The following is a 68,036-nucleotide window of genomic DNA, read 5'->3' on the forward strand; positions in this document are numbered from 1 at the left end:
TAGAATTGCTTCCTTGTAAATTTCCCTTATCCCTCGCCCCGCCCCCTCCATTGCTTTTGCTTGGCAACACCTTGACCCTGTGCTATCATCACTGCCTTTCCACTCCAGGCCTGTCCTGCACACACGACTGCGCTCACTGGCCTCCCTTGGAAGTCTCACCACGAGTCTCAGATGGGTACCCAGCACGCTGTGGCAGCCTTCCCACATATGTTTTCTTTCCCACCTTCGAGCACATTGATTTTCCACTTGCCTTCACCACGCACTTCCTGGAGAAAGCAAGAGCAATCGGCAGGGACACCTCCATCATTATACCACCCGTCACACCTACCGATTTCCCAGCTGTGCGCCCAGGCTCACGCTGGATGAGGCTTGCCCTTCTGAAGAGCCCCAGTCTTAAAATCATTCCCTCCGGAACTTTCTGTGCCTCACTCACCCATCAGCTCCTTCAGAGGATCCGCCTGAGGCTCCTCAGGTGAGAGGGAGGCAGTTCAGAGGCGAGTACTGTTTGAGGCTTTGAGGTGTTTTGATGTAAGCAAATTGCTTTTGCCATAAAAAAAGTTTACATATTTAATTCTGTATGAAAAAAAGTGGGAAATGTGAGGCTAAGGACTGAGCATAAATTAGGAGCTTGTTGATAAACAGAAAGGAGGGAAGGAAAGAAAGAAGAAGGGAAGGGAGACTGAGGAAAGGCATGCTAGTCTGCAAGGTCCTCATTAAAATGTTCCCCAAGTCTTGAGAACTGAAAGGGGGAAGTGGCATAGGCAGATCCTAATATTCTAAAACTGCAATCCAATTGCATAAAGACATAAATTTGAATCTAGGAAATCTGAGAGAAAATATTTAAATATTTTATGTTTTTGTTTAGAGCTGATATCTATAAAAATCCATTATATTACACAGATCTATATTATAGAGATTACATATACAAATATTTTATTGCTTATGCAAAAAACGTGATTTGTTGTGGGCTAGAAACTGTGGCTTGCTCAGGTATCACTGCTACTTGATTGTTCTGAGTACTGGCTTTCTGACAGGCTCTGGAATGAAGCCATTTTTTTTCCCCCAAAATATATTTTATTGATTTTTTTACTGAGAGGTAGGGAGAGGGATAGAGAGTCAGAAACATTGATCAGCTGCCTCCTGCACACCTCCTACTGGGGATGTGCCCGCAACCAAGGTACATGCCCTTGACCGGAATCGAACCTGGGATCTTTCAGTCCGCAGGCCGACGTTCTATCCACTGAGCCAAACCGGTTAGGGCTGAAGCCATTTTTTTTTTTTTTTTAATATGTGGCCCCTTTTCACCCGCTGGCCTCTGCTGTGAGACTTTTACCTGTGCGTTGTCCTCTGATCTTCTTTTTCTTTTTCTGTAATCATAAAAATGTCTTTGTTATTTGTAGGAACTTTCTTGTAGACATTTGGCCTCCAAAAGCTTCCTACTATCCCCTGTAGTTCAGAAATTTATCTTGTAAAATAGCAGTCCGTCTTGAATCTGTACGTACTGAAGTAGCCTCTTGAGTTTCTGGATTTTGTTGCTTGCCAAAAGGGTTGTAGTTGTATTTTGCTGGCTTCTTCCTCTTGTCAAAGAATTATCAATATGATCACGAATGTAACATATTAATCGTCTTGAAAAGTGTCAGAAGTGTCTGTGTCGGCTCTGACGTAAAGGGATGCCGGGGAAGAAGCCCCTTCTCTTCCTCGCTGGGTGAAATCAGGCCCACGCACGGTCTGGAATTGCTGCGGCCACCTGAAGCCCCACGTGGAAACGTCACCCACCTGCTGAGAACGGCAAGACAGAAGGATGGACTCGTTGGTGGATCTGGATCGGTGATGACCTTCTCCAGGCTCTGAGCTGACCTTGGGCCACCTCGCCCCTAGGCATCTTGTTTGGGGGTAAGGCCTGTCCTTGGTGTGTGTGCGTGCGCCTGTGTTTAGAAAAGCAAGCGAGAGTGTGTGGACTGCAGCAAAAACATATTGAAACCAGGAAGGGCATAGAAGAAGGCAACAGGAAAGCCTAGGCTGGGCCGCCTTGGCTCACAGGGGGGTCAAAGAACAGGGGACCTTGGAGACAGGTTCAGGGGGTTCCTCTGGGACGGGCTGCCGCTGCCCATTACTCCCCTGGATGCAAGTCTCCTGGGGCCCCTTAGAGGTTAGGGGATAGGCGTGGTGGTGGTGGTGGTGTGTGTGTGTGGGGGGGGGGGGGCGGGGGGGACGGGGAGCAGGAAGGAGAGGGGGAAGGAAATGCTCTCTGGAGGGAGAGCTAAAACTGTCCTTACTGTGGGCTGTAGTTTTCTTCGCTTGTCATGCCACTGTTACAAACTGCCAATAGGGGAACACCTTTCTGTTTGTTTCTGTTGCCCCGAGTCACAGAAGGATGAAAATTATAGGTGGTAAGAAAGTGATTGAGGTGCAAGGGTATTTATTTGAATGTTGGCTATGGCACCAAGGGTCAAGTTTGACAGCCTAAAATACCCTGTGCTTAACAACTGTCAGTTTGGGAAGCTAAACCAAGCAAAGACAGTCATGCAAGAGAGCAGCATTATATATGACAAAAGGCAAATCATTATATGTAATAAAAACAGTACTGTTGTTTTTTTAAAGCATCCAACACTTTTGAAATTTACCCTGATGACTGATGAGTCCTATATGTACAATTGCAAAAATATTTGTGCATTCTGGCATGACTGTCTATTTTTGAGAAAACGAATGGGCAGGGAACTTTTTTACATCAAAAAAGGTGATTAAAGAGCATCTAACAAGCCAAAATAAATAAATAAATAATAACATGGTGCAATGGCAGTCTGGCAGCTTTATACAGGATGTCACCACACATTTCCCAAACTCTCCTGATGGGAATCCTCCTGGCAACACACAATGACAGTGAGCTTATTCCATGTGAAACATGTGAACACGGTGGATGTGGGTTGCCTGAAAGGCAGGGCAGTGATGGAGATTAAAGTGAAATGCTGTCACTAAACATTTGCAGCCTCAGTCTTTGGCATCCTAGCCATCATTCAAAACATGCTCTAACTGGGCAAGAGAGGCCTCATGATCAATTGATATGAAGGGCTAAAATGTGGAAGCAAACTCGGTGTCCATTGACGATGAATGGATAAGCAAAATATGGTGTATTTATGTACAAGGGATAGTATTCAACTTCAAAAAGGAGGGACATTTTGCCCTAACCAGTTTGGCTCAGTGGATAGAGGGTCGGCCTGCGGACTCAAGGATCCCAGGTTCGATTCCGGTCAAGGGCACGTACCTTGGTTGCAGGCACATCCCTAGTAGGGGGTGTGCAGGAGGCAGATGATTGATGTTTCTCTCTCATCAATGTTTCTAATTCTCTCTCCCTCTCCCTTCCTCTCTGTAAAAAAAAATCAATAAAATATTGTCAGGAGCCAAGTGTCCCCTTCAGGGTTCAACCCGTAGGTTTCAACCTTTCTATCTGCTATCAAAGAACATTCCAAAATGACAGTTATGATCTAGATGTGGGATTTATAACCTTTTCTAACTGCTCCAAAAAAATATTATTTTTTTTTTAAAGGAGGAACATTTTGCAGCATGTTACAACATGGATGAACCTCGAGGACTTTAATCTTAGTGAAATAAGCTGGTCACAAAAAGACAAATACTGTATGATTCCACGTATGGGAGGTACTTAAGAGTAGTCAAAATCATAGAGACAGAAAATAGGATGGTGATTGCCAGGGGCTGGGTGAAGTGGGAAATGGGGAGTTATTGCCCTAACTGGTGTGGCTCAGTGGATAGAGCGTCGGCCTGCGGACTGAAAGGTCCCGGGTTCCATTCCGGTCAAGGGCATGTACCTTGGTTTCAGGCACATCCCTAGTAGGGGGTGTGCAGGAGGCAGCTGATCGATGTTGTTCTCTCATCGATGTTTCTAACTCTCTATCCCTCTCCCTTCCTCTCTGTAAAAAAATCAATAAAAATATATTAAAAAAAGAAATGGGGAGTTATTGACTAATGGGTATAGAGTTTCAGTTTTGCAAGATGAAAAGAGTTCTGGAGATGGCTGGTGGTGGTGGCACAACACTATGACTGTATTTATTTATTTATTTTTTTAAATATATTTTATTGATTTTCTACAGAGAAGAAGAGAGAGGGATAGAGAGTTAGAAACATCGACCAGCCGCCTCCTGCACACCCCCCACTGGGGATGCGCCCGCAACCAAGGTACATGCCCTTGACCGGAATCGAACCCAGGACCCTTGAGTCCGCAGGCCGACGCTCTATCCACTGAGCCAAACCGGTTTTGGCACTATGACTGTATTTTTTTTTTTTAATATATTTTATTGATTTTTTACAGAGAGGAAGGGAGAGGGATAGAGAGTTAGAAACATCGATGAGAGAGAAACATCGACCAGCTGCCTCTTGCACATCCCCCACCGGGGACGTGCCCGCAACCAATGTAAATGCCCTTGACCGGAATCGAACCTGGGACCTTTCAGTCCGCAGACCGACGCTCTATCCACTGAGCCAAACCGGTTTCGGCTCTATGACTGTATTTAATACCACGAAGCTATATTCTTAAAAATAATTAAGATGGTAAATTTTATGTTATGTATATTTTACCACAATAAAAGTTTGGGTGGGTGGGGGGAGAAAGCTGGAGTGGCTTTATTAATGTCAGACAAAGGAGACTTCAGAGCAATGAAAAGTACCAGCTATCAAGAGGGACATTTTGTGGCGACAAAAGAGTCAATTGACAAGGAAGGGAACACATACCAAGCCGTTATCAGGCTGCTGTAATGAAGTGCCACCGGTTGGGTGGCTTGTAAACAACACAAAGTTCTTTCTCACAGTCCTGGCGGCTGGAAGTCCTGTCACAGGCCAGTAAGTGAGGACAAGCAGAGTAGGGAAACCAAGACAGTTAAACAAGCCGTTTGCAGCCATCTAGTAAATCCTATCTTCCTTAAATCAGCACACTCAGGAGGAGATGATTTGTACCTCTCCTCCCCAGCCAGAGGGTAAATAGCTTAAATCACCCTACCCGGAGAGACAGATAGTAGAAATCCATTGGTGACCTTGGCCAACCACTCCGAAGGACAGATGAAGTTATTAAAGGCACATCAGTTATTCTGGCACATCAGCATAAACCTGACCCTGTCCCGAGGCCCCTTTTTCTCTGACTTCCTAGTGAGCCAAAGCAGCCCCGCCGAGGCTCATTTCCCCACCTAGTCCCTCTCCTGTTACCCTAGGGCCCAGGCCCTCCCTTGTTTCACCATCCCCAGTTTTAATAAACATCCTCTAAGTTCACCTGAACTTGTGTTGTGAAATTTTTCCTGCATGAAATCGAGAACAAACACAGTTGGGGGGATAAGGACACATATGTAATACAGAAAGAAAAAGAAAGAGAGAGAGAGAGAGAGAGAGAAGGAAGGGAGGGAGGGAGAAAAAGAAAGAAAGAAAAGGAAGGAAGGAAGGAAGGAAGGAAGGAAGGAAGGAAGGAAGGAAGGAAGGAAGGAAGGAAGGAAGGAAGGAAGGGAACACACACTACCAGCCAGCCCTAGGCAGACCCACCAAGGGCCCATCCCCTTCCCAGTCCAAAATCAGGGTGCCAGCATGATTGGGTTCTGGGGAAGGGGAGACCGGACAATGCCTGGGTTCGGGCTGTTCGTCACTACTTGAGCCAATTAAGCAGAGACAGGGTTGCATACGCAAATGTTTTTATTTTCCAATATTTCCAGCAGCAAGGGAGAGGGCCTAGGAGCTCTCAGGGGAGGGCTCAGCAGAACATTCATTAGCTTTCCAGGCGAGTTCTTTGATATGTTGATGTACAAAAGTGATCCCATTGAGGGACTAATCATTTTCTGATTAATTTCACCTTCAAAGAATGTCACAGGTGTGGCTCAGTGGTTGAGTTGACCTATGAACCTGGAGGTCACAGTTCAATTCTGGTCAGGCACATGGGCTCAATCTCCAGTGGAGGGCATGCAGGAAGCAGCCGATCAATGATTTTCTCTCATCATTGATGTTTCTCTCTCTCTCTCTCTCTCTCTCTCTCTCTCTCTCTCTCTCTCTCCCTCTGAAATCATTACAAACATATTAAAAAAAAGAAAAAAAAGAAAAGAATGTCCCTGAGGCGGGGTCTGCCCCAGCACCGTCTGGAATGTGTAAACTCTGCTCCTCAGTGTCCTTGTTTAGGGAAGATAAGACATTTGGTTTATTATCTACCTGTAAATTGCTCAACAAGTGTGTTCAGCTATCTGCTTCAGTTTTCCCATTCCATTTACCAAGTAACGTTAACACAAAAAACCATTGAAACCTGTAAAGAATTTTGTGAGTTTATTCGAGCCAAACTGTAGACATACGCCGAGAAGCAGAACCTCAACGAATTGAGATAATGATCTGGAGAATGGCAGGTTACATCTGTATTTATACATTGCAATCAAAGGAAGGGACATAGGTGGGTTACATGAAATCCATTGGTGATAGAGTAGAGAGGTGGGAGAAAGCAAAGCGGGGAAACCCGTGGAATTGGATAAAAAGTAAAATGTAAAATGATGGACACATACTTAGGTGGGTGCAGGAACAATTAACATAACAACAATGAAGGAATTTGTGGCATCTGTCCTGGCGCCCAGCACCTTAGGCTGTGCCTCAAGGGGTCCAGAAAAAGGGAGGTCACAAGTTACCCAGACATTTCAAGGGTCTGTTATTATAGATGCAAAAAGACAGATAGGCTCAGTTAAGGTAAAGGTTGACCTTGTCAGTGAAGACACCGGCCTAGGATATAACTACCCACCATAACTGCTGTTAGTTAAAGTTTCATTTCAGACCATCCTTTGTGGTTACTTTAGGTCTCTGAGTTTGCAAGACCGCCATGCAGGCCTTCCCTGAGCTTGTCAGGTTAGCATGTGGCCCCTTTCGTCCACAGAATTTTTCTAGCTTCTTATTAACCTGCCTCAACACTGAAAGCATAATCTATAAAAGAAAAAATTGACTAACCAGATTTCACCAAAATGTAACTTTTACTCTGTGAAGGATACTCTTAAGAGAATAAAAAGACACTTAACAGATGGGAAGAAAATATTTACAAATCACATATCAGACAAAGGACTTGGATCCAAGATATATAAAGAACTCTCAAAACTCAATGAAAAGAAAACAAGCCAATATAATAAGTGGGCAAAGATTTGAACTGACACTTCACCAAAGAAGCCATATGGGTGGCAAATAAGCACATTAAAAAAATGCTCAACATCATTAGTCATTAGGAAATTGCACAACAAAACCACAATTATATACCAGTTCACACCCACTGAGACGGCTATAATAAAAATACAGACAATAACAAGTGTTGAGAAATTGGAGCTCCAATACACCATTGATGGAAACGTAAGAGCTCACAGCTGTTGTGGAAAACTGTTTGACAGTTTCCTCAGAAAGTTAAGCATTGAGTTACCATATGACCCAGCAATTCTACTCCTAGGTGTATAACCAAGAGAACTGAAAACATGTGTTCACACAAGTACTTCTACACCAGCAGCCATAGCAGCATTATTCATAATAGCCCAAAGTGGAAACAATCTAAATATTCAAGTGATGAATGAACCAGCAAATTAATGGTATAGCCGCACAACGAAATATTATGCAGCCATAAAAAAGAATGAACTATTGATGCATGCTACAACATGGGTAGACCTTGAAAACATGCTAAGTGAGAGAAGCCAGACACAAAGGCCACCTATTATATGATATGATTCCATTTATATGATTGTCCAGAACAGACAGATCCATAACAACAAAAAGTAGATTAGTTACAGTCAGAGGATGAGGGGTAGAGGCGATTGAGTGCACAGTTTCTCTTGTGAGGTATTTTAGTCAGATGTGACTGCCATAAAAAAATATATATATATATATCATAGAATGGATGACCTAACCAACAGAGATCTATTTCTCATGCTCCTGGAGGCTGGAAAATCTAAGATCAAGGTGCTGGCAAGGTAGGTTTCATTCTGAGGTCTCTTCTCTTGGCTTGTAGACAGCTACCATCTGGCTGTGTTCACATGGCTTTTCCTTGGTGTGTGAGCATGGAGACACCTCTTTTTCTCTCCTAACATGGGCACTAGTCCCATTGTAAGGGCCCCACCCTCCTAATATTATTTCCTCTCTCTCTCTAACAACCTCCCAAAGGCCCCCTCTCCAAATATCTTTACATTGTGGGGTTAGGAGGCTTCAACATATTAATTTTGGGAGCAATTCATTCCATAGTAGAATTTGATGGAAATGTTCTGGAATCAGATAGTACTGATGGTTGAACAGCTTTGCGAATATACTAAAGACCACTGAATTGGCACAGTAAGATACCACCACATATCTACTAGAATGGCTAAGATTTTAAAAATAAATAAAACAAAACAAACATGACAACACTAAGTGCTGCCTAGAATGTGGAGGCACCAGAACCCTCATATATTGCTGATAGTGCAAAATAGTGAGGCCACTCTGGGAAAGTTGGCCAATTTCTTACAAACTTCAACATACAACACACATATCACACGACTCAAGAATCTCATTCCTAGGTATTAATTCAAGTGAAGTAAAAACCCATGTTTATAGAAAAACTGAAAAACCACTGTACAAATGTTTACAGTAGCATTGTCTGTATTCACCCAAACCTGGAAACAATACAAAAAATTGTGCCACATCACTAGTTAGCAATCAAAAGGAAAAAAGTAATTTTAAAATAATTTCATTTATTTTTTATCCTTGATCGGCTACCTCCTGTAGGCCCCACACAGGTGATGGAGCCCACAACCCCGGGAATGTGCCCTGACCGGAATCAAACCGTGACCTCCTGGTTCATAGGTCGATGCTCAACCACTGAGCCATGCCAGTTGAACAGGAAAAAACTATTGATACAACATAGATGAGTCTCAAATGCATTATGCTAAATAAAAGAAGCCAGATTCAAAAGATCATATATACATGATCCCATTTATATAAATTCCTGGAAAAAGCAAAAGTACTGTATAGGGATGAGGAACGGATGGATGCTTGTCAGAGATACACTGCGTCTTCAGTTCTTGACCCTGTGTTCTGTTAGGACACTGGACTTTTTCTGAATTGCTGTGCCCCTCACTCCCTCTCTGCCTGAAGCTCCCCTCCCACAAGCTCCCTTAGGTTTAGCCTCTACATTCTGCATATTAGTTATGGCTCCTCGTCTGCTTTCATTTTCCAAAACTGTGTTGAAGTCTCTTGACCCCCATCATCATTTTTCCCTTCTCTTTAAGCCTATGGGTTTATGGTCTTTTTATTTCTTTACTGTTATGACAGTGAGGATTTGGGAGGAAACAGATAAATACATATTTAGTATACTTACACAAGCTCTTCTTTTTTTTTAAATTACTTTATTGATTAAGGTATCACATATTTGTCATACAAGCTCTTCTTTAATCAAGTCTAAAACATATAGTTTAGCTAATGGGTATTATTATTATTTTTTTAATATACTTTATTGATTTTTTACAGAGAGGAAGAGAGAGGGATAGAGTTAGAAACATCGATGAGAGAGAAACATCGATCAGCTGCCTCTTGCACACCCCCCACTGGGGTTGTGCCCGCAACCAAGGTACATGCCCTTGACCAGAATCGAACCCGGGACTCTTGAGTCTGCAGGCCGACGCTCTATCCACTGAGCCAAACCGGTTTCGGCAAATGGGTATTATTTTCATATATATTTTCTCTCTCTGGCCAACCTCAGAAAACATAGATGTTTACCAGACATGATTGCAGTAAGTATCTCCATGCAAGCAACTGGATTTTTGTCTCCCAGAATGGACACACGTAAGAGTTGTCACATGGTTTCAGGTCTAGCAGCCAGAATTTCCAGCAGCTGCCTGGGGCGTGGGCCAGAGTTCCTGGGAATCCGACAAACCAGTGGTTTTACACAGGGCTGTGGGAACTGGGCTGCCCACTAATAGTGGTGAGCTGGCGATGTGGCAAAGGAGACGAGGGTCTTTGTATGTCTATGAGCAGCCTCCCAGTAGTCACACTTATAATCAGGACCCAGAAATGCCTTTTCATCACTTACATCATAATCATCCCTTCATAGAAAGGCATAAAAATAGTGTGGAACTGGCACTGACTCCCATAGGAATCATTCCTGTTCTAATTTTTCCTACGGCATCTTGACCTTCAATCCCAAGTGGTCTTTGACAGGACAGTAATACTCAAGTATTCCACACCAAGAAAATGGCAGGGTCCCAGGCAGCAGTGGGGCTTGTGTCCCCTCTTTAGATGCCACAGCAGAGCTACAGTGGTGCCCAGTGGTGGCTTTGAAGGCTTGGGCCACACAGATGTAGATTGCAGGTTGCAACATGCCCTGCATACACACATCTCATTTTTTAACAAACCTGCCACTGTTCATCTTTGCCAGCTGGCCCTAAAAATTTAGGTTTTATAATTTTACAAAACTACTAGAGGCCCAGTGCATGGATTCGTGCACATTGAAAGGAAATTAATTAGAAGGTGGCCGGTGGGGCAGGACTGGGCGAGGACCGGGCACGCCCTGGAGCCAACCTCCCGTGGTCCCTCCCTGGCTGGCCACACCTGGGGCAGTGCCGGGGCTCTAAGGGTGTCTGCGGAGTGAGAAGAGTCCCTCCGGCAGGTGGGACGACCTGCAGGGATTGGGCCGAAACCGGCAGTCCAAGGGGTCCCAGAGTACCAGAGGGCACTCTGTAAAGTTGCTGTTGCTCAGCAGCTCCTGCACTGAACGTCTACCTCACCCCTCTCTGCCCCCCTTCACCCCCCTCTGTGGTCAGTGCACATCATACCTACCAGCTGCCGGTCGCTTAGTCTTTTATATATATAGATGATCTTCTGGGCCAGGTAAATCAAGATTTTCTTTTGAAAGGGGCAGATACAGTGTACTTTATTGATGGTACATAAGATAGAACTCCCTAAGCTCCTCCCCTTCCTCAGAGGTTCTGGGATAGAAACTGTGTTAAGGATAGGATTCTCAGTGTCAGGGGTCAAGTTGGTGCGAGGAGTCCCCGGCAGCTGAGGGTCCCTCTCTCCCTCTGTCCTGTCATTGAGGCTGGTGGCCCAAGGGCTCTTTTTGGAGGTGATTTGAACCATAAGGTCCACCACCCATTGCTATAGACAAACTCATTATCACCCCAGGAAATGAGCTTGACAAAGTGGTCATGGAAGGCAGTGCCAGCCCCAGCATCAGAGATGGAAGAGTGGGTTCAAGTGGCAGGAGACAAGCTGGTCCTCAGTGTAGCCCCGATGCCCTTTAGGGAACACTTGGATGCTGCTTTTCCACCTTGATGTCCTCATATCTGAGTTTTCTCCAGATGACAGTTCAAATCCATGACCAGTACATTGTGGGTGGGGACACAGAAGGTTATGCCCGTGTGTTTGTTTCCCATTCAGCTCAGGGCTGACCTTGCCCACAGCACTGTCAGTACCAGAAGCAAGAACGATGTTCTGGGCAGCCCCTCAGCCATCATGCCACAGCTTCTCAGAGGGGACATCAGGATCTCCTGGCGGCAGTGATGGTATGGGCTATGGCCATAAGTCACTTAATCATGCCCAAGTTGTCATGGGTGACCTTGGCCAGGGGAGCCAGGCAGTTGGTGCAAGAGGCACTGCTGACAATATTGAGGAAGTCATACTTTTCATGGCTCATGCCCATCACAAATAGGGGGGCTTCTTGTTTTGAATGCTGTTTGAGCCTCTTTTAGGTGGGCATTCTATTTATGCTGCTGGAAGCATCCTAAATGGTTCATCTGAATGTATTTTGAATCTCACTCAGCAAGTTTTAATAGACCCAGTCTTAGCGAAAGAGCCTTATCCTACCCAGGTAAAATTATTTTATCACTGGCCTAGTAGCATTGCATGGGTTTTTCTCAACTTGTCACGAAAGAATCACAGAAACTCTCCCACAGATTGTTGGTGGGGGGATGGATAGATGCGAGACAGAGTCTTGCTTCCTAGGATGGAATCATGTTTATTAATAGTCCTCTATGTCCTCTGTTACTGACAGCTTCAGAGATCTGAACTGAAGTGCTAGCCAGGCAGGCCAACTTTATGAACAGATGGATGCTATTTCACAATTGTGGATGTGAGAATGGCGACCTTTAGTTCAGAAGTTGAGGATGGTGATCCTGAGATATCATTAGCATCAATGGCATCTGTGCTGTCACTTTTTGTTTTGTTAATCCTCACCCAAGGATATTTTTCCATTGGTTTTTTTAAAAATATATTTTATTGATTTTTTATAGAGAGGAAGGGAGAGGGATAGAGTTAGAAACATCGATGAGAGAAAACATCGATCAGCTGCCTCCTGCACACCTCCTACTGGGGATGTGCCCACAACCAAGGTACATGCCCTTGACTAGAATCGAACCTGGGACCCTTCAGTCCACAGGCTGACGCTCTATCCACTGAGCCAAACCAGTTAGGGCTCCATTGGTTTTTAGAGAGCAGAAAGGAGGGGGAGAGACAGAGAAACATCAAAGTGAGAGACACATTGATTGGTTGCCTCCTGCATGTGTCTTGACCAGGGCTGGGATCAAGCCTGCAACCGAGGTATCTGCCCTTGACCAGAATGGAATCCAGGACCCTTCAGTCGAGGGGCCGACACTCTATCCACTGAGCCAAACCAGCTGGAGCTATGTATCCTTTTTATTTCTATTTGTGCCTTTTCTTTTTCCTTGACCATTTTTTTGCCCGAGTTGAAATCTATTACTCCTGTTGAGCAATGTAAAATTGGACTGAAAATCCACATGAGAGCTGATTTACAGTATGTGGATAAATATATTGAAGAACACATGAGAGTCCAGTTAAGCCTAGAACACTGGCAGGCAGCTCTGGGGTGGGGCGGTTGGCCAGGAGCAATGTCCCCTCAGCCCTCAGGTGGAGGGGCTGCCAAGAGGAAGGCAGACCTCAGGAGAGCCAACCTGGCTTTTCTGGGACCGTCCACAGACCTGCCTGGGACCAAGTCTCTCTTGAGGGGCCGAGAGCTTGTGCAGACTTGTTTCTGGGCAGCTGAACAGGGCCAAGCAAGGGTACAGAGCAGGTGTAGGGATGAGCAGTGTTCTTCACAGACCATAAAAGTCCATCTTGAATGTTCTATTTCTAAAGCCAAATAGCATTCTTCCTCTAGCCCCCAAAGTGAAAGTCTCAGAGCAGCAGGGGGAGAGATGCACAGGTCTCCCTTGCTGCTTCTTGTCCCTGGGGCTGGATAAAGGGACAGACTGAGCCACAGGGATGAGAAGCAGCAGGGAGAGAGGATGTCTCCCACCCTAAGGAGCATGAGCACAATGCTGCCACCTGCAGACATGCCAGGGACATACATGACGTGAAATCTCACGGAGACTGAATTTCCTTTCTCCTTAGAAGACCTGTGCATGGGAAATGAAGGCTCTTATCCTCTCCAGGGATGGGATTGGGGCGGACAAGAGCAGCTGCAGAAAGAACAGGAGCCCAGATTCTAGATCCAATGGCAATTTTTATTCCCTAGGAACAAAGATATGTGGGAAAGGAACTCCAAAAGGAAAACGAGCATGAGTAACAAAATGGTACTAGGGCGGTGTGGCTCAGGAGTGAAGATGGGCACTCCACAGTGAAGCTGGTCATGCCTTGGTTCCTTAGATTAAATCTACGCCATTCCCAAGTGCCCACTGGACGTGGGGCTGGAGGACGTGGGCAGAACGCTTCCCCTACTCTACACAAAGGAGATGAATGTACCTGTCTGTTCTGAGAGGCCTCCCAGGAACAGCAAAACCTCCCTCTCAAGAATGGAGGTAGACAGATAAGAACAGAGGGGCCTGAGTCACCGATAACCTGAAAGCAGTCACAGGGCCCCGTGGCTTCACTGGGCACATGGGAAGTAACAGCACTCTGTGGTGGAGGTGGTCGACCTTGCCAGAACAGGCCCATGGCAGTTGCAACCTGCGCTGCGGGCTCCACCCACTTCAAAGGAACTTTATCCTTTCCCCAGAGGATTCCCTTGTATCTCCTTTTCCAGCAACGCCCTGTCCCATCCTCACACCTCCAAGGCCTGACAGCCTCTAGCACAGACCCCAGGATTACAGAGTCCTTGGGTGTGGGCTCGGTCGTCTGGTCATCCAGCCCTCTGCAGTACACACCAAGTGTGCACCCCTGTACCACAGGGTAGACTGAGGCTGGTGCCCGAGTCCAGATCACAGTGAGGTCTCCTGGACGACGAAGGCGGGGCTGCTCCCTGGGTGGATTGGGCCTTCCTCAGGCTCTGCCACGGCCTCCTTCTCTCTGATGCCCTTCAGCATCCCATTACTCATCTTCTCGGGGAGCACTGTGGTGTCCCCAAAGAAGTCCTGCAGACACAGAGCAAAGCGAGTGAAACAGGGAGCAGCAGACAAAGGGCTGGGGAAGCGACTCCAGCAGAAAAGGTGAGAGACCCTGCTCTGAGCCCAGCAGGAAGGGAGAGCAGCATGAGGGGCGAGGGGAGGAGAGGCCAGCGCCCGGTGCACTCTCCCCGCTCAGACCCCTCTGCCCACCAGGCCAGAGCTCTCCTGAGGCAAATACCAGAAAAAGGGGCGCTGGGTGGGGGAGGAAGCAAAGGGATGGAAGGGAACGCGGAAGGTTCGGCGGTGGTCTGGAGAGGGAAGGAGGGGGGCAATCTGGACAATAAGGGCGCTACCTGGCTGTGGCTTTTGCAGTGAAGTCGCTTCTGACAGGACACAGGCAGGAGGGCAAGGAGTCTTGGCAACACGGGGTAAATAGTCCGAGGGTTCAAGGTCCGGCCCCGCATTCCCCCTGAAGGTCAAGGTGCTTGAGTGTTACCAGGTAACCAGTGTACACAACCCAGAAAGCCCTGTTCTCAGGGCTCCCAGCTCCAGCCCTGCCCACTTGGCTGGAGCTCAGCCAAGAAACCTGATGGTTAAAGATACCCGGCGCCTACAAGGAGAAGGTGGGGTCAATTCGCACCCCCCCCCCCCGGCCCCGAGTCCAGATTCCCTGAGCGCCCTCCCTGTCCATCCTCTCCTGGGTGATCCCTCCCACACCCTCTCACCAGTGAGGAGACTGACAAGCAGGCCCACCACAATGACTGTGGTGGAGTTGTGAGCGCTGTACCATAGGTATGACAGGGAGTAGAGCCGCTGCAGTCCGGTGGGCCTGAGGAGACGGAGCGGGAGGACAATTCTGTGACAGGGTATTCCTTGCCACCTGGCTCCACTCACCTGCAGGTCCTAGGTTCCTGGGATCCAACATTTCCCTGGGGTTTCCTTATCAGGGCCCCTGGGAAACCCCTCAAAAATGAGCTATTCTCCCTAAGGCTCCCCAAGGAGAAAGCTAGTGAGGCCCAACTCACCTGGAGAGGGTGGTCGAGGGCATCAGCGTGGTCCTGGCGATGGTGGACAGATTGCTGGGCAGGGAAAAGTGGGACCCATTCAAGGGCGAGGGTGCCATGCCAGAGCCCATTCTGGTCACTATGCTCCCAATGCCGATCCAGAAGGCCATGATGAGTCCAGCCAACAGGCCCACAATGGCACCCTGCCAAAGACGGCACACTCTCGTCACAATGCCAGCCCTACCAACCTCCACACGTTCCCAGCACTCATGGTGACGGCCCTGCCGAGCCATCTCCCAGGTCCGTCCCTGCATGTGACAGGGGAGCCAGACGGTCACTCACAGGCGGGTTGGCACAGGGAAAGAACATCCCAAGGCAGAAGAGTCCGAGCAGCGGCCCCCCAACCATGCCAAAGATGCTGATGGCTGCCTGTGGAGAACAGGGTTGGGAAGAGAACACATAGGCTCAGCGACCCCAGCCTCACCAGCATGGCCTCAGAGCCCTCTGGCCGGATCTGCCCGCCTAGCTCTCCGACCCAGCCCCGTGCTCCCGGTCAGGATTCCAGACGTCAGGAATGGGAAAGGGAAAGTGCTCTGGGCTCTCCTCTGAAGTTGATCCTTAGTGTCTCAGAGCCAACAACGTCCCAGGAATGACCCTGGGGCTTCCGGCTACTTGAATCTGTTTACAGCTAAAGGCAGTCCATCAAAGCAGAATTTCTGATGCCTGCCCCTCGGTCATTCCCTTCACAATAGCTACCTCCTCAATTTCCAGTTTCAATCTGCTCCTTTTCTCCCCCAAATGGCTTGCTTCCCCCACAGTCATTACCTGCAGCACTGGTCCCATCTGGGAGGAGATATAGGCCATCCCCAGACAAAGCAGCCCATAACTACAGGCTGGGAAGAGAAGGGAGGAAACAGGTGGGTTAGCACACTACAAAGGGGAGGGAAGGAGAGCAAAGTCCTTCCCAGAGGAATCACTACTCTGTGTCGTTGGAAACAGGCACACACTCCATGCCCCGACTCCAGGTCCCTCCCAACCTGTCCTCACACCTGTCTGACTCAGATCCCGGGAAGTGCCCTGAGCTGGGCACGAGGCTGTGTGCTCCACTCGGCCAGCAGCGAATGCTGAGCCCGGCTACAGCTGGTGCTTTAAAGCACACCATGACCGTGCTTAGGGCGAATCCGAGCAAGACGTGACTGAGGGAGGAAGCATCATCTCACCAAGGATTCTGGAAAGCATGGTGGCCCGGGCTTCTGAGAACCGAGGGAACCAGGGTCGAACCAGGTCTTCCATCGTAACAGTTGCCAGTGAGTTAAAAGCAGAGGAGATGGTGCTGAAAGGAGGAAGAGAAAGACAAGGTGCACTGAGAGAAACAAACGAACAAGGGAGGCTATTGAGGGACAGTGCCCTGGAGGTAGAGGACACGTGCAGCCAAAAAACCTTCCTCCCAGGTGGCAGCCGAGGAAGAGGCCCGGAAGGTAAGGGCACGTGACCTTTTCTGAGTGGGGTACAGGTTTTATTCTGTAGATCAACTGCTATTATAAAACAAAAGAAGACTCCTTTATCAAAGAGGACATGCTCTGTCCTACACAGATGAGCTGCCCCTCATCACCCAGAAGGATGGCATAACGAGGGATCGTCCCCTCTGCCCGTCACTCTGTACTAAGCAGGGCCAGCTGCGCCGAGCCCGAGGGAAAGGGTCAGAGGTACCTGAGGGAGCCACTGAAGAGGCAGGCAACGAAGAGCCCAGGCAGGCCGGGCAGGTCCCGCAGGAGATCCATCACAAAGTACAGCACGAACTGCGGGCAGAACACAATGCACAGCTCTCCTGAGGGGAGCCCCTCCCCAGAGCAGGACGCACAGGAAGCCCCCTGTACGTGCCCCAGCCAGCCGGATCATCAGGAAGAGGGCCAGGCACTGAGGGTGACCCCACAGTAAGAAGAGAGAAAATGGACTCTGGAAAGAGGACGCAGTTCGCACCCCAACACACTGGCCGCCTTGTTGAGCCTCTTTTCTCTATGAAGGGAGGCTGTTGGGGGGGTTACATGAGACCAGGTGGTGGCAGCTCCCAGCAAGGCATATGTGCCCCGTGGTGAGCCACCCAGCAGGGTGAGCCACGTGACCCTCACCAAATGGAGAGAATCCGAGTGGAAAAGAACGCAGATCCACTTGCTGCCCAGGGTGGGGGTCCTTTCTGCAGCCGCCCAGACACGCCTCCTCAGGGGCCCAGCTGACCCTTCCTGGCACAGAAGGCGGCCAGGAAGGCCTTCTCACCTGGTCGGGCGCTGCCGCAGACTGCTGGGTGCTCATGGGATACTCCTTGTAGTAGGTGAACATGACCAGGCCAATGAGGCAGCTCATGCAGAGGACCAGCTGCTGGCAAGGGAAGACCGCATAGCAGGAGCTGCACGAGGCCAGGGGAGAGAGGGGGCTTAACAGATATCCTCAAGCATGTCCCCGAGCACCAAAAAGCAGACTCACGTCCTGACCCCATTGGGGGCCTGTGAGCTCTGACATCCTGTCCCCACCCAGACTGCCTCCATGGACCTAGGGCCCACTCTCTCCCTCCAGCCCTTGCTCCCACCCTCCTGTCCATGTGCTCACAGTATAGCAGCCTTCTCCGTGCGGGAGCTGAGGTAGCGCTGCACCTGCGCCTGGTTCACCCCATACAAGGAGAGCATCATGAAGACACCCCCGAAGGCCAAGGTCCAGAAAGTGTGCCGCACGAAAGGGTCCGGATCTAGCCTGCAATAAACGCCACCGGTCACTGTGCCATAGCCCCAGAGAGACCCGGCCTTCCGCACTCTCCTGGGGGCTCAGCGGGGAGCAGAGACACCACTGTGAGGGCTAAGGAGCTGCTGAAGGCAAGCACTGGATGGACCCAAGAGAGGGTAGCAAGTTGGAGCGAGGGCTCCATTTCTCCAACCTGCGGCCTCATCCCAGGTACTAAAAACATCCTGAACCCCCTTGACCACCAGCCACACCCGTGACCAGCCCCCACATCTGCCGTGCCGGCTTCCCACCTGTCTCAGTGCCGCACCTAAGGCTTCCACAGCTTGCCCTCTGCTTACAACCCTGAGCTCAGACTCTAGGATAGGTCCAGCTCCTAGGCGCGAGACCCATAGGCATGAGGGGTGTACTTACTCGATCCCAGAGATATGGCCATGCTGGGAAGCCACAGCCCACACACGCTCCAAGCCGCCCACCTTGGCCGACCCCACAATGATAACCGCCAGCTGCCCTAGGAACATGACCAGTGTCTGGAACACATCTGTCCAGATGACTGCCTTCAGCCCACCCTGTAAGAAAAAGCGCATGCCTGACACAAATGTCTTCAAAACCACCCAAGGACACCCTACCACCGGCAAGGGCACTATACTGCTGCCAGGGGCACAACTACTGAGACCCCGCTGACATCATTTCACCCCATCCCCTACCTTCATCTGCCATCCCCTCTACTACATCCCACCCACCATAATCCCATCCCATCTCTTACATCTCATTTTATTCCACCTTTTCGCCTATATTCTTTTTTGTGTGTGTTAATCCTCACTCAAGGATATTTTTCCACTGATTTTTAGGAAGAGTGGAAGAGAGAGGGAAAGACAGAGAGAAACATCGATGTGAGAGAAACACATCAATTGGTTGCCTCCTGAATGAGCTATGGGGGCCTGGGCTGGGAGGAGCCTGCAACCAAGGTCCCTGCCCTTGACAGGAATTAAATCTGGGACTCTTTGGTCCACAGGCTCAACTATGTTCTTACCATCCTACCTCTTTATCTCACCCATCCCTTCTTTTCCTTTTCTTCCCATTCCCTCCTTACTTTATCTCTCCTCCCTCCCCTAAGACTTCCTGCACTTACCAGAGCAGTGTAGACAGTACAGACAATGCCTAGGGTCAGCACTGACAGCCAAATATCAAAGCCAGTCACTGTAGAGATAAAAGTCACACTTGTGTCTCTGGGAGAGGATTGCCAGGAGGGGAAGCCAGAGAAGCCCAGGCAAGACAGGAAGCATCTGGTCACCTGCCCTCCCAAAGGAGCTTCCCCAGCCTGGGAGCCAGGGGCTTGGACTCCTCACCTGCATTGAGCGCCAGTGATGGTGCGTAGAGCACAACTCCCATGTAGATCACCTGTTGGGTATGAAAAGGAGAACGTGAGGGGAAGAGGAGATGAGGGTGGGCAGAGGAGGAAAGATGGACCTCAGCTCCAATAGCCCAACGGCCTCCTCTCCCCTAGCCTCACTACCCTCTCCCTTCTGCCAAAGCGTGGCTGCTGCCACCCTGCTCTCCGTGCTGGAACTTAAAGGGACGGAAAGTAGCGTGCCTCTGGGGCTTCAGTAACACTGAGCCCGAGCAGGAACTTTAAACGCCAGTTTGAGAGCAGGGAGGCTCCAACTGCCGCAGCATGCCTGAGTTCAGGTCCCCCTCCCGTGCCTCGGGCTCAATTCTAGCCTCATTCTACTTACCATCTGAAAGATGAAGGTAATGGTCCCACAAACCCGCACAGTCTTATTGAATCGGAGCTCCAGGTACTAGGTAGTATAAAAAAATAAGAAGAAGGTATTCGTCCCTATTCCACCCCCAATTTCCCTCAAGAGGTCCAGAAACACAAGGGAATATCCAATTCATATCCACTCTTGGCCCAGCTCAGTACAGCACCCTCCTCCCCCAATCTGGCCTCACCAGAAAGAACCTATGAACACAGGACATGGTGCTGTCACTCTCATTAGGCAGAGGCAATCTGGGGCTCCAGAGCCCTCATCTGTGCCCTGTTCCTCCTCTCCTTCCCCGAGAACCTGAGGGTTCAATGTGCTCCTCCCTTCCTCTCCGCTTACCTCATAGGCGCTGGTGAGATGCAGACGGTAGAAGATAGGGATGAAGATGTGTGCAGGGATCAGCAGCCCCAGGAAATAGGAGCAGCCCAGGAACCAATACTGGGTCCCAAATCGGTAGATCTCGGACGGCACACCCAGGATGGCCACAGCTGACTGGAAGGTGGCCAGCAGGGACAGCGCTACGGGGAGGCAGCCCATTTTGCGGTCGGCCATCTGCAGCTGACCGATGGTGTGCCGGCCCCAGCCACGGCAGGCATGGTAGAGCCCAATGGCAAGGGAGAGAACGAGCAGCAGGACGAAGACCACATAGTCCACAGGGGAAAAGGAGGTGGATTTTACGGTGCTTGTGTTAGAAGCCGGGGGGAGAGGAGCGGAGGTGGTCACCCCCACTCTCATGTTCTCACTGTCTATGACCTGCAGCTACTTGCTGCTCCTGGGCTGCCACTCGGCTGGGCAGTGGCAAGCCGGCGGCTACCACCTGGCTCTCAAGCAGGTTTCAGTCTTCCTTCTCCACCAAGTGACACAGTCCAGGGTGACCTGCAAAGGAATCAGCTGCTAGTCAGGCCTATCGTGCCTTCGTGGCCCCCCAGTGCGGGCCTGTGAGTCCCATACCCGCCAAACGTGGACCAGCCACTTCGGTGGCAGACCTTGAAAGTCTGGAGGTCTCAGTTTGAAAAAGGTAGGGAGGAAGCAGCAGAGTGAGACAGCCGATGCTACAGAACAGTAAGAAGCTAGGACAATTCCAGGACACGTGGAATAGGGAAATTGAGACAGAAGGTCCCAGTGCGCTCTCCCTCCAGCGAGCATGCCTATGCCATTCCCTTCCCCTCTCTTTCCCCCACAGGCACGTGTCCCCTGACCTCGAAGGGACCCCATGAGACTTGCAATCAGGGGAGCAAAGGGCAGCAGCAACTCGCCCTGGGCTCACCCCCCGAACCTGATCCAAGACCCTCTTTCCTCTGACTGCCCAGTGAGCCAAAGCAGCCCAGCCTAGGCTCTCCTACTGCTTCTTCCATGCCCTTCCTGGTTTCACTGCCCTGAGTATGCTTTTACTGCGATCAATACATTCTTGCTTGCTTCTCTACATTTTGTCTCTTTTTAAAAATATATATATATTTTATTGATTTTGTAAAGAGAGGAAGGGAGAAGTATAGAGAGTTAGAAACATCGATGTGAGAGAAACATTGATCAGCTGCCTTCTGCACACCCCCTACTGGGGATGTGCCCGCAACCAAGGTACATGCCCTTGACCGGAATCGAACCTGGGACCTTTCAGTCCGCAGGCCGACACTCTATCCACTGAGCCAAACTGGTCAGGGCAACATTTTGTCTCTTGATTGAAATTTTTCCTTCAAGAGTCGAGGTCTCCTCCTCTCCCCAGTAACACCAGGAGATAACTACTTGGCCAACACCTTTTTGAGCATGCACAGATGTGAAATACAAGAACCTTCTTAGGTCTCCACCCCATAACAAAAGAAAAATCAACTCTAGCTCCTGTTTTTTATCAGATTTCTCTGCCTCAGCCCCCACTTGTAGGCACAGACCCAGACACTACAATATACTAAGCCAGCAGAGCCCAACCTGGCGCCACAGCCCAGTGGGGAAGAAGAAATGGAGACTAATAACAGCATGGTTTTCTCCGTTCCCCTGACCTCAACTCCCTCTTCCCACGATTCCCAGTTTCTTCATGCTGACAGCACCCCTTCTCAGCACTGATTCCCATCCCAAGGAGATCATCTCCATGGCAGTCCCAAACTCCATTCCGGGCATCGCCAGGTCAACCACTCCATTCTCCCCAACACTGCTAGCCCTGCCACTTATCTCTCAGCTCCTCTACCTGTAACACCACAATCAATAGCAGATCATGGAAGAGAAGTGGGATTCAAAAGTGAGAGGGGTTCCCTGCACAAAATGCCGGGTGAAGCCACACAAAGCATCCCTATTGCACAGCAGGAGCGGCCACAGCCCCGGCGGAGACCGGCTCTGGAACAGAATCTGACAGTGATGAATCAGTGGCAGAGCCCGAGGAACAGACTCCACACAGGCCACCCAAGCCCAGCTGGCAGCAGCAGCTGAAATCAATGAAAAGGCACGGAAGGCTCTGTCCAAACTGGGTCTTCAACAGGTTACGGGGGTTCCTGGGGTCACTATCTGGAAATCTAAGAATATCCTCTTTGTCATCATAAAATCAGACGTCTACAAGAGCCCAGCTTCAGATATCTACATAGTTTCTGGGGAAGCCAAGATCAGGATTTATCTCAACAAGCACCACTAGCAGCTGCTGAGAAATTCAAGTTTAAGTTGAAGCTGTCTCAAACATTAAATAAAACACAGACTCCAACTGTACAAAATTGAAGAGGAAGAGGTTGATGAAAAGGTGTGACAGTTAAGGACATAAAATTAAAACAAGACTGCCCGACCTGGTGTGGCTCAGTGGTTGAGAGTCGACCTATGAACCAGGAGGTCTGGGTTTGATTCTTGGTCAAGGCACATGCCTGGGTTGCAGGCTCCATCCCCAGTGCGGGGCATGCAGGAGGCAGCCAATCAATGATTCTCTCTCATCATTGATATTTCTCGCTCTTTCTTCTTCTCCCTTCCTCTCTGAAATCAATCTATAATAATAAAAGCGTAACATGCTAATTAGATCGGGCGTCATTCCGGATGAAGCCAAGGCCAGAGGGAAGCCCAGGTCCTGGGTGCCTGCTGGCGGCCTGAGCGAAGCCAGGGTCCCGGGTGCCAGAGGGAAGCCGGTGCCGGCAGCTGGGGGAAGGAAAGCCTACTCTTGCATGAATTTCGTGCATCAGGCCTCTGGTAAAAATATATTAAAAATAAATAAACACTCTTTAAAAAATAAAAATGAGGACTTTTTTTTTTTTTTAGTTTCAAAAGAGTAACAACTGCAGCTTGGTTTGAAATTTGTCCTGTTTCTATCATTAATAAAGTATGCCTTCTTGAAAAAACAGTGAGAGGGCAATGTGCTGGGTCCAGCAGTTCAGAGTTAGGATCATAGAAGCAAACCAGCCAAGGAGCTGGGGCCAGGGGAACAGCCAGGGAGAGCGGTCTTACCCTGCTGGGGCAGACAACTTACCTAGAGACGCAATCCCGGTCTGAGGCTAGCTGCCTGGAGAAGCTGTGTCTGAAGCTAGGCAGACTGAAGGTCTGGCTCTATATAAGCAGCTATTGCTGAGATCAGGAATTGGAAGGCGAAGGGAAACTCAGCAGCTGTTTATTCTGGCCCCTTCAGGGAACCAATCACTGTGATCCAAATGGCCCTATTTCCTGATGACCCCCAAACTCTAGCTCCAGAACGGGAACCAGGGAGCTCACAGGCAACAACATTCCTAGATGGATTAGGCTTTCACTCTAAGTCACACCCGTGTCCTAGAGGGAACTGGAAAGGAGGGGCTGAAAGAGGGGAAAGTTACCTTTCTGACTCCCAAACAAGAGATACTAATCCTCAAAGAATATGCCATTGTGCTTAGAACAAGGACAGGATCATAGTATTTAAAAACTTAAAGGGATCTTAAGAGATCACTAAGTAACACCCTCATTTACAAAGATACCAGGCTGAGATAACGCTGATCTTTTCAAACTACAGGGCTGATTGTCGCCAGAGGCTAGATTAGAACCCAGGACTAGTGATTGCCCCACCCATCCACTCTCCATGTATACCACACGGTCTTTAGAGACTTTCCTACGTTTTCAACCTTTTTCATCTCCTGGCACACACAAACCTAATTACTAAAATTTCACCAGTGGGCCAATCCTTACTAACTAGGACAGAAAGAGAATGTTCATTGTAGTCAGTCATTTGTGGAACAAAGTTTAGATTTCAACTAGTCTAGACACATATCATGCCTGATGGGCATGGATCAGTGATTGAGCACTGACTTATGAACCTGGAAGTCACAGTTCAATTCCCGGTCAGGGCACACGCCCAGGCTGCAGGCTCCATCCCCAGTGGGGCACATGCAGGAGGCAGCCAGTCAGTGATTCTCTCTCATCATTGATGTTTCTATCTCTCTCTGAAATCAATAAAAATATATTTTTAAAAAATAGACACAGATCATTATACGCGAAGCCTTCTGTTCTTGCCCAGTCGGAGAGCCTGGCTGTCTTCGGGCTCTCCCACACTGTGTTCTTGGGCAGATGTTGCCTGCTGGACTGATAGATATGGCCTCACACCAATGAAACCTGAACTCTGAAACTCCTGGGGCCAATGAGAGAGGAAATCAAAGCTGGCAACTCTTGGATCACATGTTACAAATGTCAGTACTCGGAACAATGTTCCCAGTAGGCCACTGTGGTTTAACCTAAAGATGCCCTGGGTCTTTGTAGATTGCAACATTGAGTTTTCTCACTCCTCTAGCAAATCTTTTACTGCTGTGATAGAGGTGACTGGAACTACTGGAAAGTAAGAGATGGTGCTGTGTGCAAATAGAAGGTGTAGTGGTAAAGGGTCAGTGATATGGATAGGCAGGTATTTGGGGAAAGGAAGATTCTAGTATAAACTAGAACACAGGCGTACAGAAATGGAGACAGCTGGAGAAAACTGACAGGGCTTTCTGATAAGCATGGGGAACCCTCCTAGATGGCCATCTAGACAAGACAGAAAAAAACTTGACCCAGGAAAAAAGTCTTCATGAGACATGATTCTAAGAACAGGGCAGTGGCTAACAATTCTACACTGATCCAAACCCGATGGCCTTGTATCTCTCTGAAAGACTGTGAATCAAAAGTAAGAACTGAGATGTTTCATTAAAATTGTAATACACAGGGCACAGATAGCTGGCCGTGGGCCCCTTTTAAAATGCCTAAGACAAGGAAGATAATCTTTTCCACCACCCTACCCCTACCCTCACTTCAGTCACAAACTACACTGGATTGCTTGGACTCCTGCAAAGGATACCGGGCCACAGCGGGACCAAGCGTCCCAAAAAGATTCCTTCAAAATCTTGTGCCTAGAATTCCTCAAGGTTTGAAAGGTTTTAGGGGCCCTCACTAAAATGTTAATTTTTAATTTACAACTTAATGCTAATTTTATTTTCTAAGGCCTTAATTCTCGGCCTCAGCATTGCCACCCCGCACCTTTTTTTTTTTTTTTTTAATACTTTATTGATTTTATTACAGAGAGGAAGGGGGAAGGATAGAGAGCTAGAAAGATCGGAGCAGCTGCCTCTTGCACACCTCCTACCGGGGATGTGCCCGCAACCAAGGTACATGCCCTTGACCGGAATGGAACCTGGGACCTTTCAGTCCGCAGGCCGACGCTCTATCCACTGAGCCAAACCGGTTAGGGCCCCGCCCCGCACCTTTGGCCAGAGCCCCGGGCACCCTAGGACCGCGCTCCCCTTCCCTTACCTCGTGGCTCAGACGGCGCTAGGAGGTCCCGCCGTTCTACCTGAGGTCAGCATCGCTCCCCTTTTCTGGGAAGGGAAAGGAGACGAGGCTGTAGGGGAGCATCTCTCCCGCCCCGACCTCCTGCCCCCGCGTGCTCTCGGGACGGAGGTGAAGGGGACAGGGTGCCCGAAGCGTCTCCTCCCGCCAGGGCTCGCCCTTCGCCCTCCATTCCTCCACGCTCCGATCCTCTTCATTTCCCGCTCCCCACCTCCCCTCCACGGGCGGGGTGGCAAGGACTACCAACCACTTCGTCGCCCGCACCTACGATTTTCCTGGGACCCGCGCCGGGCGCCGGGCACTGGGCACCGGGCACCCCGCCCCCTCGCCTCTCGGTCCCGCCCTCCTCGCTCCCACGCGGTGCTCCACAGCCTTCCGGCTGCCCCCGACCTGCCCACCTGCCGGGTCTCCACGCCGGGGTCTGGCCGCCCGCCAAGGGCTGGCTCGCGGCACGCGCGCCGGGTGTGAGCCGGGCCCCGCCCCTGCCCGCCCCGCCATGTCGCCTGGGGGTTGGCGGTGTAGCCCAGAGACCCGGCGGAGACGCGCCCTCGGCGTCCCGGCGCAAGGCTCTCGGGGGTGGAAGGGGGAGCAGGAGAGGGGCAGGCCAGTTTCCCCTAACGAGGCCTGGGGCGCACGGAGGAGAAAGTGGACCCCGGCGGGCAGCGACACCCCCTAGTCCAGCCGGGCCAACCGGCCGGCAACCCCCTAGTCCCCGCCCCCCGGGGGCGGAGCCACCGCGCCAGTCTCGCGAGAGCTGAGAAGGACACCGAGGGCCGGAAAAATGTCCCCTCGCGGTCCGGGCGGCCCTCCGATCCCGCTGCCCTGGGCCGCGGCCCTGCTCCTCGCTCTGCGCGTGGGAAGGGCTCTGGCGCTACCCGAGGTACAGCAGCGGGTCCGAGGGCCGCCTGAGGCGGAGGCGCTGGGCCGGCGTGTGTCGCGCTCGCCGACCTCGGCCCTCCCCGGCCGGCCCGCAGCGCCGATTTTGCCCTTGAGGCCTTCCCAGCCCCAGCCCAGCGGGCTCCCGCTCCAGATGACTCACTCTGCGCAGGTTTCCCAGCCCTGCCGAGGTCCCAAGACCTTTCAACTTTGACCTCCTCGCGCCTGGATCTTTGAATAACTTAAGTTCTTTCTGCGGATGAGCCCTTTGGCTCTTCCGCAGGCTCTCCACGCACGAATGCCGCAGTGTGGAGTGCGGTGGCCGGACTGTGCTTTCTGTAATGCTTGAGGAGTGTGTACCTGCAGTCCTTTCACACCCCGCCAAGCCCCGCTGTCAGGTTGCAAAGTTTACTGGGGAGGACATAATAAATGTGTCCCGATAGTGATCTTCAAGAACGAGAGCTTTCCCCGGGTGTGGTCTGGTGCTGAGAGGCTCTGGTGCGCTGATTTGGCGCCTGGGAAGACAGGCGTCTGGTGAAACCTGATACAAAGGTAGAACACGTCCCCTCTGTTCGAGGAATTCTGGAGAGGTGTACTGGCATGTAACTTTGGATCCCTGTTTGTTCTTTCTTGGCTTTTTTTTTTTTTTTCCCCTGGGTCGTAATAGTTTTCTCTCTCCCGCAGGTATGCATCCAGTGCCCAGGGAGTGTGCGGAATTGGTCAAAAGTGGCCCTTTATTGTAAGCAGACGCCAGAGCTAATGTTGCACGCCCGCTGCTGCCTGAATCAGAATGGCACCATCCTGGGGTGAGGGAGAGGACTTCGCTGGATAGTGGAAAAGAGTTCCAAACCCAGATTCGTCAAGGCTTGCCTGATTGGCTTTTGGGATAAATATTGGTGCCTATTTTGGAGGCATCTCGGCCATAATTCTCAGACTTCTAAACCTGTTATAGCATTCTTGGCTAGGTAAACAACCCTGTGGTTCATCCTGGTTGAAACTACATACAAGCCTTTTTTTTTTTTTTAATGTTTTCATTTATTTTAGGGAGAGGGGTAGAAACATCAATGAGAGAGAACCAGCTATCACCTTCCTCTTGCATGCTCCCTACTACTGGGGATTGGATTCCAACAGTGACCTGCTTCTTTAATTCCAGCATCTTTTGTGAATTCTCCTTACTACTAAATACCACAGTAGTATTTTTTTTTACTCCCACTAATCCTTAATGTCTGCACTAATCAATTTTATTTATAAACTGCCCTGTGATTTATTTCATACTAGAGGCCCGGTGCCTGGCCTGCACCCTCTTGCAATCTGGGACCCCCCAGGGGATGTCAGACTGCCGGTTTCCACCCGACCCCCACAGGCCAGGCCGAGGGACCCCACCAGTGCGCCATCTGTTGGGGGAGGGCTCCAGGGCGTGTCCTGCTGGTCTAGCCTAGTCCGGATTAGCCAGACCCCAGTAGCAAGTTAACCTACCCATCAGAGCATCTGCCCCCTGATGGTCAGTGCACATCCTAAAGACTGGTGGAATAGTTCTACCATGGTTGGACACTTAGCATATTAGGCTTTTAATGTTTATATTGATCCTATTTTTGGTCTTGTTCTCCTACTACATAGTAAGCCATTTGAAAGCTTAAAAAAAAAAAAAGCTAAGATACTGAGGGTTTTATTTTTATATTCCAAATTTCTGCAGTTATGTAGGTGTTCCATAAATATCTGTAGACTAGAGGAACAGACAGCAATAGATACTGAAGAAAATAATGTGGCATGCTCCTTAATATCCAGTGTTTTACATCCAATCTGGTAGAAAATGCACTTGGAAAAAAATTTCGATTATGTGATTTGCATTTTTTTTTTCCATTTGAAGGTCCTTTGTGTATCTGAGGGCATATCATAATATGAGATTCACTAATCTAGACAAGAAACAAATTTCTTCCAATATATGCATAGATACAAAGAATTTTCTGCCATGATGGAAATATTCCATTTCTATACCATTCAATATGGTAGCTGTTACCCACATGTTAATGGTTAAACACTGAAATTTGGCTAGTGCAAATGAGGGACTGAATTTATATCAGTAGCTACATGTAGCTAGTTAGTGGTGACTAGATTGGGCAGTGCAGCATTAAAACATCTACTACAGCACCTAGTTTGTAGCCCTGAACACATCTGTGTTCAACTAATATTTAGCAGGAAAAGGGATGTATTGGCCTCTAATGGATAAAGAGAGACACGTAGTTACACTGATTACCTTATTTCCTCAGGCTGGATCTCCAGAACTGTTCTCTGAAGGACCTTGGTCCAAACTTTCCTCAAGCACATACAGCTGTCATCATGTAAGTGGTTAGTTATCCTCCTTACCAAAAAGTGACTCTGACGAAGGGTTGATGGGAAAGTTTTTGAGGATGTACTCCTCAAAAAATGTTTGAATGCTGATACCTAAACTTGGACAGCTCAGAATGAGAACTGGAATACCAGTCCAGGAAGTTGTGTTAACAGTGTTTTTCTAAAGCACAGTGCTAACGGTGTGTGCTTTTCAGAGACCTGCACGCAAACCCCCTCAAGGATGACTTGGCCAACACCTTCCATGGCTTTATCCAGCTCCAGACTCTGTGAGTAAAGTATGGGGTTGTGGAGAGAATCAAAGAGGGGCAGTGGTGTGAGCTCAGCAACGTGGGTTGCATATTAAGACTGCTTGTGTTGTGTTCAGGATACTACCACCAGATGTCAACTGTCCTGGAGGTATTAATGCTTGGAATACTGTCACATTTTACCCAAACAACCAAACCTGTGAAGGACAAAGGAACCTTTGCAATAGCACTGGGGACACAGGTATGCTGTCTCGTCTCCACCCTTTTGGGCACCTGCCTTTCCTCCTTTGGATTCTCCCCCTTAGATCAAAAGATAGGAAAATTGCTTATGTGCCTTCTTGTTCACGCTTCTGAGGCCATAACCCCTTGGAAAGAAAGGATCTTAAAATATATTTGTATTATTATGTTCTGATTATCTATAACCTTTTTTCTCCTTTGACATGGAAATAATTGAATCTAAATTGAAGTAGATATTTGAGAAATATAATGAGATCCAGTGATGTTCTCTGTTTCTCTCTGACTCCCAGAAATATGTCCTGAGAATGGATCTTGTGTGCCTGATGGTCCAGGTCTTTTGCAATGTGTTTGTGTTGATGGTTTCCATGGCTACAAGTGTATGCGCCAGGTGAGGAATTAATTCTTCTAATTAGGGATAAGAGAAATGCATAGAGCAAACCCTCTCAGAAAGAAGAGCCATAAGACCAGGAGTTGATGCAAATCACTTAGTGAAGGAAACTCTGAAAGAATTGCCCTGGATGAGGGATAGGTATACTAGGGAAAAACTGGGTGTTAGGATGTAGCCCTTGGAGTAACACAATATGAGGTATATGAGGTTTTTTTTTTGTGTTTTTTTTTTTTTAATATTTTATTCACAGGGCTCGTTCTCGCTGCTTATGTTCTTTGGGATTTTGGGATCCACCACATTATTCATCTCCATCATTCTTTGGGGAACCCAACGCCGGAAAGCCAAGGCTTCATGAACTACCTCTTCCTACTGACGTAAAGATCATCCCACTCTATCTTAGCCCAGCCAGGGAGACTTCCCTCCTCGACAGGCTGGTCCGAGGAGCCTCCGCAAGGAGAAGGCCACAGTTGGAAGGAAGATAGAACATTGCACAATGCTGGAGTGTCACACTCCAATCGAGGAGTGGACTAGTCCCAGTTCCCATTTGTGCTGTTAACGATAATAAACTTTTTTTTTTTTTTTAGAGGAAGGTACCCCGGCTTTGTGTGTTTCTTGGTTGGGGTGGAAGTGGGTTTGATTTCACACGTTTCTCCAGGCTTTGCGCTAGGTAGACCGATGCCTCCGACCTCGCCACCGCCCAGGCCCCGCCCCTTACGTGCCGGCCCCGCCCCTCACGCCGCCCGCTGCCCGCGCCGCCGCAGTCCGCGCCTCCCGGCACTCCTGGGGCTTCTGCTCGCCGCCGCGCACCATCTCCACCCGGGCGCGCCGCTGGCCACGTGTACCTACTCTGGGCTCCCGGTCCTCACGTGGTCCCAGCATTGGCGGAAACTTGCGGTGCTTCCAGCTCTGAGTGCCCACAGCGCGGAGCTCCGTTCCCATGGCGACCCTGGTGTTGGAGGATGGGTTGGTCCTGCGGGGCCAGCCCTTTGGGGCCGCTGTGTCGACTGCCGGAGAAGTGGGTAAGCAAGCCCGGTCCGGCTGCCGCTCTCGTCCCACTCTCTGCGGCCCTTCTCTGCCCAGTCTGCCCTAGCCAGACCCCGCCATTTTCCCGCCTACACAACCCCACCCCACCTCCACCCCCCTTTCGGCGCCCAGGTCCCCAGCCCAGCCCCGTCCATCTCATGGTCAAGGCGGCCCTCCTGAGCCCCAGCCCTGCCTCTTTCTTGCAGTGTTTCAAACCGGCATGGTCGGCTACCCCGAAGCCCTCACAGACCCGTCCTACAAAGCACAGATCTTAGTGCTGACCTATCCTCTGATCGGCAACTATGGCATCCCCCCAGATGAAGTGGATGAGTTCGGTCTCAGCAAGGTAGCCACACCCAATGCCTAGGTGCAGTATTTCTCCAACTTGTTTTGTCCTGATTCCAGGCTTACTGAGCCTTAGCTCTGAATTTGCCTTCCACTTGGGAGAGGGAACTCTAGGTAAGGGACGTGTTATTCCTCCGAAGGACCATGTCTCATCACAAACCTATGAATACACTGCATTCTAGTCTGTAATGCAGTATCTTCATTAACACGTCAACCTCCAGTCTTGTCAACCGTAAACACACTGACAGAATTGACTTTATAAACCTGCAAAATTGAGGCCCTGACAGAACCAGGGTAAGGCCTCCTGGAGCCAGCAGATCACCACGGATGCTTTTCTGTCACGTGTGTTGTAAGCACACTTGTCCATGTGCAGACTAGACTTCCTGGATCTGAGGGTTCTGCCAAACTTATCCTTCAAATCCCTAAGTAACAAGCTCCATAACCATCTTTCCTTAAATCTTCCACTAAGCAGATGTAATTTGAATGTGCAACTCCCTTCCACATAAAGGACCTGTTTCTCTACTTATTGAATGCTTATCTATTAGATAACAAATTTCTGTTATCTTTTTATGTATATAATCCCCTGTGAAGGAGGAGGGTGTAATCATGCCTAGGGATATTCCCTGAGCCTTTATCTTTATTTAGTAAGGTACACTATTTTTATCACACTATAATTATGATCTTGTTTATTTACATGTTACCTTGTTAATTTTCATGCTCCCTAAGTAACAAATTAACTTTGTGTCCAAGGGACCATGCTCACTGTTCTTCCCCAGCGCTCAGTAAATGTTTATTGGCTACTATCAGGTATCAGTCACCTTGTTCTTGAGGAGTTCACAGTTCCGTGAAAAAGACACAAACTTGTTTTGTCCTGATTCTAGGCTTACTGAGCCTTAGTTCTTAATTTGCCTTCCACTTGGGAGAGGGAACTCTAGGTAAGGGACATGTTATTCCTCCAAAGGACCATGTCTCATCACAAACCTATGAATATACTGCATTCTAGTTTATAATGCAGTATCTTGGTTAACATGTCAATCACCAGCTTTGTCAACTGTTAAACACACTGACAAAATTGATTTTATACACCTGCAAAATTGAGGTTTTATGTAAAAAGCAAGAACAGTGGAAATGAAGTGAGCTTAGGTGAGCTCTAAGGAGGAGGCACAAGCTGCAGTGGGTGACTGGGGGTCACTTCACAGAAAAGGGGATTTGTGATCTCAGTTTTGAGTAAAGGAAAATGTCATTTTCAATTTTTAAAAAAATGTATTTTTATTGATTTCAGAGAGGAAGGGGGAGAGAGAGAGAGAAACATCAATGATGAGAGAGAATCATTGTTTGGCTGCCTACCGCATGCCCCCTATTGAGGATTGAGCCCACAACCCAGGCATGTGCCCTTGACTGTAATCGAACCCGGGACCCTTCATTTGTATGCGGACGCTCTATCCACTGAGCCAAACCAGCTAGGGCTCATTTTCAATGATTAATCAGGCACCCGGGGCCCATGTGTTCAGTGTTTCATATGGACCTGTTTCTCTAGTTGTTGAATGCTTATCTAGTAGATAACAGATTTGGGGGGTAGCACTGCTGGTAAAGGGCAAAAGCATGAGGGGCTTGGTGTGCTTAAGGAATGAGAGGTCATTCAGTGTGGCTGAAGCACAGGGTTCATGCCATACGAAGGGAAAAGACGACATAGCAAGGTCTAAGGCCCTGGGCTCTCATGATCTCTTCCTTCCGTCAACAGTGGTTTGAATCCTCGGGGATCCATGTGGCAGGACTGGTGGTGGGAGAGTGCTGCCCCACCCCGAGCCACTGGAGTTCCACCCGCACCCTTCACGAGTGGCTGCAGCAGCATGGCATTCCTGGCCTGCAAGGTATGGTGCAAGCACACGTGTGGTTGGGCAGAGGACCGGTGCCTCGATGGGAAGAATCACGAGAAGATCTGCACTATTGGGACTTGAGTTCAAGGTTGTGATAGAATCTGATTTGAATGTTAGATTGGGGTCTGGAGCCAGGAACTGAGCTCTTGCTCACATGGAAAATTTCAAACGTACAAAAGGAAAGAAGAACATATAATGAACCCCCAGCTTCCATAGCCACCAACTCCGGGCTAAACTTATTTCAACACCATTACTGTAACCCCCGGATTATTATTATTTTTTAATATATGTTTTATTGACTTCAGAGAGGAAAGGAGAGGGAGAGATAGAAACTTCAATGATGAGAGAGAATCATTGGTTGGCTGCCTCTTGCACACTCCCCAGTGGGGATGTGCTCTGACCGGGAATCAAACTGACCTGGTTCAATCACTGAGGCAAGCCAGCTGGGTACCCCCAGATTTTTTTATTTTTTTTTAACTTGAGAGTTTTATTAGGGTCTCCATACAGATAAATCAGGTCATAGTTGGGGCAGGAAGCACATGCAACTCAAAAGCCTCACTGAAAAGTTTAGTGACGGGACTAACTATTCCAGGGAGAGGGCAGAAAGCCCTGAGAAGAGCAGTACCAAGTTCTGGCTACAAACAGCTACCGAAACCTGCAGGGAGTCCCTGTGGGAAAGGGGTCCCTGACGGGAGCACGGCCACACGTCACCCCCGGGGTTTTCGAAGCTTCTCTCAGACATTGTGTCATTTATCCATAAATATTTAAATATCTCTGAAAAAGGAATCCTTTTAAAACATGACCACAATAACATCATACATTTTAAAAAGTAACAGTAATTCCTTAATATCAAATACCCAGTCAAGGTTTAAAATTTTCCCAGATATCTAAGTTATTTTTTCACGGCTAGTTTCTTTGAATCTGAATCTGAACAAGATTGGTACATCGCATTTGATTATATCGTTTTAACCTATGGGCCTTGTAACCTGTTGACAGAAACAGGTCAGTTTTTCTTTGGAGTATCCCAGTCTGCATTTTGTTGATTACATTCCTGTTTATCATTTAGCATGTTCTTTTTCTGTAAACAGATAAATCCTGATATTATTTTCTGTAAACAAACAGATCTGGATTCATGGTACAATTCAGATGTGAGATTCTTGGCGAGAATCCTGGATGGTAGTGAGTTTCCATCAGGATGGCTTAGGGTTTTGATGCCCATAGACCAGCTGTGTGTGACGCGGCTCTGGAACGGAAGTTCTCCTGGAAGTCTTAACCTCATGCTTGACTGAGTTGGGGGAGTGGGATCTCTCAGAGTGGGATACTTTGACAGGAGTGGACACTCGGGAGCTGACTAAGAAGTTGCGAGAACAAGGGTCTCTGCTGGGAAAGCTGGTCCAGGATGGGACAGATCCTTCAGCCCTGCCATTCTTGGACCCCAATGCCCGCCCCCTGGTGCCGGAGGTCTCCATTAAGGTACAGTGGGCGAGTGTTGTAAGCGATAGCACAGTAATTTCAGTCTGTCCATAACCATGGAGAGCCCTTAAGGTAGAATCAGAAGAGGCCTCCGAGTTAGGGGGTTGGTGTGTGCCTATCGATACCCACTGATCACAGCTGCCAACCATTGCCCTTTCTCTCTCAGGTTCCACAGGTATTCAATGCAGGGGGTGCCCCTCGCATTCTTGCTTTGGATTGTGGCCTGAAGTATAACCAGATCCGATGCTTGTGCCAGCGCGGGGCCGAGGTCACGGTGGTACCCTGGGACCATGCACTGGACAGCCAGGGTGAGTAGCTGGGGTCTCTGTGGGACCACAGGCAAACAGTATGTGTGCAAGATCTGTCCCTGGGTCTGATTGCTAAAGCCAACATGAGTTGCAGGGAAGACAAGGGAGATAATGGTAAGGGCTGCAAATGTGTCTGTAGTTGAATACCGGTTATGACGTCATCTTGTCTGCCCATTCCAGAATATGAGGGTCTCTTCCTGAGTAACGGCCCTGGTGATCCTGCCTCCTATCCCAATGTGATATCCGCACTGAGCCGTGTCTTATCTGAGCCTAACCCCCGGCCTGTCTTCGGGATCTGCCTGGGACACCAGCTGTTGGCCTTAGCCATTGGGGCCAAGACTTATAAGATGAGGTGGGATTTATGGGGAGAGGAAGAGCCTGCACTACTGACAAGAGGGGTGGGGAGTCTTGGGAAAGGACATGAGTTGGTGCTTATTAGTGTTGAAACAGAGCAGGAGCTGGTGAGAGTCCTGAGAGTAACGAGAGCTGGGTTTGGTCCAGGGCTGAAGGAGGGCGAAAGGGGCCTGTGACTCGGCTGCTTCCATCCGCAGGTACGGGAACCGAGGCCACAACCAGCCTTGCTTGCTGGCGGGCTCTGGGCGCTGCTTCCTGACATCCCAGAATCACGGGTTTGCCGTGGAAACAGACTCCCTGCCGGCAGGCTGGCTTCCCCTCTTCACCAACGCCAATGACCATTCCAACGAGGGCATTGTCCATGACAGCCTGCCCTTCTTCAGGTGAGCCGGGGTGAGTCTGGCACAGGGCCTGGATGTGTGCAGCTTTGAAGCCTCCTGGGACTTGAAGGTCCAAAAGTAAAGAGTGACAGTGGGCCCCAGTCATCCATCCCACTCCCCACCTCCGAGGCGGCCACTGCCCAGGCCAGTGATGGTGACAGGTTTCGTGATCCAATCTCTTCAACAGTGTCCAGTTTCACCCAGAGCACCAAGCTGGCCCTTCAGATATGGAGCTTCTTTTTGATATCTTTCTGGAAACTGTGAAAGAAGCCATCGCTGGAAACCCTGGGGGCCAGACAGGTAAGCACCTGAGAAGAACTGGGTTGTGGAACCAAGAACAGGGCTGGCTCCAGGATGGACGTACCCCAGGAAACTGATACATGTTTGGGAAGGTCAGGAGGGGTGGGGGGGGGAAGCACCCAAACCAAGATGATTTATTTATATTTCTATTGAAAGCAGCTCCTGATGCATGAGTCCTGGGTTCTGGTTCTTTTTTTATTATTATTTTTTTTTTTTTTTATTTTAGAGAGTAGAAGGGAGAGGGACAGAGAGATGGGAACATTGATATGATGTGAGAGCAGAACATCAATGGCTGCCTCCTGCACGCCACCCACTGGGGATCCAGCCTGCAACCCGGGCATGTGCCCTGACCAGGAATCGAACTGTGACATCCTGGTTCATAGGTCAACACTCAATCACTGAGCAACACCAGCCGGGCTTTTGTTGTTGTTCTCAACTGAGAATATTTTTTCCATTGATCTTTTTTTTATATATATATTTCTTTTATTGATTTCAGAGAGGGAGGGAAGGAGAGAGAGAAACATCAGCGATGAGAGAGAATCATTAATTGGCTGCCTCCTGCACGCCCCCCACTGGGGATCAAGCCCGCAACCCAGGCATGTGCCCTTGGCCGGAATCAAACCCGGGACCCTTCAGTCTGCAGGCTGATGCTCTATCCACTGAGCCAAACCAACCAGGGCTCCATTGATCTTTAGAGAGAGTGGAAGGGCGGGGTAGAGACAGAGAGAGAGACATCGGATGTGAGAGAGACACATCAATTGGTTGCCTCCCGCACACGCCCCAAACAGGGCCAGTGATTGAGCCTGCTACTGAGGTACATGCCCTTGACCGGAATTGAGCCCATGACCCTTCAGTCCACGGTGGGTGCTGCAACCACTGAGTCAAAACTGGCTAGGGCTGGGTTCTGGTTCTGACTGCCATTCACTAGAGCAGTGGTTCCCAACCTTTTTTTGGCCATGCCCCACCTAAGCATCTCTAAAATCCTGATGCCCCCCCACCATGAGATATAATTCTTATTATTCAAAAAGTGAGGAAGCCTAAAAGGCTATTAACTTGGTCCAAAAAAGCTTCTAAAGAGCATGGTATCCATGAGAGAGAAAAATAAAAGAATGAAAGGACAGTTGAAGTACTGAGGAAGAAATCACTAAGAAGTTGTTAAAATAATAATAATAATATGAAGTGATATGAAAAAATGGCAAATAGCCCTAGCCGGTTTGGCTCAGTGGATAGAGCGTCGGCCTGCAGACTGACGGGTCCAAGGTTCGATTCTGATCAAGGGCATGTACCTTGGTTGCGGGCACATCCCCTGTAGGGGGTGTGCAGGAGGCAGCTGATCAATGTTTCTCTCATCGATGTTTCTAACTCTCTATCCATCTCTCTTCCTCTCTGTAAAAAATCAATAAAATATATTTAAAAGATTTTTTTTAAATGGCAAATAAAGTTTCAAAACATATAATAGAGAATTGAAATGCATAAATATGTCACAGTACATATTTATATACTGTACGTGAGGCCCGCCCCTAGGACCATAAGAAATGCAAAAAATTCACTGTTAATAATTCATTCTCAAATTGCCCCCCTTAAAAATCAGATTGCCCCCCTGTGGGGCATGTGCCCCACGTTGGGAACCACTGCATTAGAGTCATTGCTTGTTCTGGATTCTTCTGTGAAACGAGGAGGTTAATCCGGATGATTTCTCTCAGGTCTCACTTAGTTCTGTCCATGATGCGCTTTGTTTCCACAGTTCGAGCGCGGCTGTCTGAGCGCCTGTGTCTGCCCGGGGCTCCCAGCCCAGGCTCTGGGCTTCCCCCGCCACGGAAGGTCCTGATCCTGGGCTCGGGGGGCCTCTCCATTGGCCAGGCTGGCGAGTTTGACTACTCAGGTTCTCAGGTAAGGCATGTCCATCCGCCCCTCTGGGCGTGTGAGACCCAGGGATGGCTAGAGTCTTGAGGAGAAAGGCGGAGGCTTGAACCTTGGTTGTGGGGAGGAAATGAAGGAGGAAGTCTGGGGAATGTGCCGAGAGGTGAGGTGCTGAGGAGGAGGAGTGGCTGTTAGGGCTAAGAGAACAGGGAGGAGAGAAGACGGAGACTTTATAGTCTTGCTGCTGCAGTCGAGGTGGACGTGCCATTTTGTCTCCCTAGGCAATCAAGGCCCTGAAGGAGGAAAACATCCAGACGCTGCTGATCAACCCGAACATTGCCACGGTGCAGACCTCCCAGGGGCTGGCCGACAAGGTCTATTTCCTCCCCATAACACCTCACTACGTCACCCAGGTACGACTGGGGGAAGGCCGGACTGAGGAGGGGGACCCAGGCGGGCACACTGGGTTCCTAAACTTCTTTGATCCATTTCCTAACTGCAAGGTCCTCATGCCCCTCTCCTTCCTCAGGTGATCCGTAATGAGCGTCCAGATGGCATATTACTGACTTTTGGGGGCCAGACAGCTCTGAACTGTGGTGTGGAGCTGACCAAGGCTGGAGTGCTAGCTCGGTATGGGGTCCGGGTCCTGGGCACACCCGTGGAGACCATTGAGCTGACGGAGGACCGGCGCGCCTTTGCCTCCCGGATGGCAGAGATTGGCGAGCACGTGGCCCCCAGTGAGGCAGCAAATTCTCTTGAGCAGGTTTGAGGTGGCTGGAGGGAGGTAGAACGGTGTCGTTTTCTTTATATCTTACTTCCTCTGTGCCCAGGAACCCTCTGTGCAGCCCGCAGTCAAGGCCTGACCTGCTGGTTTATCTCTTCTGCCTCCTGCAGGCCCAGGCAGCCGCTGAGCGACTGGGGTACCCTGTGCTGGTGCGGGCAGCCTTTGCCCTGGGTGGCCTGGGCTCTGGCTTTGCATCCAACAGGGAGGAGCTCTGTGCTCTCGTGGCCCCAGCTTTTGCCCATACCAGCCAAGTCCTGGTAGACAAGTCCCTGAAGGGATGGAAGGAGATTGAGTATGAGGTGGTGAGAGACGCCTATGGCAACTGTGTCACGGTGAGTAGATGGAGACAGGGTGGGAGCCGTGTCGGGCAGTACGACTCTTGTAAGAGCAGAGGCCAGGGCTCAGATCCAGGATGGGTACAGCCACCTGTCTCTCCTGACCCCCTTTGGCAGTGACCTCCATGGGACCCTCTCTTCACAGGTGTGTAACATGGAGAACTTGGACCCACTGGGCATCCACACTGGTGAGTCCATAGTGGTGGCTCCGAGCCAGACGCTGAATGACAGGGAGTACCAGCTCCTGCGGCAGACGGCCATCAAAGTGACCCAGCACCTTGGCATCGTCGGGGAGTGCAATGTGCAGTATGCCTTGAACCCTGAATCTGAGCAGGTGAGACTCTAGGTCCTGGAGCTGATATTCTAGCTATTGGATCTCCTTCCCCCCCAAATTTTTTAAAAAAATACGTTTTTATTGATTTCGGAGAGGGAGAGGGAGAGAGAGAGAGAAACATAAGTGATGAGAGAGAATCGTTGATCGGCTGCCTCCTGCACGCCCCACACTGGGGATCAAGCCCGCACCCCGGGCATATGCCCTGACACAGGGAATCGAACCGTGACCTCCTGGTTTGTAGGTCGACGCTCAAGGAGGGCCCAAGCCATGAATGCCAGGCCCTCCTTCCAAAATTTTGAGGCCTCAAGGCCCAAAGGCCTTTTGGCCCGACAGACCCCGGAGTAGAAACTGGGATTGTCTTTGGTAGGGTTGGGCCTTGGTGGGAGGGGGCTGTTGCTATCCATCCCTTTGGGGAGGGCTGTATTTTCTTACCTTTCTGAGATCTCTTTTAGGTGGGCTTCTAGGCCAGTTACCTGGTGACTGTTCTCTCTCTTTGCAGTATTATATCATCGAAGTGAACGCCAGGCTCTCTCGGAGCTCTGCTCTGGCCAGTAAGGCCACAGGCTACCCACTGGCCTATGTGGCAGCCAAGCTGGCTTTGGGCATCCCTCTGCCCGAGCTCAGGTACAAGGGTGGGGAGAGGTCAGGGAGGTAAAGAAAACTCTCAAGGACAGGGAACATTGGAAGGACATTGGTCTGGATGTAAGGGGATGGAGAGAGCTATCTGGAGGCTCAACTGTGTATCTCCCCCTCTGTCCTTCTGGCACCCCCACCTGATGGCTCCCAGGAACTCGGTGACGGGGGGAACAGCAGCCTTTGAACCCAGCCTGGATTATTGTGTGGTGAAGATTCCCCGCTGGGACCTCAGCAAGTTCCTGCGCGTCAGCACGAAGATCGGAAGCTGCATGAAGAGCGTTGGTGAGACACGTCCGGAGACCCCTCCCCAGGTCACCCACGGGGTCCCACCTGTCCCAGGAATCTGGAATGTCAGACAGAGTTCCCCGGCACGGCCTTTCAGCATCTGTATTAGCAGCTTCTTGGGAATACAGTTCCTCAGAGCTAATAGGGACATTTCAAACGAAGAAAGGAGGTCTTATTACTAGGAGTGGGGAATCGAAGGCATCCGGAAATCTATGCCAGAATACGCATGCCCCCTCCCTCCCAGACGCAGGTCAGACTCTGTGGGAGGGTGACAGCCATCAGAGAATCCCATCTCTCATCTTACCACTGAGTAACTGACGGGACCACGAAAGGAAAGTGTTGTGGCCAAATAGAGGGCAGCGCCAAGAACTGGAAACGACCTGCTGGCTGCTGTTCCTCTGGCAGTGAGGCCGGTTCCGTGAAACTCCACCCACAGCATTTCCTGGCATCTTGCCCACGGCCTTAGGCTGGTAATGGGAGTGACTGTGCTAGTTTAAAACTGATGCTTGGGGCAAACAGTGGCTGCTGTTTTTCTGTGAACTCTCTAAATCCAAGTCAACACAGTGGTAGCCATTCTTTTTTTTTCTCCCCAGAGAGGAAGGGAGAGGGAGAAAGAGGTAGAAACATCAATGATGAGAGAGAATCATTGATCGGCTGCCTCCTGCATGCTCCCTACTGGGAATCGAGCCTGCAACCCGGGCATGTGCTCTTGACTGGAATCGAACCCAGGACCCTTCAGTCCACAGGCCGACATTCTCTCCATTGAGTCAAACCAGCTAGGGCAGTGGTGGCCATTCTTAGCACATCTCCTCTCCTTTAGTGATCCTGCCCTCTCTGCCATGATCACTAAATGAGATTTTTTTTTTTTTAACACAATGTATAAGATGAGAGCAGGATTTCAGAGACCTTTTTCTTTTCTTTCTTTATTTCTTTTAATTTATTGACTTCAGAGAGAGGAAGGGAGAGAGAGAGATAGAAACATCAATGATGAGAGAGAATCATTGATCGGCCACCTCCAGCATGCCCCTTACTGGAGATCGAGCCCTCTACGCAGGCATGTGCCCTGACCAGGAATTGAGCTGTTACCTCCTGACTCATGGGTTGACATTCAGCCACAGGGCCACACTGGCCGGGCTCAGAGATCTTTTTCAAAAAAGAAGGAAATTTAGTGGTGAACAGGGAGTGGTCGGCCTCCGTCCGAGCAGTGGTAGGGCATGCTGGGATTGTGTTACTATGCTTCCTTATCATGTCCTTTTAAGTTGCCTTAGGCCGTCCTCTGAGACAGTTCAGCCCACCACGCATGTGCACGAGCCAAAGTGCTGCCAGCTAAGGACAAGAGCATTTTATTGTGTTCCTCTTCCCATTAAGAGCAATAGTAGCCTTTACGCAAGTTAAGTCTAAGCTCAGATACTTCAGAATTTTTAGAAATCTTACAAGACTGCCAAGTTGTTCCTTCTGGAGATGAATTTGTTATATGAAAATTATAGTAAACATGGGAACGAAGCCATAATTAAATTGTGGCTAAAAGAAGTGGATTGAAAATAGGACAATCAAAGATTGATTCCTAGATGAGACATTTCAGAGTTTTGCATCTATTCAAGTATTCTTGGAATGTGATCTTGGGTAACTTTTATTATACAAGTAAGATACACCTATCATTGAGAAATTAGAAAAGATAGTTTAACCAAAGAATAATCACTTGTAATATTGTCACACAGAGATTAATTTGGGCATATATATGAGTCCAGGATTTTTCTAGGCATGCAAGTATGAGTGTTGGGTTTTTCTTTTACCCAAGATAAAACTTTGATGATATAAACACATTACAAAGGAATTAAAATCACTTATAATCCAGTTTCTTAACACTGTTATTAGTATCTTGGTGTTTTAAATTTTTTTCTAAAGAAACTAATATTAGGATTGTAAATAAATACAGTTGGTAAGAAATACTTGAAAACCATGGAGTAAGTTTTCAGAGGACATAAACAAAACTTTACAGAACAAGAAATCAGTAAACAAACTGGGAGGAGGGGGGAAGCTCCCTCTTAGTAATAAATAGAAATCTAGCCCTGGCCACGTGGTTCAGTTGGTTGGAGCGTCATCCCATACACCAAAAGGATTTTGGGTTCAATCCCTAGTCAGGGTGTGTATGGGAGGTAACTGATCAATGTTTCTCTCTCACATCAGTGTTTCTCTCTGTCACTCCCTCTCTCCCTCTCCCTTCCTCCATTCCTCCCTCTTTCTCTAAATCAATAAAAGCATGTCCTCTGTTGAGGATTAAAATAAATAAATAAAAGCATCATCCTTGGGTAAGGATTTAAATAAATAGAAATCTAGTTAAATGAGATAATCACTTAACAAAAGATTTTTTTATTGTTGTTAATCCATCTGAGGATATTTTCCCATTGATTCTTAGAGAGAATGGAAGGGAGGGGGAGGGAGATAGAAACATCAATGTGAGAGAAAGAGATACACGATTGGTTGCCTCCTGTGTGAGTCCCAACCTGACCAGGGCGGGGATTGAGCCTGCAACCAAGGTACATGCCCTTGACCAGAATCAAACCCAGGACCCTTCAGTCCTTGGGCTGATGCTCTATTTACTGAGCCAAATCAGCTAGGGCTTAACAAAAATTGTTTTAAATGATGATACACGTTTCTTAGAAGGTTAGTTAAACGTATACTTTGTATTAAAGCAATTCATACTTAACAAGAGCCAGAAAATGTATCTTACCTGTTTCCCCTGCACTTCTGGAAATTTATCCTAAGGGTCTAACCCAAAGCATAGAAAACAGCCCTGGCTGGGTAGTTCAGTTGGCTAGAGCATCATCCTGATACAAGATGGTAGGCTTGATCCCCGGTCAGGACACATACAAGAATCAGCCAATGAATGCATAAGTGGAACATCAGTTTGAAAGAGAAACATTGACTGTCCACCTCTTACACGCCCCCTAACAGGGATTGAGCCCACAAACCTGGCATGTGCCCTGACCAGGAATTGAACCGGCAACCTTTTGGTGAATAGGACGTTGCCCAACCAACTGAGCTACACTGGCCAGGGCCCATTTTAGGCATTTGAATTCCATATTCACTAATAAAACATGAAAATCGTAGAGGGCAGAGCTGAAAGCTTAAGATTTCTCCATAATGAAACACCATAAATCTCACCACCATGGGACCCGAGACCCTCCCGGAGAGGAGGTTTACTTGACTGTAAACCATAGACATTCCGGGCAGCTCCCCGACCACCAGGCCCTCAGTCTTTACATCCTGTGTCTCCAGGTGAAGTCATGGGCATTGGGCGTTCCTTTGAGGAGGCCTTCCAGAAGGCTCTGCGCATGGTGGACGAGAACTGTGTGGGCTTTGATCACACAGTAAAGCCGGTCAGTGACATGGTAAGTGGTCACCTCTCCCCCTGGGGACCCCCCTCAAGTGGACGCTGCTGCACTCTGTCCCCAGCCCCAGAGCCCATTCCCAGCAATAGTAGCAGCAGTCATTAGTGGACACTTCCTGTGTTTTCACTGCTGAGAATTTTGGGATGTCACCTCATTTGTTATATGAGGACTATTAGACTTGGTTTTATAGATGAGGAAACTGAGGCTTAGGGAGGTTGTTGAACTTGCTCGGCGCCGCGTAGGCAGTGAGAGGCAGAGCCAGGATCCACGGCCAGGTTTTTGCGACTGCAGAGCCTCTGCGCTGGTCTGCAGTTCCCTCTTCTAAGATGATGACAGTCATGCTCCAGGCTGTCTGAGGTGCTGACAGTAGATTGGGAACATTTTGCTTAACATTCTGCCATCTCCTGCCTCTGCACAATGCTTTGTCTCCATCTGTCTGCCCTCTCCCATTAGGAGTTGGAGACGCCAACAGATAAGCGGATCTTTGTGGTGGCAGCTGCTCTGTGGGCTGGCTACTCGGTGGAGCGCCTGTATGAGCTCACACGCATCGACCGCTGGTTCCTGCACCGCATGAAGCGGATCGTGGCACACGCCCAGCTGCTGGAGCAGCACCGTGGGCAGCCTCTGCCCCCACACCTGCTGCACCAGGCCAAGCGCCTTGGTTTCTCAGACAAGCAGATCGCCCTTGCGGTTCTCAGGTGAGAGATGGCGGCGAGGGCCTTGGGCTGAGCAATGTGGGGCAGTGACCCTTGGTACTAGTGTGAGGCCCTCAGAAAGGGAGAGTGAGGGCTTTGGCGGCCTCTGACCTTCCCTAGGGTATTTTCCTCTGTGACCCCGGCCCTGGGATCTTCCTCCACTGCTCAGCTGTACCCCTCTCCCAGGGCCTCTGTTTCTGTCCTCTTTCCTTTAGCACAGAGCTGGCTGTTCGCAAGCTGCGTCAGGAACTGGGGATCTGCCCAGCGGTGAAACAGATTGACACAGTTGCAGCTGAGTGGCCAGCTCAGACGAACTACTTGTACCTGACATACTGGAGCACCACCCATGACCTCACCTTTCGGACGCCTCACGTCCTGGTCCTTGGCTCCGGCGTCTACCGTATCGGCTCCAGCGTCGAGTTCGACTGGTGTGCCGTGGGCTGCATCCAGCAGCTCCGGAAGGTCCGGGAGCTGGTCTCTCATTCTGTTTTCCCTGCTGCTCTGTTCAGCTCCAGAGGCTGCCTTCCACCCATGCTCCATCCTGGCCCTTTCTGTTAATTGCTCCTCTTTGCATCTATTATTGTAGGGCTTTGGGTTGGGGCAAAGGTCCCCTTAGCCTATCGTGTGCCCCTCACAGGCATGTGTCTCCTTTCCAGCACTTGGTGCCCACTTCTCAATACCTACCGGCGGGGTGCGCTGCACAGTGATTGAGGAAGCTGAGGCGGTGCTCTCCAGAGTAGGGGCTTTGGCTTGGTTTCTCCACCCCTTCCTCTCACCTGATGGCTAATATCAGTCCCTCCCCATTGCAGATGGGGTATAAGACCATCATGGTGAACTACAACCCGGAGACAGTCAGTACCGACTATGACATGTGTGACCGGCTCTACTTTGATGAGATCTCTTTTGAGGTGAGAGGGATGCAGGCTCTCTTAGCCTGAGGGGCCGGGATCAAGTAGGAGTAGCTGGCCGACCTAAGATCCTTTGGAAGTTGTGGATGTGAAGGGTTGTGGTGAAGGGTGAGGAGCAGTGAGCCAGAAGGCTGAGGCCCTGACCCCACGTGTCCCCACCGCTGTTTCTCCTCCTGCCCTGTAGGTGGTGATGGACATCTATGAGCTGGAGAACCCCGAAGGCGTGATCCTCTCCATGGGCGGGCAGCTGCCCAACAACATGGCCATGGCTTTGCATCGGCAGCAGTGCCGGGTGCTGGGCACCTCCCCTGAAGCCATCGACTCGGCTGAGAACCGTTTCAAGTTCTCCCGGCTCCTTGACACCATTGGCATCAGCCAGCCTCAGTGGAGGGAGCTGAGTGACCTAGAGGTGGGCTGGGACCTCGTGGGAGGCTGTAGGGTGTCATGGGTGAGTGCGACCAATCTAGCTAAGCTCCCTGCACCCTTAGTCTGCTCGCCAGTTCTGCCAGACTGTGGGGTACCCCTGCGTGGTGCGCCCCTCCTACGTGCTGAGTGGCGCTGCTATGAACGTGGCCTACACTGATGGGGACCTGGAGCGCTTCCTGAGCAGCGCAGCAGCCGTCTCCAAGGAGCACCCTGTGGTCATCTCCAAGTTCATCCAGGAGGCCAAGGTAGGCTGCAGACAAACAAGTCCCCGAGGGCAGGCCCCTCTCTGGTCCCACAGACATTCATAGGCACAGTGGGCTGGGAAGGCTGGGTTGCACCAAGGCTCTTAAAGCAAGGGAGCATCTGGGGCAAGTGGGAGAAGACAGTGGTCCTTGCTCTACATCACGTTGCCCTGCGCACACACGCATCCCCTACGCCCAGGAGATTGACGTGGATGCCGTGGCCTGTGATGGTGTGGTGGCAGCCATCGCCATCTCGGAGCACGTGGAGAATGCAGGCGTGCACTCCGGGGATGCCACGCTGGTGACGCCACCACAAGACATCACTGCCAAAACCCTGGAGCGGATCCAAGCCATCGTGCACGCCGTGGGCCAGGAGCTGCAGGTCACGGGACCCTTCAATCTGCAGCTGATTGCCAAGGTAGGGAGAAGGGGTTAAAGGAAGGGACTAAAGGGCCACAGTGCCTCCTCGTTCTGTGCTGGCCCCAGTGCCAGGGAGCTCGGCACGCTCTCTGGCCCTCGTGAAAGTAGGCACGAAGGCTGGAGGGACGGGTGGTGGCTAGGACCCGCAGTGTCAGGGTTTCTGACCTGGTTGATTCCCCACAGAAATAAGTGCAGGGATGAGTCGAGGTCGGGGAGGTATGTCAGCAAGCCCAGCCTGGGAAGGCCTGACCAGTTCTTCTCTGCCCAGGATGACCAGCTGAAAGTCATCGAATGCAACGTGCGTGTCTCTCGCTCCTTTCCCTTCGTCTCCAAGACACTGGGCGTAGACCTAGTAGCCTTAGCCACGCGGGTCATCATGGGGGAAGAAGTGGAGCCTGTGGGGCTCATGACTGGCTCTGGAGTCGTGGGGGTCAAGGTAAGGAGGATCAGCACCCTGAGGTTCGCAGGCAGCAGCCGGGAGGCAGGAGGAGAGAGTTCCTTCACGTACACGTTGTCAGTCAGCATGTAAACCCAACTCCTGCTGTGGTAGGCGTTGCTCGGCCATGGAGTGATGAGGTGGCCTTTCACTCTGTAATGGGAGGCGAGAGAAGTTGGGTCCAAAACAGCTTGTTTATAGAACCGTTTCTAATAGACCTACATAATAGAATAGAGATGTGAAAAATGCCAAAGGAGTTTGCAGACAGCAGGTACCACTTCTAAAAAGGGTGACCTGGGACAGCTTCAGAGACACGGTGGCACTTGAACTAGGCCTTGAAGGACGGTCGGGTGTTTGATTTGCAGAGCTTGGTGAGGAAGTGTCCCAAGGGCAGGGGACAGCTGAGGGAAGGCCCAGGTGTGCTGGGGAGGCAGCTGGTGGTGGGTGTAGGGCACGCGCGCAGCAGCAGCAGGCACGCTAACCCCGCTGTTTGGATGGGACCCAGGAGAGGGTCTGTGGCTGCCTCTGCCACTGTGGGGAGGCGGCCCCTCTCTCACCTCCTGCTCCCTCAGGTGCCCCAGTTTTCCTTCTCCCGCCTGGCGGGTGCTGACGTGGTGTTGGGTGTGGAAATGACCAGCACCGGGGAAGTGGCCGGCTTTGGGGAGAGCCGCTGCGAGGCCTACCTCAAGGCCATGCTAAGCACTGGCTTTAAGATCCCCAAGAGGAACATCTTGCTGACCATTGGCAGCTATAAGGTACAGAATTGGGGGTGGGGGCACTCAGAGAGATGGGGGCGGATGGCCTGGCCTTGAAGTGGGAGCCTGGAGAAGCATAACCTCATCTTCCTCTGCTTGGTCAGAACAAGAGTGAGCTGCTCCCAACTGTGCGGCTGCTGGAGAGCCTGGGCTACAGCCTCTATGCCAGTCTGGGCACCGCCGACTTCTACACCGAGCATGGCGTCAAGGTACTGGCTCCACGGCCTCCCCACACTGCCCTGCAAGGGTTTGAAAGCACCAAAGAATTCTCTCCCTCTTCCCCTGCTTTTATTGTTATTGTGCAAGTCATGTATATTCCACTCAGAGAAAGTAGAATATGCAGAAAAGCAAAGAGAAAAAGCCCTGAGATTTCTCTATCACTGTTAACATCTATATATATAAAAGCCTAAGCAACTATTAAGGCTGGACGACCTGCCCGGAGCTGATATGCGTAATGACCACCAGGGGGCAGATGCTCAACGCAGTAGCTGCCCCCTGGTGGTCGGTGCACTCCCACAGCCAACCTCCTCCTGGCCCTGATCCCCAGCCAGGCCGAGGGATCCCCACCCGTGCACGAATTCATGCACCGGGCATCTAGTTCTAATATATTTCCTTCCAGAATTTTATCTATTTGTGTGTGTATGTACGTGTGTATGTGTGTGTGTGTGTGTGTAGACTCATCCTGCACAGAGTCCTTCATCACCAAGTTTAGATGTCTTCCCTGTCAAGAAAAGGGAAGGCAGCCCTGGTCCCCACCCAGTCTTCTCATGGGCTCCCGGGCCTCCTCCCCTCCCTTCAGGCTGGCCTTCCTGACCCTAGCCAGGCTCAGATTGGCCCCGCCCTTGTCTCTGGGCCCCAGGTAACAGCTGTGGACTGGCACTTTGAGGAGGCAGTCGATGGTGAGTGCCCACCACAGCGAAGCATCTTGGAGCAGCTGGCAGAGAATCACTTTGAGCTGGTGATTAACCTGTCCATGCGTGGAGCTGGGGGCCGCCGTCTTTCTTCCTTCGTCACCAAGGGCTACCGTACCCGACGTCTGGCCGCTGACTTCTCTGTGCCCCTCATCATTGACATCAAATGCACCAAACTGTTTGTGGAGGTAACTGAGCCCGGGTGCAGGGAGGGAGACAGCCGGTGCTAATGGGGAGGAGGGAGAAGTGGGCATGTTGTGGGCTGGGAAATCTCAGAATGAAGCAGCCAGGCGAATAATACAACTTCATGGCTGCAGAGAGAGAAGGTGAAGATAGAGAGGCAGGAGCCTGGTTTATGGGAAACCCAGTCCCTACCTACACCTCCCAGGGTGCCCTTAAATCAGAGCTGACCGTGCTTTCCATCTGCAGGCTCTGGGCCAGATCGGGCCAGTCCCTCCCATGAAGGTGCATGTTGACTGCATGACCTCCCAAAAGCTCGTGCGGCTACCTGGTAGGTGCAGCTCAGGAGGACTGGCTCTGGCCGCTGGGAACAGCTGTCAGAGACCCTGGTGTGGTGGGGGATGGCCGCGGGCCCACTCCCTGCCCTGGACTGCACAGAGTGGACGCCCAGAATCTTGGTCACTCAGCTCCTTCACTCCCCAGCGCACAGTGCCCTTGACTGAGTTACCTCCCCACCTCTCGCTTTCACTTTCCTGCCGCCCAGTCACCTCCTGGATGCCCTTCGTGTGTGAATCTTCCTCTGATCTTACCGCCCCCCGTCCTCCCAGGACTGATCGATGTCCATGTGCACCTGCGGGAGCCAGGTGGCACGCACAAGGAGGACTTTGCCTCGGGCACAGCTGCCGCCCTGGCTGGAGGCGTCACCATGGTGTGTGCCATGCCTAATACCCGGCCCCCCATCATCGATGGCCCTGCTCTGGCCCTGGCCCAGAAGGTGAGCTCTCGCACCCCTGCTTCATGGTGACCCACGTGTCCCCACCAGCCTCCCCTTCCCCCTCCCCAGGGGCCCAGGCCACTGGTGCCAGACTGGCATGGGTGCGCTGGGCCCTTATCTCACACTGTCCTCCCCAGCTGGCAGAGGCTGGTGCCCGCTGCGACTTTGCCTTATTCCTCGGAGCCTCGTCGGAAAATGCAGGGACCCTGGGTCCGGTGGCCGGGTCTGCTGCAGGGCTGAAGCTCTACCTCAACGAGACCTTCTCCGAGCTGCGGCTGGACAGCGTGGACCAGTGGATGGAGGTAGGGAGTTGGCAGTGGAGGGAGGCAGCCGGACAATCCCTGCTGGCTGGAGGGCCGACAGCAGTGAGGAGCCAAGAGCTCTGTGAGGGCTCCAGGCTCTCCCAGAAAATTCTTTCTGCCCCCAGCATTTCGAGACGTGGCCTTCCCACCTTCCTATTGTGGCCCACGCGGAGCGGCAGAGTGTGGCCGCCGTCCTCATGGTGGCTCAGCTGACCCAGCGCTCGGTGCACATCTGTCACGTGGCACGGAAGGAGGAGGTGAGGTACTCCAGAGGCCCTGGTGCCCCTGTGCTGTCCCAGTAACACCAGGAGGTCAGGGCAGTCCTTGGGGGCAGTAGAGGGTCTGAGGAGCCTGGAGCTAGACCCTCAGCTTGTCCGCCCCATAACTTTTCAAGAAGGGATGTTGGCCGCGGGGCTTGTAGGGCAGGGCATAGGGAGAGGCCTCCTCTGCATTTCCGTGCTCTCCCCCCAGATCCTGCTGATTAAAGCCGCAAAGGCCCAGGGGCTGCCCGTGACCTGCGAGGTGGCGCCCCACCATCTGTTCCTGAGCCGGGATGACCTGGAGCACCTGGGGCCTGGGAAGGGGGAGGTCCGGCCGGAGCTGGCCTCCCGGCAGGACGTGGAGGCCCTGTGGGAGAACATGGCCGTCATCGACTGCTTTGCCTCAGACCATGGTGAGAGGGCCCGCAGTGTGCCTCCTCCTGCCCCCCCAGGGATCTGGGCCAGGCCCCGGCCCCATGAAGACTGGGACTTGATCTGTGCAATACCCCAGCCCCTAATACAGTGCCTGGTGCGTGGTAGGTGCTTGATAAATGTTCAGTGAAAGAAGGAACGAGCAAATAAGTAAAATGGTGCACGAGAGACCATGGGTGGGGTGGGGCCCCAGAAGATGGCATAGACCCCGTTTACCCATTTTCCGGCCCCCAGAGAAAAGGAGTGCCGGAGGGAGGCGGCAGTCCTGGCGTGGTGTGGCTCCCAGAGGTGGGGGTGATTGGTGCTGAGGGTCTGCTCTTTCTCCCAGCCCCCCACACCTTGGAGGAGAAGTGTGGGTCCCGGCCTCCCCCTGGCTTCCCCGGGCTGGAGACCATGCTGCCGTTGCTGCTGACGGCTGTGAGCGAGGGCCGGCTCAGTCTGGACGACCTGCTGCAGCGCCTGCACCACAACCCTCGGCGGATCTTTCACCTGCCCCCGCAGGAGGACACCTACGTGGAGGTGGGGGTGGCGGGATGAGGGCCCGGAGCGGTGGGGGACTCTCCAGCCCTGGGCCTCTCCCGTGGGGGGTCTTTCCCTCGCCTCACTCCTGACTCTGGCAGGTGGACCTGGAGCATGAATGGACAGTCCCCGGCCACATGCCCTTCTCCAAGGCCCACTGGACACCCTTTGAGGGGCAGAAGGTGAAGGGCACCGTTCGGCGCGTGGTCCTGCGAGGAGAGGTTGCCTACATTGATGGGCAGGTACGTGTGTGGCCGGTGCACAGTCCCAGTTGTGTCCTTTCATCCCGCCCAGCACGTCTGTGCTGCCCCACCGCCCCCTCCAGCCGCCCTGGCACAGACCCCAGGGCACTCTTTCTCCTTGCTGGCTTCATTCCTTCAATCCCAGCCGGGCTCTCCTCACTCCCCGCCCCTGCCTTCTGCCTGCAGGTTCTGGTGCCCCCGGGCTACGGACAGGATGTTCGCAAGTGGCCTCAGGGAGCTGTTCCCCAGCTCACGCCCTCAGTCCCTGCCACCAGTGAGGTCACCACGGTACACACGCTGCTGGGCTGGGGGGAGTCTGGGAGTGGCAGCCAGGGCTGGGGTTTCAGGGCGGAAGGCTCTTTACTTGACAGTTAAAATCCCCACCACCTGCTTCTGTCTGCTGCAGACCACAGAATTAACTGTCAGTTTAGGAGGTTGCCCGTGGGAAACAGACCCATTAACCAGAGATCTCGGGGGCCGGTGGTGGGGCCAGCACGCGCCTCTAGAAAGCGGAGTGCCTGCCCGGGAATGGAGTCTGTGGACACTGAGCAGTTGGCTTTTCACGATGGGGTGAACTTGAGAAGGGGTTGGGTCGGGTTTTCCAAACACGAGACCGGTGTTTGCTCTGCAGACGCCTGAAAGGCCCCGCCGGGGCATCCCAGGGCTTCCTGACGGCCGCTTCCACCTGCCGCCCCGAATCCACCGAGCCTCGGACCCCGGTCTGCCAGGTAAGAGGCCATCATGTTGGTGCACCACCTGGATGTGGAGATGTGTGGGCAGCCTCTCTCCCCTGCACCCCCAGTGTCCCGGATGGACCAGTGGCCTGGGAGCTGATCCAGGCCCTCCCCTCCCAGCACCTCATCGTTACCTCCTTACCCCGTCTTTCCTGCCATCCCCCATCCCAGTCTGATCCACTGTTTCAGCCTTTGCCTAAATCAGTCTGCCCAGCGTCAGGCCGGCCCCACGGCTTCCTCTCACCGGCCCTTTTTGTTGTGGGCAGCTGCATTCCTGCGCCTGGGAGCTGAGCTCCCACGGGGCAGCAGAGCGTGGGGTAAATCCAGGGGGTCGGTGATGTGAGCCTGGCCATCCCCTTCCCTAGGATCCCTTTGCCACTTGGGAGGGCCCGGGGGGGTTGGGGGCCACTGCTGACCTACAGCAGCCCCCTGGGAGATCATGTGTGTCCCCAGAGCTGCTAGTCCTTTGCCTCCCCTAACCTGCTAGAGCTACTGTGGTGTGAGCCAGTGTAACACAGACTCTGTGATTCAGAGTCCGGGGCGGTCCGGGGGGCACGGGGGCTCTTCTCAGCACTCAGCCCCAGGCTTACATCTATGCTGTTGCCCGTTTGCAGCCGAGGAGCCAAAGGAAAAGGTGTCTCGGAAGGCAGCTGAGCCAGGTGAGAGGCCCCCCTGACACACTCGCCTTGGGGACCTCTGATCCGGCCTGGCAGGAGGGACACTCTGACCAGCCTCTTCTGCCCCGTCCCTCACAGCAGAGCTGATGGGAACCCTTGATGGCACCTGCTACCCTCCACCACCAGTACCTAGACAGGCATCACCCCAGAACCTGGGGACCCCTGGCCTGCTGCACCCCCAGACCTCACCCCTGCTACACTCATTAGTGGGCCAACATATCCTGTCCGTCCAGCAGTTCACCAAGGACCAGGTGCCTGGGGCGGGGGACCGGGACACCAGAGCGAAAGGATCTGGCAGCTTGGGGCCGGGACCTCCAGGCGCTGCCCTCCCAGCTGACCCCGGGTCTTTCTTAGATGTCTCACCTGTTCAATGTGGCCCACACGCTGCGCATGATGGTGCAGAAGGAGCGGAGCCTCGACATCCTCAAGGTCAGGGTCGGGCTGTGGGCTGAGGATCCCGGCCCCGGTCAGCCGGGCTGTGCGGTGGTCGGGGGGCCTCCCTCCCCTGCTGTAAGCCCCTCGTGTGAGTCCGAACCTCCCACTCACTCAGCTTTCTCTGCTGGGAGGGCCTGCCGCCCCAGGCCCCACGTCTGTCCTGTCAGCATGCAGCTGACTCGCGAAGCCCTGAGCGTCCGCCCCCTCACCTGGTCCCCTGGTCTGTGCGGATGGACTCGTGGGGGAGAGCTGGGACGTTTGCTTTTCTCCCCGAGAATGTGTCTCATTCAGACTCTTAGCAAGGGCTTTTTGGAGGCACAGCCTTCAGCTCAGCATGACACAGATGGTGGAATTCATGGGGAGGTTTGCGGGGGGGATCCTCTCGGCACTCCTCTTGTGTAAGCTGGGGAGAGGCAGCCTGTGTGTTCCCTGAGAGGAACACACGTACCATCCCTCTCCCCCAGGGGAAGGTGATGGCCTCCATGTTCTACGAGGTGAGCACGAGGACCAGCAGCTCCTTTGCAGCAGCCATGGCCCGGCTGGGGGGCGCTGTGCTCAGCTTCTCCGAAGCCACATCCTCCGTCCAGAAGGGTGAATCCCTGGCCGACTCCGTGCAGACCATGAGCTGCTACGCGGACGTCGTGGTGCTTCGGCACCCGCAGCCCGGAGCAGTGGAGGTGAGGCCGGTGCCCGGGGACCGGGGGGGGGCGGGGGGCGGGGGGGGGGGGGGGCCCTGGGGCAGGGAGACGCAGAGGGCAGGACTCCCCTCCCTTGTGCCGGTTCACAGCTGGCAGCCAAGCACTGCCGGAGGCCAGTGATCAACGCTGGGGATGGGGTTGGAGAGCATCCCACCCAGGCCCTGCTGGACATCTTCACCATCCGGGAGGAGCTTGGCACTGTCAACGGCATGACGGTGAGGGTGTGGCCTGCCCGGGGAAGGCCTGGCGAGGGAGGCGGGGGAAGTCGCTCCTTTATCCCGGGCATGCTGCATCAAGGAGGCCCCCATCCGGGCCTGAGGCCAAAGCTGTGAAACGGGCAGGGGGTGCTCAGTCTGGGGGCCCTCTTGTGACGGGGTTCCTCCCCTAGATCACTATGGTGGGGGACCTGAAGCACGGACGCACAGTGCATTCCCTGGCTTGCCTGCTCACCCAGTACCGAGTCAGCCTGCGCTACGTGGCGCCTCCCAGCCTGCACATGCCCCCCGATGTGTGGGCCTTTGTGGCCTCCCGTGGCACCAAGCAGGTGAGACCCCAGGAGGCCGTGGGGACATGGGTCAGGCAGGCAGAACCGGCCTGCACTCACCCCGCTCGGCCTCGCCCTCGCCCTCCAGGAGGAGTTTGAGAGCATCGAGGCGGCGCTGCCCGACACCGACGTGCTCTACATGACGCGGATCCAAAAGGAGCGCTTCGGCTCCACCCAGGAGTATGAAGCTGTGAGTGCCGGGGTGCGGGAGCCAGGGCTGGTGCGCGGGCACCCGGACAGGAGGCCGGGCTCCTGGAGCTGGGTCAGCGCCCTTGGTTGTGGTCATGGCGTGTGGGTGTGGAGAGGACCTGGGGAGCCGGGGCTGTGGCCTCAGCCTCCCTGCCCGGAGGTGCTGACAGGGCCCCTGTCTGTCTCAGTGCTTTGGCCAGTTCATCCTCACTCCCCACATCATGACCCGGGCCAAGAAGAAGATGGTGGTGATGCATCCAATGCCCCGCGTCAATGAGATCAGGTGACGTGACGTCAGCGTTGAGGCTCCCCCGGGGGCTGGCTGGGGAGGGCCCTGAGGCCTGGAAGGCCATCGCGGGCTTCGTGGTGACTCTCGCCTTCTCTCGCAGCGTGGAGGTGGACTCGGACCCCCGAGCAGCCTACTTCCGCCAGGCCGAGAACGGCATGTACATACGCATGGCTCTGTTAGCCACCGTGCTGGGCCGCTTCTAGGGCCGCTCCTCAGCCTCTGGCCCTGATGCTGGGTGCGGAATCCGGTGCCCCCCACGGGGGCCGCACACGTCGATGCTCTGGGGTATCCAGGTAGCTCACGTGCTCATGTGCACACACGTGCAGACCACACTCCTGGTATTGGACTGGACTGAGCTCCAGCATGGGGATCAAACCTGTCTCCCTCTTGCACCTCAATTCTGTACAGTTTTTCTACTGACTAAATAAATAGCTTAGCTGCCTCTAGTCCTGCTTCCTTGCATGTCTTCTGGCTTTAGCATAGGATGCCAAGTGTAATAAGCAGAGCTTCCTTCCAGCAAATGAGAACTGGCAGGCTCCTGCTCTAGCCAGGGCTGAGCAGCCAAGCTCAGCATTATCGGAGTCGTGGCTCTTTGGGGTCTGGGCAGGAACATGCTGTTCTGCTGGAGCCCTGAGCCACACGGATAGATGTGCAGCCCTCCTTCCTCAATTAAGTTGCACTCCAAGTCCTGACACGAGTCCTGGTGAACGAAGGCTGAGCAGCTGGCTGGTGAGGTTCATTCTGCCTGGTTGGTCCTTCAGCAGCTGAGGCGGCCACTGGTCCTCAAACCTCGCCTTGGAGTTCTCCAGCTGCCGCCACTGCTGGGAGCCCCTCCTGTCTGTTATCCATGGGCGCCTCTGCCGGACCCGGGACTTTTCAGACTGGACGAGGGACAGAGGGACAGATGCCCTGGCGGGCTGAGGGGCACTTTGGCTGGGAGACCCTGGGGTGGGGGACGGGTGGAGTAGCTCATGCGCCTGCAGGTTAGGGCTTCTGTGGATCTTTCAAGGTGTGTGAGCTGTTCCATTCCATGAACTTCAGGAGCATTAGGGACGTTTCTTGATCCCACAGACTCACTGAGCGCCCTCCGGGTACAAAGCACCGCGAGACGGGAGTCCGGGATGGACAAGATAGTCTGCCCTCTATTTTGAAGCCTCGGGTGGTACGGCATCAGGGACGTGTTGACTGAACACATTTGCACGAGATGGTCCAATCATCACTCAGTGATGGCTCCAGCATCACCCAGGAAGAGCCTGCTTCCTGCAAAGAGCTAGTGGCGTGTTTCAGCGGTAGGAAAGGAGAAGGAACTTTTTTTTTTTAAAGAGTGAACAAGAACTTAACACTTTTTTTGTTTGTTTTTTGGTTAATCCTCACCCAAGGATATTTTTTCCATTGACTTTTAGAGTGGAATGGAGGAGGATAGAGAAACATCGATGTAAGAGAGACGCATCGAGTGGTTGCCTCCTGCACGTGCCCCGACCAGCGCCGGGAATCAAACCCACGACCCTTCAGTCTGCAGGCTCTAACCACTGAGCAAACGGAATAGGGCAACACATTGTTTAATCTCATGCCAACTTTCCAACTGTTTTTGCAGATGCAGAAACTTAACTGCGTGGCTTACCAGTCACATAGCTAGGGTTCACAACAGGACTACTCAAACCCACCTTTCTATTAAAACGAAAAGAAAACAGTCCTTTCCGGCTCTCAGGGCATCCAGAAGCAGCGGGAGAGACAAGCCACACCAATGAGCCACCGAGAGAATGAGTCTAACGCATCCATGGGGGCCAGCTTTCAGAAAAGAGCCATCAGCACAGATCTAGAGTCCGGAAGGCCCACGGAGCTGGGACGCGATTCGGGCCGGTTCCTGAGGAAGGGGCAAGCTTTGGCGGGTGGGTGGGAGGAAGACGAAGACACTTCTAGCACAGCTTGAATGGTAGTTCCGTGTCTGCGGCTCAGCGAGGAGACCCAGCAGGCGTTCCTGCTCTGTCTACTTAGGGTTGAGAGCCTGGTGGGCCGGACCAAGGGGTCTGGATGTAGGTTCCAACAAATAGGAATTCATAACCACAGCCGCCGTTTGGACAGGGTGGGTGAGCCACAGGGCCGTCTGCTGCTCAGGGGAGCTGAGGCCTCTCCTGTCCCCGTAACACCCCTTCCCAGGCTTTCCAAACCCCGGGCCTGACGAGTTCTTCCTCAGGTGCTTGGAGGACTTAGTTGGTTGGAAGAGAGAGTTATCATTTAAGGACCTGCCGGTCCTCTCCAGAGCTCCTGTTACCCCTCTTGGGCAATTCAAACAAGTCAGATTATTTTCCCACGAACTTGGGAACCTGTCACACACAGATTCCCACGGAACTCGGAGAGCCTCGTCCTCAAGGGGAAGCAGTGTTTGCTGCCAAGCGGCAGGCACACTGTACTCAGTTGCTAAGTGGTGGGAGGTGTTTCTGCCCTGATCCTTTCTTTGGCTCTCCTCATCATAACACAGCTCTCAGTTGACTAAACTCTTCCCCCTTCCAACCAGAAATGAGATCTTATTACACTGGGAAATAAAAGAAGCTATCAGCAAGAAACAAAAACAGCCCGGCCAGTGTGGCTCAGTGGTTGAGCATCGACCCATGAACCAGAAGGTCACTGGTTCCATTCCCTGTCGGGCACATGCCCGGTTGTGGGCTCAGTCACAGCCGATCGATTTTGATTCTGTCCCATTGATGTTTCTATCTCTCCTCTTTCACTAAAAACTCAATAAAAACTTTTTTTAAAAAAGACATAAAAACAGTCCTTTACACAAAGTACCCATATCTGAGCCTGTTCTACATTTATTGAGAAGGTCATAGGCCCCAGATAATTATTAACCATAAAAAGTTTCCTGGTCTCCTTTCCTCCTGAGATGCTTAAGAGATTTTATCTTTTTTTTTTTTTTTAAGTTAACATAGCTCTAGACACGTGCCAAGGACTGTTCTGGAGCTTCACAAATATTCACGTTCTTTTTTACTTTGACTTTTGGATGAACCCGCATTTCCCCCAACTCTCGTGAAAAGAGGTCGTCCGACGTAGCATGTCCACTTGTCACTGCAAAGTCATTTCCCCCAACTATTCACTGTTCAGTGAAAAAAATCGCCTCCAGATAGGCATCCCACTTGGAGCTGTCACCTTCATCCTATTCCTGCCTCATCACTAACGCACGGCAACCGGCGCACCTCGGGGCTTCACGTTGAAAGGGCAGCGTTGGGAGTTCCCCATGTAACATTGGCAGGCACCTCTGATTCTGTAACAATATCCCGTAGACCAGTGATGGCGAACCTTATGACACGCGTGTCAGCACTGACATGCGTAGCCATTTCTGATGACACGCGGCCGCATGCCGAGGATGAAACATTTGCTGCTCCTGAGGATGAAACATTTGCGAAATAATGTTTTTTCCTCAAAGTGACACACTACCCGAGTTATGCTCAGTTTTTTGGCGAAGTTTGACACACCAAGCTCAAAAGGTTGCCCATCACTGCCATAGACTGTGGGAGACGGTGGCTGGTAGGGGCCTGGAGCAGAGAATGAGCACCAGGTGAAATGAGTGCATAGGGAAGATAGTCTCGGAGCAGCATCTGGAAGAGATGGGGGTTAAGAGCCATTCCACCACCAATTAGGACGTTGCACTAAATGCAGACGATGGGTGAAGAGGGTCTGGACTAACAGACAGGATTGGATTGGCTAAGGCCAGTGTGACTCAGTGCATTGATCCATGAACCAGGAAGTCACAGTTCAATTCCAGGTTGGGGCACATGCCCAGGTTTCAGGCTCAATCCCCAATAGGAGGCATGTAGGAGGCAGCCAATCAATGATTCTCATCCCTAAATTGTCTATCTCTCCCTCTCTCTTCCTCTCTCTGAAATCAATCTATATATATAAAAAGCCTAAGTGACCATTATGACCAGTCGACCGGTCGCTATGATGCACACTGACCACCAAGGGGCAGACGCTCAATGCAGGAGCTGCCCCCTGGTGGTCAGTGCGCTCCCACAGTCAACCTCCTGCAGCTGGCCAACCTCTTGAGGTCCCTCCCCCAAGCTGGCCAGCCAATTGGCCCCCATCAGCCGGATCAGGACTGGGTGAGACCGGCCCCAATGGTCGGCCAGGCTAAGGGACCCCACCCATGCACGAATTCGTGTACTGGGCCTCTAGTATATGATAACGTGGTGCCATACAACGGGAACTTGATTCACTAGAGTATCCTAAGCATCTAGAACAGTATTGAGCACATAGTAGATGTTCAATAAACATTTGTTGACTGAATCAACGTAAGCAGCTTTGTGGTGGTAAGGTGAACACCAGGTTTTACGGGCTTAGCACAGGAGGGACTGGTTTAGAGGCTGGGGTCCCAAGAGGCAACGGAAAAGAGGTGTTGGGATGGGACCTGGAAGAGTGTAGAAAAGGCTGGGAAAGCTGATGAACCCACAGGAGATTCATGCAAGGGTCACCGAGTTGGGCTCAGGGGAAGGTAGACACTGTGAGTTTGTGGTGGTTTTGGGGAGACAAGGTCCAGGGCAGGGCCTTGGGCAGACATGTCACCCACCCTGAGGACCCCTAGGAAATAAATTCCTCCCTCCTTGAGAGGGCCCTGGTTAGTTACCACCAAAGGCTACTGCAGATTCGCCCTGGGGAGTCAGCGTGTGAGGCACTTGGGGGGAGCCTGGGGACTGAGAACACGTGATGGGCTTTGCACTGAGCCCTCGTCCATTTGTTCACCATCTTTCCATCCTCCATCCCTTTGCCAACAGTCAGTTCTCAGGGCCAGGCTGTGAGCTGGGTGCCGGGAGGCAAATACGAGGAAAGCAGTGCCTTCCCTCAGGGCAATCTGCAGATCAGCACCTGCAGGATATACTCTCCCCGCCTCCCCCCATCATTGTGCTGCCCAGCCGTCCTGTGAGTCCTGATGCAAACCCTGCTCTGGCGCAGCAGGTGGGCTGGAGGGAGGGGAGCAAGGAGGAAAAGCGAGTTTGCTATTGTAGGGTCTCAAGCTGCTTATTTTGGTGAACGTTAACTGTCTTACTTCCTGGGGAAGACCGTTTCTCCCCAGGCTTCTGGCTGAAGTCCTTCTGAAATGTATAACCTACCTTGGCTGAGCCAAAGGAAACAAGAGACTGGAATTGAATGTGCAGACTGTTTGGGTCAGAGAGAAAGTCAGGCAGCGAACCCTGGCCCAGATGCCATGGGCACGGGACCAAATGGGAGAGGAAAGCTCAGACGGGTTGCACCTGGGGACCCACCCACACCGTGCTTCCTCTGCTGTTCGGAGGTTTGTGTTTTAAGAATGGAAACTGTTCTGTACGAGAGCCTGCCCCTTTCCCTCCCGGCGTAGCTCTCATCTAGGGCAGGGGAGGCTGCGGACGGCTGCGCTGCCCTTCTCCCAGGAGTGAGGCACCCACTTAGAAACCGACCACAGAGCCCCCCGGAGGGCACGGGGTTCTGGTGCTGCAGGGGAGGCGGCCACGAGATGTGCCTTCCCAGGGGGCTACCATGGCCTAGACGGTGCCCAGTGCAGAGGCTCAGCTCCGCGCCCGGAGGAGACCTGCCCTCTGAGAGCTTTGCCCAGGCCTGGTGGGAACTGCTTCCTGGCCTGTGGGATGCTGTAGCCGGGGAGCAGGGTGGAGCAGGGCGGGGCAGGGAGAGGCAAGGAGTGATGCTGAAGGAGAGAGGCACACGCTCTGGCCAGCCCCGGCCCTCCTTCCTACTCATTCTCCTCACACTTTCTCTCTCCCATCCTGGAAATCGGGGTCTTTGTCTGTGGGATCATCTGTGATCGCAGTTCCATCCACAGCCTCGGGCTCTGCCCCACAGAAGCCTGGGAACTGCCCAGCAGCTCCTGGCAGAGACAGGGTGGCCCTGGGAACGCCCAGAGCTGGGGGTGAAGAGTCATTCAACCACAAAGGAAACTCCCTGAGTGCAGCTCTCCAGGGAGGTGGGGGATCTGCCAGGAAGAGGGCCAGGGGTTTCCCATCCTGACTCAGGCCCTGAGATCCCTCCGGAGCCTTCTGGCTGCCTCTGCTCTGCCATGGCACGGGCCAGGGGGGAAGAGGGGTGCCCTCCCCCTCTGACAGTCTAGCTCAAGGCAGCAAGGATGGGCCCAGGCCTTTAGGCTGGCCTGCACTGACGTCCCTGAGGGGGCAGCAGGGTCACTGGAGGGAGGAGGACACAGCTTTATCACTCTGCTCTTCCTCTTAAAAAATTATATATATACATATAATATATATATATAGTTTCAGAGAGGAAGGGAGAGAGAGATAGAAACATCAATGATGAGAGAAAATCACCGATTGGCTGCCTCCTGCACGCCCCACCCTGGGGACTAAGCCTGCCACCTGGGCGTGTGCCCCGACTGGGAATCGAACCGTGACCTCCTGGTGCATGGGTCCACGCTCAACACTGAGCCACGCTGGCCGGGCACCCTGCTCTTCCTCTTGACCCCAGACAGACTGTTCCCCTAGCCTGGAGGGTCCCCAGTCCTCACGCTTGGACAGAAAGGTGTGCCTGTCTCCTGCCAGCTGGCCCAGCCGACCCCAGGTAAGCAGCGCAGTGAGGACGGCGGGGCCGGTCCACCTGCCCCCATGTTCCCCGGGCCGGCTCTGCAGCCTCCCATGCTGGCTGTTCTGTCTGGCTCCTTGGTCTCCTGTCTCCTGTGACCACACCTACAACTGCACTGGCAGGATGACAAGCCTATCTCCCTTCCTCCTGACCACTCTCCCTCTCCGGCTCTCCCTTGCCTCGGCCCCTGCCGCTCCCCTCGCCCCTGGCTAACCAGCTGTGTAACAGCTGCCAGGGCTGGGCTGATGGATGACAGGCCTTCCCCACTCCGCTCTTCCTCCACCTCCCCTTCACTCCCCGCCCTTCCCAGTCCCTTCTCCTCACCCCTCCCTCTGCCACACACTCCATCGGCAGGGAAGGCTCCACAGGGAAAGGCCGCTGGGTGCGCTGCGGAGAAGGTGGGCTGGGGAGATAACGGCAGTGCGGGCAGCTCCTGCAGATGAGGTTTCCCGGACCCCCCTGGGAACGCGGTATACCCGAAGGAGGACGCTCCTGGTCCTCCTGATGCTCCATCCCTGACTGGGAGGGTGAGGGGGACGGCTGGGGCCTTGGTGGTCAGAACTGAGTTTGAATCTCAACTCTGACAGCTATCAGCATCATGCCCTGGGCAGGTAAGCCTCAGCCTCTCTGTATGTAAAGTGCAGATACTATCGACCTCGGTGCCTTGCGATCAGGGTTAGCTCAGTGAATGTTGGCTCCTGTCTCTGCTGTCGGGGAGCTGGGCCACCCTGTTCCCCGGAAATCTCTCCCCTGCATCCGGGATTCCACCAACGCTAGCCCTTCCCTACGGGCCTTCTGCACCAGGCGGGCTCACACCCACGTCATGCAGTCCCTCCGCTTAGTTAGGAAGCTGGAAGGCAGAGAGTTACCAGTGGCCAGAGGATAGGGGAGAGCTGTGGCAGAGCCACGGGGCCAGCGTTCAGAGCCCAGGCCCGTGTGCCGGCAGGAGCCGGCTGCCGAGGAAGCAGCCCAGAAACTCAGGGGCCTGCGTGGGGGTGCCCTCAGCGTCCCTGGCTCCGTCTCTTGCTGCAGCAGCGTTTGCACAGAACAGACCCAAGAAGACCCTTCTTCCGGCCTCCGACCACCCTCCGACCTCTTCCACTCACCACCTTGGGAACCGCCTCAGCCATCTCAGCCTCCAAGACCAGCGACACCTGTTTTTGATCTTAACTCCTTGTTGCCGAACAACCATGAGCCCCCAAACTCAGTGATTCCCCCGAGGCGGAGGCCCCGTCAACCGCCTGGCTGACCTGCATCCGCAGGCCTCCCGCACCTACCTCTCTCTGGGCTTCTATGTGGGCCCGAGGACGTGGCTCTGGAGGGCGTGGGCCACTTCTTTGGTGAGTTGGAGGAGAAGAAGGGCAGGGCGCCGAGCGTCTCTTAAAGATGCAAAACCAGCGCGGTGGCCGCGTTCTCTCCAGGACACGCTGGAGCCTCCCCAAGATGAGTGGGCAAAACTCAGGGCGCATGGAAGCCGCCATGGCCTTGGAGAGGAGCCTGAACCAGGCCCTTGTGGACCTGCCTGCCCAGGTTCTACCTACAGGCCCTCGTCTCTGTGACTTCCTGGGGAACCACTTCCGGGGTGAGGAGGTGAAACTCATCAGGAAGATGGGCGACACCTGACTCACCTCTGCAGGCCGCCGGCCCCCAGGCTGGGCTGGGCGAGTAGCTCTTCTACAGGCTCACCCTCAGGCACGACCAGGAGCCTGTGGAGCCCAGAGGCCTCTGAGGGGCCCTCTGCATCCCCTGGTGTCTGGCTTTTGCCTGAGCCTCTTTCTCCCTGAAACCACTAGCCATCCTTTTAACCACCCTGAGCCCTCGCCCAGGCTTGGACAACATGGAAACAATAAAGCTTGGGGGGGGCCTGGTGGGAGTGAGAACCAGCTCTGCTCCTGCCTCTGTCACTTACTGGGTGACCGTGGGGAAGCCCTGTTCCCTCTGAGCCTCAGCGTCCTCTTCCTCATCTCGCAGGGGCGGGGCGGGCAGAGGGACTGCGAGCTTTGTGAGGTCTTCCTGCCTTGGACAGCCTGTTCCCTCCCCTGCAGAGGGACCCAGCGCTGTGTCTATAGTGGGCCTGCAGCGTCGGGCTGTTCATAGGTGAGCATCTAGTCCTCATTTCCCCCAGCCTCCATTTCCTCTCTTCCCCGCCCCCATCCCGGCGCTCGGGGCCTGTAATCAATGAGCCGTAAAATGGGAAAGTATCAGGAACCAGCAAAGCATGGAGAGCAGCTGGGGCAGGGGCAGCGCGGCTCCCAATGGGATGGGCTGCCAGCCTGTCGCCGTGGCCCAGCCTCCCACGTCCTCCTCAGGCCGCCGGTGACTCAGCGGGCCCCGGCCCCCAGCTAAGGATCGGAGTGGGGAGGCCTATTTCCGACCGGTCCAAGGCCTGCCGTTAAAGAGTAACGGAATCCATGTGTGCTGACGTGAAAAGGTGCAGCCAGGGTGTCTGAGTCATGAAAGCAGGTTAAACAATAAAGCGGTCCCAGTGAGGTTATTAATAGAAGTGTTTGCGTAAATAAAAATATGAGCGGGGAGTCGCCACTCTGGACAGCAGCTACCTCTGGGAGTAGCTTACAGGGGGCAACATTCACATCCGACTCTATACACATTTCCTCTGTTGAACCCTTAAAACAAGCATATATGTATAATATGCTTTCATAACAAAAAGGAGATAATTTTATAATAAAGTTACTTCCATTGCTGGGTGGTGGGGGAGCCGGGCAGAAACGCGCGCAGGCTAATAAAGAATGCTGCCTGGGGCTGGGCCTCGATCAGCCGTGGGGGGAAGGCCAGAACTCCTGCCGGTCCGCAGCACTAGATCTAACGTCAGAGCACAAACAGTTTGGTTTTTTAAAAGCAAAAATCAATTCCTCAATGAGTCTGGTTTGTCCGATCAAATCTGTCCAACTCTCTGATTCTGGAGGCGGAAGGGAAGTAACTGTAGAGGCCCTTGGTGTCCGCAGCCCAAACCTGGACCCGCGGGTGGGCAGTCGGGGCTGAAGGCCCCGCCCCCGGCCCCATGCAGCTGAGAACCGAGCCCACATCAGCACTGGCACTGGGGTCCAACCACGCTCCCCCCCGGGGCCTGGGGGAGCCTCTAGGAAGGACTCCCAGGAGCCCTTCGCTCCTGCCAGGCTGGCGCATGCTGAGGAGGGAAGGTGGGAAGAGCCTGTATCACCGGGAGGTACATTTGGTGGTGGGGGTGGGGGTGGGGCTGTGGAGGGCTCGAGGGCTGTGGAGGGCACTTGGACTGTCGGATTCTGTCAGTATTTCCCGCCCCGAGGAGTCAGCACGGGCTGAAGGATGCAGTGAGACACACTTTATTGTGGAGCTGCAGCGGGGTCCTCCCTCTCTCTGGGAAAGCCCAGGGCACAGCACCAACAGAGGGATGGACAGACCCCCAGAGGGACACATGGACGGTGCAGACTCATAGAGACCATAGCGCAGCCACACAGGCACAGAGAGACACAGGCCACAGCACCGAGAAACACACACACAGACACACACAGACAACACCACAGGGCCAGCACACACGGACAAAGTGCAAGTTTTGGGGCTCCTGCATAGACAGAGCGAGGGCCACGTGGGGAGGGGCCCCTGCTGACCTCCCCCAGGCCTAGGCACACCCAACAGCACACAGACAGGCAGATGCCCCAGCCAGCCGGCCAGCCTGCCACACAGACAAACGAACGGCACGGGAAGGATGCTCGTGGCGCCCCAGACCGTGGGGAGCTGGGACCCCCAACCCCCACTGCACTGATTCCCTGCTCAGCCCAACTCCCACCCCACTCCCCCTTTGCTTTGGTCTTGCCCACTGGGGCTTGGGGCTGGGGAGCTGGCAGGTGGCAGGAGGGAGAGGAAGGGGTAAGGGCCCAGCTCAGTCTCTTTGCTGAGAGCCTAGGGCGGAGCCGGGCCTGGCAGTGGGGAGAGGGCAGGGCCAGCTCAGGCTTGGGGAGGCTCCTGGCAGCGCAGGCACTGGTCCATCCCGGACTGGTACTGCTCAAGCTGCAGGGTGCAGCTGGAGAATCCAAATCGGGAGCAGAGCCGGGAGGTGGCTTCGGCCAGGACAGCATCCGGGTCCGCAGTGGAGTCTGTGGGAGAGTGATAAGAGACAGCAGGTCCCCAGGGGAGCCGGGAACCAGGCCGGGGCTGAGATAAGGACCAGTGAAGGGGGACCCAGGAGCGTGCACAGCATTCAGGCCAGGCTTCAATGGGGAGCTTTATTTGCTTTCCGTGTTGTATGAAAAGCAAAAACACGCCAAAGAAAAGGCTGGAGAGACTCACCCCAAATCGACCAGGCTAACACTCTAAACTGTTCTTATTTTTCTATTCTCTTCTGCTCTCTGAGTATCAGTGTACAGCTGTATGTCAGCAGCCAGGCCACCCGATTTTCCGGGACAACCCAGATGTTAAATGTTCTGTCCCATTGCCCATCTAGAGCCATCGTCAAAAATCCCACAAAGTATCATATTTTTGGCATCCAAATTGCATGTCTCTGATTGCTTCTTGCATCTGGAAGAAACTCAAAAATCCTTTGTCAGCTTGTGAGTCACCATATATATTTTTAATAGTTGAATCATAATGTAGAGATAATTTTATATTCAGCCTTTCCTTTTAGCATTATACCATAAACAGTTTCCCTAGCTGCCATACAGTATTCATAGTCATCATTTTTAGTAGGCATGTGGTATCTCTGAGTGGAGGAGCTGGATTTGCCTAACTGTGCTTCATCACTAGCACCTACCCAGGTAGGTACTAGTGATCTTGTAAAGGGTTACTAGTTCCCTGCACTACTTTGGAGAGGGTGAGAGAGACAGAGAGAGAGGAGAAAGACAGAGACTGGAACAATCTCAGTAATTCAGGCTATCTACCTCTGCTTTGCGGGGGGAATGCTTCTAGGAATAACTGGCAGGGCCAGTGTGGACTCACCGATGGCCAGATGTGCAGAGGCAATATGGTAAGTGAGCGTCAAGGACCACATGTGCAGTTCGTGAGTTGCCTGGACTCCTGGCACTGACAGCAGTGTATCCCTCACCGGCTCAAAGCCCACATTTCGGGGGGCACCTGCAAGCAGCATCCACCAAGCCTTACTACTGGTGCTATTCCTGCCCAGGGACAAGTCCCACCAGACTCCCCCTCCCCCATTCTGTACCCCCTCAGCCTGTGACCCCACAACTCAGCCTGTGCCTGAATCCTCCTTCCAGCCAGAGGCCTCGTGGCCCCGGCCTTCTCCCCACACTCATCAGAGAAAAGAGAGGCGCCCCGTGCTGGAGTGAGGTCAGAGCGGGCCCAAAGGATGGGGAACAGTGGGGTCTGAGTCACCTTCCATGAGGACACGGAGAACATCTCGGAGGGTGGGAGCCGTGGACCCAAGGGCGCAGATAGAGAAGAGGAAGGTGCTGATGGGATCAGCTGCCTTGCACTGAGGCTGAGACAAAGAGAGACCCCTAAGCCGGAAACCAGGGACCTTTCAGAGGAAGATCTAGGGGTGTCCTAGACAAACAGGACCTAAGAGGCCCCCTGAGAACCCTGCTCAGGGGAAAGGAGCCAGGACCCCAGGCAGGGATCCTGGGGAGCCAGGAGCTGGAGTGGGGAAAGGAGGCTGTGGGCCCTGGGAGGGAGGGGATGGGGGTGGAGTTGGGGGAGGAAGGCTGGGACAGGCCTGGTGGACAATACCTTGAAGTAGATGAGGATGGAGGCAGCCAGCACCCCAAGGCTCTGCAGGAGGTCCCCCAGTACATGCACAAAGGCCGCCCGGACACTGGTGTTCACCAGGGGCAGGTGCTCCCCGGACCCCTCCTCCAGCGGTGCATACTCAGCCCCCCTGGACCCATGGCTGTGCTGGGGCCCAGCCTGGTGCAGCACAACGGCCATTCTGAGGGGGAAGCAGAGCAGCTCAGCCGGGGGGGGGGGGGGCCCGCTCCCAGCCTCCTCTCTCCTCCCCCTCTCTCCTTCCCCTCTTACCTCCCCATCTCTCCTCCTCCTCTCTCCTCCCCCTCTCTCCTCCCCCTCTTACCTCCCCCTGAGCTCTTTCTCCACCTATATTCTCCCTGTGTTCCCAGCCCCAGGAAGAAGACAACATTGTCCAAGAGAGAAAAATAGTGCAGCCCGGGGGCAAGAATAGAGCGCATGGTGCCGGAGATTTGAATTCAGACGCCGGCCCTGCTACTTAAATAGCTGTGTGGCCTGGGTGGTTGCGAGCTTTCAATGCGATGATACTGATGACAGTCCCCAGCCAGAGTGGACTGCTGACTGAATGTTAGGTCTCTCCCAGTTGTCTCTCAGGCATTCCCAGGGCAGACTGCTGGGAAGTAGAGTTTTGCGTTGCCTGTCTGCCTGGGAGGGGAGGACCTGCTCTCCCCGCCTGGAGGAGGGCCCCTTGCCCTGAACCCCACAGGGTGCCTGCTCCATACTGGACCGTACAGCAGATTGGCACAGACTGCGATGCCCGCGGTCACCAGCATGGCGCCCCCCTCGATGTGGTAGTCACTGTGCAGCAGGCGGATGAAGGCCAGGTACAGGAGGATGCCCGTGACCATCCAGAGGGAGATCACAGAGGCCAACGCCCCCAGCGTCTCTGCAGGCGGAGACAAGCGATCAGAGACCCGCCCGGGACCCTAGGAGGTACCCGCCGGCAAGACTCAGGCAGGAGCCATACCTGAGCGATGCCAGCCAAAGGTCATGGTGCGGGTGGCTGGACGGGTAGAGAGCCAGAGAGAGAAGAGGCTGCCTATCATGCTGCCCACATCTGCCAGCAGGTGGGCTGCGTCGGTCATAATGGCCAGGCTGTGTGCTAAATACCCACCTGCAAGGGAAAAACAATGTCCGTTCTCTGGAGAGGCGTGGAAATGAGAGCGGGGGGGACCCCAAAACGTGAGCTGTGATTTTTCACTGGTGATGGCATTCCAGACCGCTTTTATTTTCTTCTTTTCACTCATCCACATTTTCTAGTTTTTCTACAACGGCGTCTTGATAACAAGAAAATCGGGCTTTGGAAAGAGCAGTTATCACAGAGTCCAGCCCTGGACCTCGCCTGGAATCTCCCCTGCTGCTGCCCTTCACTCTCTCCCATTTCTGGAT

The 68,036-nt window shown here is 52.6% G+C and overlaps 4 protein-coding genes and 1 pseudogene across 10 annotated transcripts in view; 3 read left to right on the top strand and 2 right to left on the bottom strand.

The window, feature by feature from the left end:
• Positions 1–13,460: 13,460 nt before the first annotated feature.
• Positions 13,461–26,640, bottom strand: SLC5A6 (solute carrier family 5 member 6). 4 transcript variants are annotated; one of them, XM_054727879.1, is made up of 17 exons: positions 26,576–26,640; positions 25,501–25,565; positions 20,140–20,676; positions 19,771–19,836; positions 19,384–19,435; positions 19,167–19,234; positions 18,449–18,603; positions 17,909–18,049; positions 17,579–17,708; positions 17,015–17,103; positions 16,525–16,637; positions 16,130–16,197; positions 15,647–15,733; positions 15,326–15,507; positions 15,026–15,129; positions 14,654–14,769; positions 13,461–14,327 (listed from the first exon to the last, which is right to left on the bottom strand). In XM_054727879.1, exons 3-17 carry the CDS (start codon positions 20,533–20,535, stop codon positions 14,175–14,177), a joined length of 1,920 nt encoding a protein of 639 aa, XP_054583854.1. In that variant the 5' UTR covers positions 20,536–20,676; positions 25,501–25,565; positions 26,576–26,640; the 3' UTR covers positions 13,461–14,174. The 4 variants fall into 4 exon arrangements, with proteins under 4 accessions (XP_054583854.1, XP_054583855.1, XP_054583853.1 ...); XM_054727880.1 differs by lacking the exon at positions 26,576–26,640 and adding an exon at positions 26,412–26,470; XM_054727878.1 differs by lacking the exon at positions 26,576–26,640 and adding an exon at positions 25,935–26,193.
• On the top strand, positions 22,051–26,004 carry LOC114226667 (nascent polypeptide-associated complex subunit alpha-like; annotated as a pseudogene).
• On the top strand, positions 26,260–30,224 carry ATRAID (all-trans retinoic acid induced differentiation factor). Of its 2 annotated transcripts, none has more exons than XM_008162321.3 (7): positions 26,260–26,416; positions 27,097–27,218; positions 28,680–28,751; positions 28,956–29,027; positions 29,126–29,247; positions 29,534–29,631; positions 29,882–30,224. In XM_008162321.3, exons 1-7 carry the CDS (start codon positions 26,318–26,320, stop codon positions 29,984–29,986), a joined length of 690 nt encoding a protein of 229 aa, XP_008160543.2. In that variant the 5' UTR covers positions 26,260–26,317; the 3' UTR covers positions 29,987–30,224. The 2 variants fall into 2 exon arrangements, with proteins under 2 accessions (XP_008160543.2, XP_027996045.2); XM_028140244.2 differs by lacking the exon at positions 26,260–26,416 and adding an exon at positions 26,845–26,964.
• Positions 30,225–30,554: 330 nt separating this feature from the next.
• On the top strand, positions 30,555–54,832 carry CAD (carbamoyl-phosphate synthetase 2, aspartate transcarbamylase, and dihydroorotase). The gene is made up of 44 exons (XM_008162320.3): positions 30,555–30,650; positions 30,861–31,000; positions 32,741–32,870; positions 34,207–34,349; positions 34,516–34,657; positions 34,838–35,009; positions 35,209–35,394; positions 35,579–35,691; positions 37,436–37,581; positions 37,833–37,964; positions 38,081–38,314; positions 38,446–38,667; positions 38,816–39,004; positions 39,504–39,628; positions 39,792–39,922; positions 43,205–43,317; positions 43,771–44,015; positions 44,228–44,474; positions 44,822–44,920; positions 45,105–45,329; positions 45,409–45,591; positions 45,788–46,006; positions 46,277–46,444; positions 47,017–47,199; positions 47,304–47,408; positions 48,059–48,298; positions 48,540–48,621; positions 48,899–49,065; positions 49,203–49,367; positions 49,493–49,624; positions 49,839–50,040; positions 50,388–50,578; positions 50,680–50,820; positions 51,007–51,108; positions 51,452–51,548; positions 52,169–52,213; positions 52,313–52,482; positions 52,586–52,660; positions 53,131–53,343; positions 53,454–53,579; positions 53,753–53,908; positions 53,997–54,098; positions 54,286–54,380; positions 54,487–54,832. The coding sequence occupies exons 1-44, from the start codon at positions 30,569–30,571 to the stop codon at positions 54,587–54,589; spliced, it is 6,678 nt and encodes a 2,225-aa protein (XP_008160542.2). The 5' UTR covers positions 30,555–30,568; the 3' UTR covers positions 54,590–54,832.
• Positions 54,833–64,270: 9,438 nt separating this feature from the next.
• SLC30A3 (solute carrier family 30 member 3) overlaps positions 64,271–68,036 on the bottom strand; it is an 8,717-nt gene continuing 4,951 nt past the window's right edge. For 2 of the 3 annotated variants that reach the window (XM_008162319.3, XM_028140232.2), the window contains exons 3-8: positions 67,615–67,761; positions 67,380–67,533; positions 66,633–66,831; positions 66,279–66,384; positions 65,886–66,020; positions 64,271–65,047 (exon numbers count right to left, since the gene is read on the bottom strand). In XM_008162319.3, the coding sequence (XP_008160541.2) occupies positions 64,899–65,047; positions 65,886–66,020; positions 66,279–66,384; positions 66,633–66,831; positions 67,380–67,533; positions 67,615–67,761 (890 nt within the window). In that variant the 3' untranslated portion in view covers positions 64,271–64,898. Of the gene's footprint in view, positions 65,048–65,184; positions 65,469–65,885; positions 66,021–66,278; positions 66,385–66,632; positions 66,832–67,379; positions 67,534–67,614; positions 67,762–68,036 lie in introns of those variants that run through there. The other variant, XM_054728458.1, reaches the window with a different exon arrangement.

This window comes from Eptesicus fuscus, chromosome 16 (assembly GCF_027574615.1).
Source record: "Eptesicus fuscus isolate TK198812 chromosome 16, DD_ASM_mEF_20220401, whole genome shotgun sequence".
NCBI lineage: Eukaryota > Metazoa > Chordata > Mammalia > Chiroptera > Vespertilionidae > Eptesicus > Eptesicus fuscus.

Excerpts from the sequence above, each read along its gene's own strand:
- SLC5A6 (XM_054727879.1), bottom strand. The coding sequence starts at position 20,535 with ATGAGAGTGGGGGTGACCACCTCCGCTCCTCTCCCCCCGGCTTCTAAC. Across the intron at positions 18,050-18,448 it reads GGCCATATCTCTGGGATCGA|GCTAGATCCGGACCCTTTCG; the intron begins GTAAGTACACCC and ends CGTTTATTGCAG. Across the intron at positions 14,770-15,025 it reads GCTTGTCAGTCTCCTCACTG|GGGGAATGCGGGGCCGGACC; the intron begins GTGAGAGGGTGT and ends CTTGACCTTCAG.
- ATRAID (XM_008162321.3), top strand. The coding sequence starts at position 26,318 with ATGTCCCCTCGCGGTCCGGGCGGCCCTCCGATCCCGCTGCCCTGGGCC. Across the intron at positions 27,219-28,679 it reads CAGAATGGCACCATCCTGGG|GCTGGATCTCCAGAACTGTT; the intron begins GTGAGGGAGAGG and ends TTATTTCCTCAG. Across the intron at positions 29,248-29,533 it reads CAATAGCACTGGGGACACAG|AAATATGTCCTGAGAATGGA; the intron begins GTATGCTGTCTC and ends TCTGACTCCCAG.
- CAD (XM_008162320.3), top strand. The coding sequence starts at position 30,569 with ATGGCGACCCTGGTGTTGGAGGATGGGTTGGTCCTGCGGGGCCAGCCC. Across the intron at positions 51,549-52,168 it reads CTCGGACCCCGGTCTGCCAG|CCGAGGAGCCAAAGGAAAAG; the intron begins GTAAGAGGCCAT and ends GCCCGTTTGCAG. Across the intron at positions 52,214-52,312 it reads TCGGAAGGCAGCTGAGCCAG|AGCTGATGGGAACCCTTGAT; the intron begins GTGAGAGGCCCC and ends CCCTCACAGCAG.